At 47.7% G+C, this 65,912-nt stretch overlaps 2 protein-coding genes across 2 annotated transcripts; one reads left to right on the plus strand and one right to left on the minus strand.

Annotated features, from left to right (window-relative positions):
- Positions 1-2,786: 2,786 nt before the first annotated feature.
- LOC137799924 (membrane-associated guanylate kinase, WW and PDZ domain-containing protein 1-like) lies at positions 2,787-52,219 on the plus strand. Its single transcript, XM_068596810.1, has 23 exons — positions 2,787-2,943; positions 12,821-12,940; positions 15,177-15,374; positions 16,938-17,223; positions 17,494-17,541; positions 17,818-17,900; positions 19,107-19,145; positions 19,831-19,888; positions 21,259-21,368; positions 22,534-22,656; positions 23,647-23,832; positions 25,298-25,912; positions 30,625-30,659; positions 34,084-34,339; positions 39,061-39,152; positions 40,629-40,824; positions 40,921-41,226; positions 43,174-43,377; positions 45,374-45,461; positions 45,570-45,630; positions 46,195-46,338; positions 46,744-46,882; positions 48,232-52,219. The coding sequence occupies exons 1-23, from the start codon at positions 2,910-2,912 to the stop codon at positions 49,401-49,403; spliced, it is 4,593 nt and encodes a 1,530-aa protein (XP_068452911.1). The 5' UTR covers positions 2,787-2,909; the 3' UTR covers positions 49,404-52,219.
- A 3,977-nt stretch (positions 52,220-56,196) lies between these two features.
- On the minus strand, positions 56,197-57,255 carry LOC137799984 (rhodopsin). The gene has a single exon (XM_068596918.1). It carries the CDS (start codon positions 57,253-57,255, stop codon positions 56,197-56,199), a length of 1,059 nt encoding a protein of 352 aa, XP_068453019.1.
- Between the last annotated feature and the right edge of the window lie 8,657 nt (positions 57,256-65,912).

Consider the following 65,912-nt stretch of genomic DNA (forward strand, 5'->3'; position numbering starts at 1 on the left):
TCGTTGACGACGCAACGCAAACTCCTGTCCGGTGCTCGAGGGTCAGGGGAAGAAACCTCTGGTCTCTGTGCAAGTTATGGAGCAGGTGGACGTGAAGGAAGACCCTCTACACCTAATATGGAGCTCTATCTGGGGACGACCTGCAGGTCTGAAAAGTGTCTGTAAGCTGCATTCTCTCTCCTGACCACCAGGGGGCGACTTCTCTGGTTGTATAGAAGTCTATGCTTCATGTGTTAAAGCTGCATTCTCTCTCCTGACCACCAGGGAGCGACTCCTCTGGTTGTATAGAAGTCTATGCTTCATGCGTTAAAGCTGCATTCTCTCTCCTGACCACCAGGGGGCGACTCCTCTGGTTGTATAGAAGTCTATGCTTCTTGTGTTAAAGCTGCATTCTCTCTCCTGACCACCAGGGGGCGACTCCTCTGGTTGTATAGAAGTCTATGCTTCTTGTGTTAAAGCTGCATTCTCTCTCCTGACCACCAGGGGGCGACTCCTCTGGTTGTATAGAAGTCTATGCTTCATGTGTTAAAGCTGCATTCTCTCTCCTGACCACCAGGGGGCGACTCCTCTGGTTGTATAGAAGTCTATGCTTCATGTGTTAAAGCTGCATTCTCTCTCCTGACCACCAGGGGGCGACTCCTCTGGTTGTATAGAAGTCTATGCTTCATGTGTTAAAGCTGCATTCTCTCTCCTGACCACCAGGGGGCGACTCCTCTGGTTGTATAGAAGTCTATGCGTCAAGCGTTAAAGCTGCATTCTCTCTCCTGACCACCAGGGGGAGACTCCTCTGGTTGTATAGAAGTCTATGCTTCTTGTGTTAAAGCTGCATTCTCTCTCCTGACCACCAGGGGGCGACTCCTCTGGTTGTATAGAAGTCTATGCTTCTTGTGTTAAAGCTGCATTCTCTCTCCTGACCACCAGGGGGCGACTCCTCTGGTTGTATAGAAGTCTATGCTTCATGTGTTAAAGCTGCATTCTCTCTCCTGACCACCAGGGGGCGACTCCTCTGGTTGTATAGAAGTCTATGCTTCATGTGTTAAAGCTGCATTCTCTCTCCTGACCACCAGGGGGCGACTCCTCTGGTTGTATAGAAGTCTATGCTTCGTCGTCCGATGCAGTGAAACTCAAACTGAGAGCTTTTGAAATGAAATCGTGACGTGTGACACATCTCCGTTTGAGTAAATATGACCCTGAACGCATCGAATCAGGATTCATCAGGACGGGCGAGGTGACGGCGAGCGAGGGCAGAATATGTATTTTGGGTCGTTAGCGCTGACAAAGGCATAACAAGTGTTAAGAGCCTGCGATGTCTTTCCAACTTTCATTTTTTCCTCATTTAATTGGGAATGTGGTGCTGCAGGAGCACAAACAGGAGAATAATTGATGTTTTTTTTGTCGCGTGAAAGATAAAAAAAAAAGCTGTGATTCAGACACACATCTCCTGTGAGGCGACACCTTTTCCTCCACAGTCTGTAGTTAATGACTTGGGACGGCTCGGACGCTCCCGCAGTTTATGGTGCGTGTTGGGCGGCGCCAGTGGCCCGGCACCAGCAGGATGTGGGTCAGAGCCGGCGCTCCAGCGGGCCACATGTCCCCTGCTCCGCGGCGCTTCATGAACTGCCAGCGAGGACAGGAGCTGGCTTCCACCAGCTGCTATTTATAGGCCGCGCTCTGAAGGCACTGAATGTATGCTGGCACACTTCTTCTCTCCTCGGAGCGTCGGTGTGGACGTTCAGACCTGCTGCCGTGTGCAGGAGGCCGCGAGCGAGGGGTCAAAGGTCAGGAGACTCTCTGTACAAGGAGGACGATGAGCACTTCTGATACAACGCACCAGGTCGTTGGACAAACCTTCACAAAAGCAGCGTTGTGTTGCTAAAGGGTCACTTCCTGGTTGTTGTGCTGCAGCTGATCGTCAGCCTGGTGGATCTGATCATTGATGATCGATTGTTTGATTGTCTTCGTTCACGCCTTCTTGTTGTGGACATTGTGGAGGTTTACATTATGTTTCGTGGTCAGATCTTGGTTTGACATCGTGGGCTCTGTGAAAATCTTTGACAGACATTTCTTCAGATGAACTAAATCAATAATTGATTAATTGAAAGAACGATTGACAGATTGATGGACGGCTCTAAACAGACAAAAGGTTGATTCACTTTGTGTCCGTCAACTCATCGGTTCATCGACTCCGGTTGTGCACAAAGACTGTGACACGTGCGTCAGAGACGACGACGACGACGATGATGATGATGATGATGGTGTGACGAAGATGCGCTTGCCCGGACTCCTTTTCATCCTTTTTTTTTTAAAGCGGCGCTGGGATCGATACCTCCCTCGTGCGCGCCGCGCCCGGCTTCCAATAACACCAGATGAGATGGAGATGTGAGGAGAGCCGGCACGACGGGCCAGAGGTGCAGGGGGGAGGGAGGGAAGGAGGGAAGGAAGGATGGAGGGAAGGAGGGAGGGAGAGAAGGAGGGAGGGAGGTGTGTTTTGTTGTGCGGAGGGTTTTGCATGTGCCCATTAGGCAAATTGTTTTTCCTCAGTGTCATGTGGCTGAACGGCCATCTTCCTCGTCCACTCCCTCTTTCTGCCGTTCCTACATTCGGCAGATCCCCTCCTCCTCCTCTTCCTACTCTTCCTCCTCCTCCTCTCACAACAGCCCTGTATTTCCTCCCTTTCTTCTCCCCCGTGGGGACGGACTGGAGCTGCTGCGTGACGTCGTTGCGAGCAGAGAGATTGATGCTGATTGGTTGCAGTGTGTTTGCTTTCCAAACCGGTGAACGTGTAGCAGGGATCCGTCTAACCTAGAAAACCACCGCTGCGCCCCGGCCTCAGAAACCGACGGATACAAAATATAATATGAAGCGGGGAAGATGGATGCAGAGGCTTTACACTCTCCTCGTGGTGAGGGATGAATGTGGAGGAAAAGGGGAGAGGAACTAATGGTGAGTTAGAGAGCTTGAGCAGGAAATAAAGGAAAAGAAAAGCATGAATCAAGACAGATAATGAGGGGGATGTATTGATGCACAGCACAAAGCAAAGCAAAGGGGAGCCGTGGGTTTGATGCCGGGGAGTGTTTTTGTATGTTGAAAGCCATATTATGGATGCAACATCGCCTGCAACAACAGCCTTAACGCAGCCGGAGGATTAAAAGGTTTGTAACCTCGCTGCAAACGGCATCAGCTCAATCTCTGACGGCACACACATGTATTTGTCGGTGTATTTATACACACTGTACTGCTGCTCTGTGCCAGCCGGCGGCCGCCGACATGTTTCCAGAAAAGCGTCACATGACTCCTCATCTGCTGCTCGAAATATTAATATTATTATAATATATATAATAATACTGTTATATCTTTCATACCTTTTTATTTTCTAAGTTTATTGTAATTCTCTTCGGAGGACCGAGCAGAATGAGCTTTTCATTGTATAGAATAACTGTTATCGGTGCTTATGACAGTAAAACATCTTGAATCTTAAATAAAATGTATAAATCGTCATGAAACTTAGTGCAGAAGTGCATTTTCCCACCAAGATTTATTTAAATGAGTCAAATACTTGACGACCTCAATGACGCCACACTTGCGAAGCTAATGGCGTGAATATTAGCCCCAGGTGTGCTACGCGTTTAGCGCTTATGCTAACATGCCGAACTAAGACGGTTAACGTGGAAAACACAGCCGCTACACGTCAACACGTACGCATTCAGCACACGCGTGTGTCTTTTGGAGGTGTTTCTGAAGGAGGTTCAGCTTCTACAGAAGATGGAAGCCGTTGCATCCGAGTGGAGTTCACACACGATCGTCTGCTGCACCCGAGGCGTATTATTTTGAAACTCCACATCTTGGGAGCGGAGCCGGAGCTATCTTGTTCTGTCAGTTTCTGGTCTTCTGTCAACCAGTTGTTGTGTTGAGATTTGGATGTGCGTGTTTTTAACAACTCGTTTTAAAGCCAAAGCGTCCCTGAAGAAGTCTTTGTGCGATCGTGTTTTACCGTCTGAGACACCTGAAGAGTCTTGATTAAACTCACAGGTGAAACCGACTCGAGCGCTGGAGGCGCCTCAAGTGTGTTAGCATACATGTGAATCTCTATGTGTCAGCATACATGTGAATCTTTATGTGTGTTAGCATACATGTGAATCTTTATGTGTGTTAGCATACATGTGAATCTCTATGTGTCAGCATACATGTGAATCTTTATGTGTGTTAGCATACATGTGAATCTTTATGTGTGTTAGCATACATGTGAATCTTTATGTGTGTTAGCACACATATGAATCTTTATGTGTTAGCATACATGTGAATCTTTATGTGTGTTAGCATACATGTGAATCTTTATGTGTGTTAGCACACATATGAATCTTTATGTGTTAGCACACATGTGAATCTTTATGTGTTAGCATACATGTGAATCTTTATGTGTGTTAGCATACATGTGAATCTTTATGTGTGTTAGCATACATGTGAATCTTTATGTGTGTTAGCACACATATGAATCTTTATGTGTTAGCATACATGTGAATCTTTATGTGTGTTAGCATACATGTGAATCTTTATGTGTGTTAGCATACATGTGAATATTTGTGTGTTAGCACACGTGTGAATCTTTATGTGTTAGCATACATGTGAATATTTGTGTGTTAGCACACATGTGAATCTCTATGTGTGTTAGCGCACATGTGAATATCTATGTGTGTTAGCGCACATGTGAATCTTTATGTGTGTTAGCACACATGTGAATCTCTATGTGTGTTAGCGCACATGTGAATCTTTATGTGTGTTAGCGCACATGTGAATCTTTATGTGTGTTAGCGCACATGTGAATCTCTATGTGTGTTAGCACATGTGTGAATCTTTATGTGTGTTAGCACACATGTGAATCTCTATGTGTGTTAGCACACATGTGAATCTCTATGCGTGTTAGTACATGTGAATCTCTATGTGTGTTAGCACGCATGTGAATCTTTATGTGTGTTAGCACATGTGTGAATCTTTATGTGTGTTAGTGCACATGTGAATCTTTATGTGTGTTAGCACACATGTGAATCTCTGTGTGTGTTAGTGCACATGTGAATCTTTATGTGTGTTAGCACACATGTGAATCTATGTGTGTTAGCACATGTGTGAATCTTTATGTGTGTTAGCACACATGTGAATCTCTATGTGTGTTAACATACATGTGAATCTGTATGTTTGTTAGCATACATGTGAATCTGTATGTGTGTTAGCATATATGTGAATCTTTGTGAACGTATCAGTCGCCCCTGCACGCTGCTGGTCGACCGCTGACCCAGAAGGAGAGCGGCTCCAGAGAGGACGGCCGGCTAGTCACCAAGCTAATCTCCGTCGCTCATTTTCCGGTGTAGAATTAAAGCACGGCGGAATTAGCGAGCTAGCTAAGTAACGAGCTAGAAAGAATACTAATTCCAGCGTGCTTTAATGCTACGCTGCTCACTGAACGTAAGACTGACAGCGGGGCCGATAATTCTCTATAGTTTTACCTGCTGCAGTGACAGCTGAGGAGGTTAGCGCTGCGCTCCAGATATACACATCTATATACATCTAAATACATTTATACTACTGTTCAAAGGTTTGGGGTCACCCAGACACATGTTCAGGTTCTCCTCAAGTTCTCTCAAGAACATCCTTCACTTCTAGGAACAAGAACAGACCTGAGAGTTTCACATGAAAGTTCTCTCTTTCTGGACATTTTGAGAGTTTAATGAACTTTAATGTGAAGCTCCAGATCCTCAACCAGCTCAAAGGAAGAAGTTTTAGAGCTTCTCTCTCCAGCAGAGCTGTTTTCAGCTGTGTGACATCACTGCACAAGGGCTTTCAAGGGTTTTTAAGGGTTTTCTATCCTCCATTAGTCTTCTAAGGCGATGATAAACACAATGTACCATCAGAAAACTGATAGCTGCTGGACATGAGCCTCTATACACGATGTAGATATTTCATTAAGAACCAGGCGTTTCACCTCGAATAGTCTTTCACCACATTAACAATGTAGAAAGTGTATTCATGATTCATTTAATGTTATCTTTATTGAAAAAAACACTGCTTTTCTTTGAAAAATAAGGACATTTCTAAGTGACCTTTTGAACGGTAGTGTACATATATCAATATGAATTTAGCTAAATGACATATTTGACGCGTCGATTACCTTCACACAGTGACGCCATCATGACATCGGCTGTAAAATGGTCGAAAGCGTGCTAACATGCTAACATAGAGTCATACCGTCATTGACTTGGAGTTCAGTGAATATTCTCTGAAACTGTAAAAGGTTTGACCAAATGCAACGCTTGGTGAGTTTAAGACGAGGACTCGGTGAGGTGAGAGTCTCCGCTCTGTCTGTTACAAGCTGTCATGAAACCAGCCGGAGCGGAATCTGTCACTGTTATATAATTCTAGCCCTCTGTGTGTTATTTTTTTGTGTTATTAATGCATGATGTACTCCACATTGGTCCATGTGAGTTATTTAAATGCACCGCTTTTCTGCCTCTTTCCACAAATTGACATTACAGCGCAAATACATTGAAAAATGGTTTGGAAACATTCAGAATTAATACTCGTAATATGAGAAAACACACACACACACACACACACACGCACACGGGCAAAGCGTGCAGTGTTTCTTACAGCCGTTGAGTATTGCTCAGGGTGCTGAAGATCTAAAGTGAGCGTGCACTCTTGAGCCCTGCAGCGTTGCTCAGGAAGTGTGCGGCATCTTTTCGGACGGGTACATTGAAGCCGGTGTAAGTGCTGATTTAAAATTCCATCAGTGAAACGGATGAAGAGACGTGGCTCCTTTCCCTGTAGTGAATAATCACACCCACTGACACCATTAAACTTGAGATGCAGTGTGCAAAAAGTGACGTTTTTTTCTTTTTTCAACAGCATATTTGATGCCTGCAGAAGCCGGGCCGTCACGTTGCATTTCATGAAAGCAAAACAAAGCCGACAGCAGAACACGGAGACTTTAATTCCTCCGCAGTTCAAAGGAATATCAGTCAAACGATCTTTCGGTTGCGATTAATTATTGTAATTATTTTTAGAGACGCGTGACGTCGGCTCTGTGACGCTGAGATGTGTCCGTGCGGGGAAAACCACAGAAGAAGAGATGCAGGGAGCGCTGACAAATTATTCAATCCAATGCAATAAGTGACGCTTAAAATGTCTCGTTTTTAGGAAGTGAAAGAAGCCACTTCGGCTCTTTGGTGGTCTTGAGCGGTGGTTTGTGTTGCGTTACATTTCAAGCGGTTCCTCGGTTCCCGTGGCCACGCCGTCAGCCTTTTATAAAAGCTTTATTCTGGGTTTCCGTCCCAGAACAACATACATTTTGTATGCTCTCTGAATAAATAAGCGTCCAGCCTCTCCCTGAACAAAGACGGCTCTCTGCTTCAGTTTGGTGGTATTTAAAAAGAAAATGGAGATGTTGCCAAATACTGTATGCTTGTGTTTCTTGTTCTCTTCCACTCGTGCATGTGCGCTCACAGTGAAAGAATGGAGCCCATTGATGACGGCCACTGGAAGTTAGTTGATGGGAGACGAGGGTCACGGCGCTCATTGTGTCTCTGGTGGGACTAAATACAGACGATGCACCCTGATGGAGTCTCTGTGGTACACTGAGAGCATTCAGGAGACGAGCTGCTGCGGGTTCAGCAGGAATCATCTCCGAATGCCTCATCACAGTAGTTCATCTTTCTGGCAACGCAACCTTCTCCAAGACCTCGTCACTGCAGCGCCTTACAGCTGCAGGTGCTTTACTGTCATAAGCACAGATATGATTCCATACAAGGAAAAGATTATTTTGTGCAGTATTACAATACATTTAAGGTACAAAATAAATAAAAAAAATGTAAAGGCATAAAATAAAAAAGATGTAACAGGATTGCACAAAAATATCATAATAGCATTGCGATGATAAATATGATAAAATATGATAATAGTATTGCTCATTGTATCTTTATACACTATGCATTGCTACAGCATTGCTACAGCATTGCTACAGCATTGTTACAATATTGCTACAATATTGCTACAGCTTTGCTACAACATTGCTACAATATTGCTACAGCTACAGCTTTTGCTACAGTATTGCCACCACATTGCTCCCACATTGCTACAACATTGCTACAGCATTGCTACAACATTGCTACAATATTGCTACAGCTGCAGCTTTTGCTACAGCATTGCCACCACATTGCCACAACATTGCTACCACATTGCTACCACATTGCTACCACATTGCTCCCACATTGCTACAACATTGCTACAACATTGCTACAACATTGCTACAACATTGCTACCACATTGCTACCACATTGCTACAACATTTCCACAATATTGCTATAATATTGCTACAGCTACATGCTTTTGCGACAACATTGCTGCCATATTGCTACCACATTGCTACATCATTGCAGTTTGTCAGAAAGTCTCCGTGTTGATGGTATTTTGTGAGGACTCCTGAGGTTGCGATGGTTAAAGTCTCCGGCTGCAGCGAACGCAGCGTCTCATTTCATGTTTAACTCAGAACCTGAAGAAAGGATCAGCATGACATCACCTATTGGTCTGCTGGCAGACGTGTGTTGTTATTCATAGCGTGTTAGCTGTCCCTTTAATACCTGTGTGTGTATCAGGGTGTGTGTGTGTGTGTGTGTGTGTGTGTGTGTGTGTGTGTGTGTGTGTGTATACTGTTGCAACCAATGACTGAACAATAAAATACACATGTTGGGCGGCCGCAACCAACAAGTATTGTTGATCTTTTAGAAACTGGAGGTCTACAAGTAGACTACCTGTAGACTACCTGTAGTAGAGTCTTGTAGTAGACTCTTGCATTCTCTCTCCTGACCACCAGGGGGCGACTCCTCTGGTTGTATAGAAGTCTATGCTTCATGTGTTAAAGCTGCATTCTCTCTCCTGACCACCAGGGGGCGACTCCTCTGGTTGTATAGAAGTCTATGCTTCATGTGTTAAAGCTGCATTCTCTCTCCTGACCACCAGGGGGCGACTCCTCTGGTTGTATAGAAGTCTATGCTTCATGTGTTAAAGCTGCATTCTCTCTCCTGACCACCAGGGGGCGACTCCTCTGGTTGTATAGAAGTCTATGCTTCATGTGTTAAAGCTGCATTCTCTCTCCTGATCACCAGGGGGCGACTCCTCTGGTTGTATAGAAGTCTATGCTTCATGTGTTAAAGCTGCATTCTCTCTCCTGACCACCAGGGGGCGACTCCTCTGGTTGTATAGAAGTCTATGCTTCATTTCCATGAACGTCTTTACAGTGTGTTTTCAGTCCATGAAAGCTAGTATTTTTGGTCGTGTTCAGTTTTACTTTGCTCCGTTCTCTTGTGTCAAAAAAAACAAGATGGCTACTGCCAAAAATCAAGATGGTTGACAGCCCAAAAGTAAAACTTGACACTTCAAAATTATAGTCCACAAAACCAATGGGGGACGTCAGTGCTATATCCTTGGGCATAAGCAACAAGAGTGATCCAACTGCACTAAAAATATTGCATTTAAATTATGCAATATTTCACAGAGAAGCAGAGCACAAACAGGACATCAAGTTACATAACACATGAGGAAGCTGATCTGTCAAATGGTTGCGGAGTCGTTCTCTGATGAATAAATTGTGCAAATGTGACGCAATACCGCTCAAATCATCCTGTGGGATAAACATTTATTTTTTTTTAAAAAGAGGATTTCAAGCCAATCGTTTAATGACGTAACGCATAGGAGAAGTTGAAAGAGGCCTTCAAGTATTCTGTAATATAGACTCACCAGATTCAGACATCCTATCAGAGCCCTCGCTGTGGGGAATGGCCTGAACAACAGCTCCACTCCTCACTCAGCAGACGGCGCCATTAGAACACACTGAGCCTCAGAAACATCTCCACCATGGGACCGGCTCGCCCCGTGACTCAAGCTCCCGGACAACTTCCCTTTCATCGCCTCCTGGTCCTCCGAGGCGAATACTAAGCAGCAATGTTGCTCGTGTGCCGCTGCTGTAAACGATCAGTTAAATGATTATGTAACCGCTTTGTTGTTGTTGTTGTTGTTTTGTTCCTCACATTGAGTGAGCGCTACACGTCCAGGCATCATAATTGCCTCCTCATTCATCAGCTCATCTTAATGGATCATTTTCAAAATGGCAGAAAAAGGAAACGAGAGAGCGAGAGGAGTGCAGACTGAACGTTAAAGACTTGATTATCTCAAGTCTATGCTTCATGTGTTGAAGCTGCATTCTCTCTCCTGACCACCAGGGGGCGACTCCTCTGGTTGTATAGAAGTCTATGCTTCATGTGTTAAAGCTGCATTCTCTCTCCTGACCACCAGGGGGCGACTCCTCTGGTTGTATAGAAGTCTATGCTTCATGTGTTCAAGCTGCATTCTCTCTCCTGACCACCAGGGGGCGACTCCTCTGGTTGTATAGAAGTCTATGCTTCATGTGTTAAAGCTGCATTCTCTCTCCTGACCACCAGGGGACGACTCCTCTGGTTGTATAGAAGTCTATGCTTCATGTGTTAAAGCTGCATTCTCTCTCCTGACCACCAGGGGGCGACTCCTCTGGTTGTATAGAAGTCTACGCTTCATGTGTTAAAGCTGCATTCTCTCTCCTGACCACCAGGGGGCGACTCCTCTGGTTGTATAGAAGTCTATGCTTCATGTGTTAAAGCTGCATTCTCTCTCCTGACCACCAGGGGGCGACTCCTCTGGTTGTATAGAAGTCTATGCTTCATGTGTTAAAGCTGCATTCTCTCTCCTGACCACCAGGGGGCGACTCTTCTGGTTGTATAGAAGTCTATGCTTCATGTGTTAAAGCTGCATTCTCTCTCCTGACCACCAGGGGGCGATTCCTCTGGTTGTATAGAAGTCTATGCTTCATGTGTTCAAGCTGCATTCTCTCTCCTGACCACCAGGGGGCGACTCCTCTGGTTGTATAGAAGTCTATGCTTCATGTGTTAAAGCTGCATTCTCTCTCCTGACCACCAGGGGGGCGACTCCTCTGGTTGTATAGAAGTCTATGCTTCATGTGTTAAAGTTTTTCTTTTCACCAGTTTTTAGCTGTGTTTGTTGCGCTTGTGACACTAGCTAACGTAAGTTCACCACCTTTAGGTTTCGGACTGAAATGTGTGTTTTTGGGCAAGCGTTCATGTTCCCCAGAGGATGAATCATCGTGTCTTTGTTATCCTCTGGGTTACCACTAGCAAGTTGACATATTTTGCTTTTAGTGAAATATCTCTGCAACTATTATGAGGATTGCCATGGAATCTGGCACAGACGTTCACGGTGGCCTGAGGATGAACCTGAGGGTCTTTGGTGATCCCCTGACTTTTCCTCCAGCGCCGTCAGAAGGTTGAACTTCTCACTTCTGCTGTGAATTATCTCAACATGTACTTGTTTTGGCGTACGTCCATGCTTTGGTACCTTTGGTCATGCTTTTCCTCCAACAACCAGCCGCAGGTTTGTGGTTTCAGACTGAAACGTCTCGACCGCTATCCGATGCATTGCCGTGATATTTATGTCTCCTCTGGAGGAATCTGTAATCCCTTTGATGGTCTGCAGACATTTCACCTCGTGACCTCATCACCAGGTCAGAGACTAAAGTCAATGCCCATCACCTTCAGTCGTGGTTCGTGTCCTCCGATGTGTCCGTCAACCGTCTGTCATCTCGTTTGTCAAGACGGAGACGCGATATCCTCCGTCTCCATCGTCTGGTGTCAGCTTCCTTCTACAAAGTGTTCCCGCCACAAAGCGGAAACACACCGCAGACCATTGGCTCTGCACCGGGCTCGGGGCAGTGAGGCCGGCAAGGACGGCTTTAAACGCCGCTTCACCTTTTCAACTGAACTTGAAACCAAAGCGTGGCTTGAGAGTCTATCTGACCTCTCATGTGGGAAGCTTTCAGAAAGATGTCGAATGAGTAGAGTTGTGCAAGAAAAGGAATCTGCACTGGTTTATATTGCCTCGGAGTGAAAAGCTTTTGTTGTCCTGCAATTAAACAGTTAAACGACACCAAGGAATGCAGTTAGTGTAGCTGGTTGAGGACAATTCAGCTTTAACGATCAGTGTGAAGGATTTAGAAATGGATTAAAGTACTCACACCGATGGGTTTTTATCACCAGCAACTAAAAATAGCGCTTTTGTGAACTTAAAATGAGTGTTTTGTATCTTTATAGGAAGCGGGGTCGCACTCACAGAGGCAACTGTGTTTCTACCGGAGCCCCGAACGGACAAACTAAACACAAAACCACATCCCTCTGTTACCCAAAGTCCACCCGAATCCTCAAGTAAACTGCGATTTACGTGAGAAGCAGATTGCAAAAGGAGTGAGCGGTGGAGTATTCGACTGGTTTCAACCGGCAACCTCACCGCCTAAATACCTCCCAATACACACTCAGTGTGCCTGTAAAGCGTCTGTAACACTCTGATGTGAGCTGGTTTTACAGTCCTAACATCACCGTGAAGAAACCGATGGAGGGATGACGGATTCAGGACTGTTACTCACGCGACCTTTGTTGTGTCATCTGACAGAAATAGAGAACGTCAATATCGTTTCCTGAATTGCGATCACACCTCTCTCGCTCCCTCCTGCCTCCCGCGTGGACGGCCATCGCCTCAAGAACAAGCTGAATGAGCGTCGTGCTGTTGATTGTGTTTTCACACCAACGAAAGGCTGGTTGAAGTGTATTGAGTGTGTCGTCGCTGTATTGAGTGTGTCGTCGCTGTATTGAGTGTGTCGTCGCTGTATTGAGTGTGTCGTCGATTCCTGTGTCTCGAATTTAACTCGTTTGTGTTTGTTGCTTCCTGTCCGCAGGTACGACCCGCCCCCCTCGCGACGGAGAGGTCCCAGGGGTGGATTACAACTTCCTGTCTGTGGAGGACTTCCTGGAACTCGAGGATAGCGGCACACTACTGGAAATAGGAACATATGACGGTGAGGATGACGATCAGGAACCTGACGCCGTGGCGCAGGTGACGCCGATTCTCCACGGACACGACGAGCGTAGCGGCGCCCGTGTTCTGCTACATGCTGGCGGGCTGCGACACTGTGCGCTCAGTTGGTTCGGATTAGACTGTGCATGATGGGTGTGGGGGGGGGGGGGGGGGTGATGCATTCAGGAGACAGCCGGTCACTCCACATCTGCCCCTCTCACTCTGATTAGGACAGAGTTGTGCGGCGCTAAGTCTCGTAGCGACACAAACCTCGGTGTGTAAACATCCGCGTGTGGGTGGATGTGTGCTTGTGCATTGTGTGTTATGCAGGTCCAAGTCTGATATGTGTGTGTGTGTGTGTGTGATTGTGATTGTGCGACATTAATCTGCTTGGCACCGGTTCGGCTCTGTGTTGGCACGTTCCCCCCTCTCATGCAGACAATGTCAAATACCTGTCCACGGGAGCCAGAGGCCGTCCAGACGACCACAGGAAGACAGGATTATTGATTCATGACCAACGTTCTGGACGCGTGACGGTGGACGGACACGTCTGTGATTTATAGACACGGTTCCTTTAGCGTCTCGTGTTCCCCGTTCGTCTGAGGTTCTTTATCTGGTGGTGAAGACTTGACAGGAAATGAGGAGAGGTGACATGCGACCACATCCATGTCTGAGTCCCTCGGTCAAGAATTAGCTTAGCATTTTGGAAAATGTAATTATTTGCTTTCTTGCTGAGCGTTAGAAGAAAAGATCAAAACCACTTTCATGTCTGTAGCGTCTTCTGAGAAGAGAAGCCAGAAATGCATTAAAGCTGCTTTCTCTCTCCTGACCACTAGGGGGCGACTCCTCTGGTTGTATAGAAGTCTATGCTTCATGCGTTAAAGCTGCATTCTCTCTCCTGACCACCAGGGGGCGACTCCTCTGGTTGTATAGAAGTCTCTGCTTCATGTGTTAAAGCTGCATTCTCTCTCCTGACCACCAGGGGGCGACTCCTCTGGTTGTATAGAAGTCTATGCTTTGTGTGTTAAAGCTGCATTCTCTCTCCTGACCACCAGGGGGCGACTCCTCTGGTTGTATAGAAGTCTATGCTTCATGCGTTAAAGCTGCATTCTCTCTCCTGACCACCTGGGGGCGACTCCTCTGGTTGTATAGAAGTCTATGCTTCATGTGTTAAAGCTGCATTCTCTCTCCTGACCACCTGGGGGCGACTCCTCTGGTTGTATAGAAGTCTATGCTTCATGTGTTAAAGCTGCATTCTCTCTCCTGACCACCTGGGGGCGACTCCTCTGGTTGTATAGAAGTCTATGCTTCATGTGTTAAAGCTGCATTCTCTCTCCTGACCATCAGGGGGCGACTCCTCTGGTTGTATAGAAGTCTATGCTTCATGTGTTAAAGCTGCATTCTCTCTCCTGACCACCAGGGGGCGACTCCTCTGGTTGTATAGAAGTCTATGCTTCATGCGTTAAAGCTGCATTCTCTCTCCTGACCACCAGGGGGCGACTCCTCTGGTTGTATAGAAGTCCAAATAGGTCACTTCTGGTTAAAAGCCGGGTTGGCATAAAGTTCACTGCTGTTTGGATTTTGCTGCTTGTCGCGAGAGCTGTTTTAGCTGTTTCCAGTCTTTATGCTAAGCTATGCTAACTGCTTATTGGTTCAAGCTTCATATCTCATCTAAACGGCCTTGAATTATAACTTTGGTTCATATAATTTGCACGTCGATGTTATTATTTCTTCACTTTCGTGAGTTGGCGTGGAACCCAAACTTCCCAAACTGTTCCTTTCGGGTTCCCTCTGCGTTTTCTGTGTGAAACGCATTCGACCCCCGAGGGTCACCTCAGGGTGCCTCTTTCTCTCTCGCATGTACAAAGAGTGAATGGCTGCGTGCTTCTCACAGCAGCAGAAAACAACACATGCACCGACAAAAACAGTTTCAGGCCGGAAAAAAAGAAAAAGAAAGAAGGAGCGGAGCTGCTGAAACGAGCTGTGTGGCGGCTCCATTGTTTCTGCTCTGCTTTCATAGTGCAGACAAAGCAGCCCCGCCGCAAACTACACAAACTACACAAACTACACTCTCCACCAGCTGCTCATTTCCACCACGTTGTGATCCAGCGTCACGTCTTTTCCCTCTCAGCGTTTTTTTGTTGTTGTTGCTTGCTACCTTTCCTTCCCCCCTCCCTCCTCGTTTCTCCTTCTGCGGTTTCTCTCTCGAGCATGCTAATGGCCTCCTTGTTGCCTAGGTAACTACTATGGGACCCCCAAGCCGCCGAGGCAGCCGCCCGTCGGCGGGCCAGTGATTCTCGGCAGCGATGCCGGCTCCCAGCAGTCCACCCCGAAGCGCACCAAGTCCTACAATGACATGCAAAACGCCCGCGCAGTAGCGCCCGCTGACGACGACGATGACGACCAGGCCACGGAAATGAACAACAGTTTTACAGGTGAGGGCCGCCGCCGCCGCCGCCTGCGGCATGCGGCATGCGTGTGCTGCGTATGCATGCGTGTGCCGCGAGATAATGTGTGTGTGTGTGTGTGTTTGTGGTCCTGCGTTTCTGCGCCGGTGTGTCTGGCGGTTACATCATGTCTTTGTGATGCTGATTCCTTTTTTCTTCTTCTCTGCGAGCCTCTAAACACCGCCATCTGCCTGCGAGGAGGGGCGCAGCGCTTCCTCGCCTCCCTCCCTCCCCCGATGCGCTTTAGCGTTGCTATTTCTGGCTCAGGTGATTTTCACCCGAGCAGCACATCTTTGCAGAATCTTGAGCTCCGCTCGATAATTTATGTGTAAGGAAGAAACGGTAAGCAGGTGACGACGCTCGCTCGCTCGCTCTGAGGCAGGCGCTGCTTTGTCTTCTCTCTCGACGCTGCAGAATCTGAATCTATGCCCTCTCTGTGTCCGCCGCGCCGCCAGAGGGTCGAATTAGCATTTGATCAAATCCTGAAAGGACAGGAAGTGGTGGAGGATGTCGGGGGGGCGGGGCTTAGGAGGAAGAGGCTTATCGGTGGAGAGGTGAAGAAAAAGAAAAACAGGGTGGGGGTCAGAAAAGAGTTTTCACACGGAAAGCAACTTTTTTTTTACACGATTTATTTACTAATTGATTGATGAGGTTGAGGAACAACAACACAAACAGAGGTGTGAGGTGTGGCTCACAGGTCACAGGTCGTCCTCACATCCGATTGGCTCTGAGCCGCCTGAGAGGAGGAGAATCCTGTTCTCACCTGTTCTCACTGCTCCTCTAACGTCAACATACTGATGAACAGGTGTGTGTGTTGGAGTGTGACGAGCTTCCCTTGAGCACCGGACATTATCTCATATATATAATTTATATCATCAATACTCCTGGAGTCCGTTCAGTACATTAGCAATGGGCGGAAGTCCAACTCAAACTTTTAGAAACCGTGCGAGAAAAGTCCCAGCATGCCCCATTCAGACCGTCTTTTGGCATTTTTGAACCGAATGACTCAGTTTCTTGACTGAAGCTCCTTCCTAACAGGACAAGACTTTGTTTTATTGTGATTTTTGTAGCAGATTCTGATTCTTTAGGTCCTAATCTTTCCATAAAGGTCTTATTGACGCTCCAGGAGACATTTTTAAAGGAATCTGGCTCATATCATGCTGGATGTTCATAGTTACCATCAAAATATCTTCTAAAAGTGATTTTTTTGCAGATATACATTTTTTCCCCAAGACTTTGCTGAACAAATACAAACAATAAACACAAGTAATTGAACTAATTTGGGGTTCCTACGACGACTCAAACAGGGAAAAGAGGTCTGGAGACAAAACTACTTCCACAGTTTTCAACGGTTAAGATGAGGGGGCGGGGCTTAAGGTTGAATGAAAGCTGTGCAGAGTGAGTTTATTTCCTCTGTTCTCTTCTTGCATGCACGAGACATAAACTGTGTTTTTGTTCCCTTTTTGTTTCTTTTTCGTCGTGGTGTCCTTTCTCGTCGTTCTTCTCCCGTGTGTGGTGTTGTGTGGTGTGTTGTGGTGTTGTGTGGTCCAGGATCTTTAGTGCGTAGCCTCTTCCCCTCTCCTCTGTTGTGCACAGGTAACCCTAACGAGCAGGACGAGGGCCGCGGCGGCGGCGGCGGCGGCGGCGGCACCCTGCGGCCGTACCCCGCGCGCGACAATGCCCCCTCCTGCGGTCTGAACAATGCGGCCACCTCCACCGCCGAGAGCGGCCAGCAGACGCTGGCGGAGCCGCAGGTGTCTCCGGAGGAGCCGCAGGGCCCGATGCCTGAGAACTGGGAGATGGCCTACACCGAGAGCGGCGAGCTGTACTACATAGAGTATGTATCCCACGCACTCACCGGAGCTCATTTGCTGTTTTTTTTCTGTATTTTACCTGCACAATTATCCCTTCTGTTCGTCCAGTGGCTTGTCTCCCCCCCTCCTCCCCCCCTCCCCCTCCCATGATTTGGTTTTTAGGCCTCCCCAGCCCGCCTGCCCAGCCACGCTGGGCGCCACTGCTTTCCTGTTAATCCCCTGCATGTCCCGATCTCTAAAGGAGATCACGTCCTGATCACCTGACTACCTCCACCTCTCTGTCCTCTCCGCAGCACGGCAAAGGCACGCCACCCGGACACGGCTGTGTGTTTTCAGAGCTTGTATGTTCATTTCTGCTATCACTGATTTACAGTATGTTCTTGTGTAACGGTAGAGGGAGAAGCTCCGGGTTGTTAGTGGTTGATATCCTGCCTGGGCTCGCTCCTCTCTCTCTGCAGCGGGCCGCCGTCTGTCCTCAGTAAACTTGCTGACGCGGGGCGTCGCTCTTTTCTAGTTCTTAGGGATGCGTTGGCGCGCCCCCCCGCTGTGCTGTCATCCTGTGGGTGTGTCTGGCCGGTGTTGAATGACTCTGCTTGGTCTGGTTTGTTTCCTCTCAGCCACAACACAAAGACCACGTCGTGGATGGACCCTCGCTGCCGGGACAAAGGCCCCCGGCCGCTGGAGGAGTGCGACGACGATGGTAAGCTGCTACTGGGTCGTAGTACACACATGTACATATAATGAGTAGTACACACATGTACACATAATGAGTAGTACACACATGTACATATAATGAGTAGTACACACATGTACATATAATGAGTAGTATACACATGTACATATAATGAGTAGTATACACATGTACATATAATGAGTAGTATACACATGTACATATAATGAGTAGTATACACATGTACATATAATGAGTAGTACACACATGTACATATAATGAGTAGTATACACATGTACATATAATGAGTAGTATACACATGTACATATAATGAGTAGTATACACATGTACATATAATGAGTAGTATACACATGTACATATAATGAGTAGTACACACATGTACATATAATGAGTAGTATACACATGTACATATAATGAGTAGTACACACATGTACATATAATGAGTAGTACACACATGTACATATAATGAGTAGTACACACATGTACATATAATGAGTAGTACACACATGTACATATAATGAGTAGTACACACATGATACATATAATGAGTAGTACACACATGATACATATAATGAGTAGTACACACATGTACATATAATGATTAGCATACATATGATACATATGAGTAGTACACACATGTACATATAATGTGTAGTGTACGCATGTGCATATAATGAGTAGTATACATATTGTACATACACTTAGTAGTATACACACGGTACACATAATGAGTAGTATACCCATGGTACACATAATGAGTAGTATACATATGGTACACATGGTATTGTTGGTCTTTCACGGCTGTTGTCGTATTAAAAACTTGACCCACATCAAGACGTCTGCTGGATCCTAAACAGCAGTTTGCTGAGCTTCCAGGTCTCAGCTTGTAGAACAGCACCACCTGGTGGTGAAGTTCAGCACCACCTGGTGGTGAAGTTCAGCACCACCTGGTGGTGAAGTTCAGCACCACCTGGTGGTGAAGTTCAGCACCACCTGGTGGTGAAGTTCAGCACCACCTGGTGGTGAATTTCAGCGCTGCTCCGGTGTGTTTCCATGTTGTTTTACATCCTGTTGGTTTACGTTTCTGACACTAAGAGGTTTCTGTTTCTTTTCTCACCTCATCCTCTATCTGCTCTCCTCCTCTCCTCTGCTGTCCATCCCCCTTTTCTATCCTTCATTGTGTTTCCTCTGTTCCATCCTGCTTCCATTCTGGAGAAGAAGGGATTCACACGGAGGAGCTGGAGACGGATCTAGGTGAGATTTGATTTTAAGTCACACAAACACCTTTTGTCTCTGGTTCCATGCGGCCGTCGGGCCGTCGGCCGGTCGCTGATGATTTATTGGGCGACAACTTCACTTCTTCTGCACACTGTCGGAAAAACAGACGTGATGACAATATGTGGTTACATTGTGTGTGTGTGAGTTGTGGTTACATTGTGTGTGTGAGTTGTGGTTACATTGTGTGTGTGAGTTGTGGTGGTAATAATAAAGGCGCTTGTGTGCAGCATCAGTCATGATTCAGGACTGCGTGTCTAGATATTCATAAAACATAAGAGCTACTGGCAGAAACCTCCGGAGGAGCCGACGCTACGTTTACTGACGCAGTAAAACTGAGACGTTTTAAAGGCAGAATTTATTGGAAGGTAGGTTTTCAAAATAAAATAGATATGGTTCAGAAAGGTCTGCAATTATCTTTGCAGTTGTAAAGTTCTTGGCATGTGGTCCTCTGTGGGCTTCGATGGAGACGTAAAGACGCTCCGTGTTCATGAATGAAAAGCTGCACAACACTTTCTTTCTCTTTGGAGCCGCAGCCACAGACGTTAAAGACGTGAAGGGAAGCGAGAGCCGCTCTGAACCTTCTGCACTGCGTTTCATAACTTCAGGAGTCTCAGACCGGCCGAGCTGAAAGCACTGATCTGTTTCAATGTGTGTGTTCCAGAGCTGCCTCCAGGATGGGAGCGGATAGAGGACCCGGTGTACGGGGTGTACTACGTGGAGTAAGTTCACCACCTCGCTCTCACACATTGTCCACATGAGAGACGCTTCAGAGCTTCACTGATGAGCGATTGTCTCCTGTAACCGAGCTCTTTCAGCCGGACCCTCAAACTGACCCTCAAACTGACCCTCAAACTGATCCTCAAACTGATCCTCAAACTGATCCTCAAACTGACCCTCAAACTGATCCTCAAACTGACCCTCAAACTGACCCTCAAACTGATCCTCAAACTGACCCTCAAACTGATCCTCAAACTGACCCTCAAACTGATCCTCAAACTGATCCTCAAACTGACCCTCAAACTGACCCTCAAACTGACCCTCAAACTGATCCTCAAACTGATCCTCAAACTGACCCTCAAACTGATCCTCAAACTGATCCTCAAACTGACCCTCAAACTGACCCTCAAACTGATCCTCAAACTGACCCTCAAACTGATCCTCAAACTGACCCTCAAACTGACCCTCAAACTGATCCTCAAACTGATCCTCAAACTGACCCTCAAACTGATCCTCAAACTGACCCTCAACTGATCCTCAAACTGATCCTCAAACTGATCCTCAAACTGATCCTCAAACTGACCCTCAAACTGATCCTCAAACTGATCCTGAGTGGAAAATGTGGATGTTTTAATTAATAAACACCATTTTGCAAGATTCCAGATGTTTTTACTGTCATAAGCACAATGAAAAGATTATTTTACTCCAAACACAGAATTACAATAAACACAAGGTACAAAATACATATTTAAAAATAAGGCACAAAATATAAAATATAGAACAGTATTACACACAAATATGATAATAGTATCGCTTATTGTATCTTTATACATATATATCTATATCCATTGCAACAACGTTGCTACAACATTGCTACAATATTGCTACAATGTTGTAGCAACGTTGCTACAACGTCCATGTTTGTTCATGACATGAAGTCACAGCAGCCGCTCACAGTTCAGTGTGTGTGTGCGTGTGTGTGTGTGTGTGTGTGTGTGTGTGTGTGTGTGTGTGTGTGTGTTTGTCTAATCAAGACAATTGGACAAAAAAATAAATGTTGGCCTCATTAGTAGTTTTGACGTGTGGATTAAAAACTGGATTATAATCTCTTCAGAGCCGGTGTCAGGAGGTCAAGCAGCTCGTAAAGTTCCCTCTCATACTCTAATATTCTTTAATATTGCTTCAAAAGCATCTGCTTCAAACAAACAGATTCATTCTGCGGGCTCCTCGCCAGAGTACTCCATTTTACAGGACTGCATTTGAACGCACCGTGATAACGTTGTATTTCACTCGGCCGTGTGTCTCTGTAGTTTCTTCCTTCTTGGAGGAGGTGGATTAACTTCCCTCCTCGCCCCTCCCCCCTCTGTTCCAGTCACATCAACAGGAAGACGCAGTACGAGAACCCCGTGGTGGAGGCGCGGCGCCGCAAGGTCCTGGAGCAGCAGCAGCCGCAGCCTCCAGAAGGTGAGCGGTATATTCGAGGTTCGTTTCCTGCCCTGGCACGGCACCATTTCTTTCTTTCTTCATGTCTGTGAGTGTCGTGTCCTTCTAGTCCGTCCAGTGCTCTCCGGGGTTTGGGCCAGACAAGAAAACAAACACAACAACAACAACAGAAAACATAGTTTGGGACCAAATGCAGCGCTGGCCCGAGCCCCGGTGTCGTCTTTTGGTGTTTTTAGGTTTTCATTTGAAAGTCATAAATGCTATATCTCATTCTGTATTTGATCATTTTATCTGCTTGACCATGAAACCGGATAGGGAGAGATTCCTTTGCCGTCAGCCCAGAGGTTTCAAACAGCAGGAGGAAGGATGCATGCTGGGAACTACAAACACAGTTCGTGATTGTAGTTTTTCTGGCTGATTTGGGCCAGTGGCTCACACAGGAGAGGTCTGACCTGCAGACGCTGTGACACGCAGCTCATGAAGGCAACGAGAGGTGTTTTAACCCCTGTGCTCCTCCTCTGAGTCATTACTAATAAATATCAACACACGGGCGAGACGCTCACGCTCTGAGAGGCAGTGCAACTTGCAGCTTGTCGAGGATATCGTGTCCAGAGAAAGGTCCTTAAATCTGTTATGAATGCGTTCTGAACAAACGTCTTGAAAGAGAAGTTTAGTTCTGTTACACACTGATGAAGACTCTGCAGGTGAAGAGGGTCAACACTTGACCTTTCTGCTATAGATCAGTGCATAAATAGACAGAAACACATCACAGAAACTACTCTTATAATGAGTAGTATATGCACGGTACACGAGACAGAAACCCACGACCTCGTCTCTTTAATCATGAAGCACAGGATTTGTTTGTTGTTCTTTCACAGCTGTTGTCGCATTAAAAACATGACAAACGATGTCGGGTGTTTGCCCAGTGTTGAAACCTCTGGGTGGGCGACAACACATGATTTATAATACATCATAGATTGACATCACAACACTCACAGAAGCACCTCCCATCCAACACACAACACGAGGTGAACACGAAGTGTAGACATGAGTCAGATGGCAAGTACGTGTGCTTAAAGCTCCGTGTGTGTGTCCGTGTCGTGTGTTGCGTGTGCATGCGTGTGGCATGTCTATACACTGCTTGTGTTGCACGTGCGTGTGTGTGTGTCGATGACGCCGGCGTGTTCTCGTTGTGTCCTCGCAGAGTGGATCGAGGAGCACTCGTCGGCGGCGACGCCGTTAGCCAACTACGCCCCGAACCACCTGGAGACCTACAGGGACCCCCAGGGGCCGCCGGCGCTGCCGCCCATGCCCACCGGCGCCAAACGTAATGATGTTCAGCGTGTGCAGCGTCACTACGACTTCATTCCTCCATGACTCCCTGCACAGGCTCACAGAGGATGTTTCTGTTGCTTGGGAACAAAACATATCGATGGCCGACGAGCAAAAGCTCCTGAAGAATTCACTGTTCTGAGAAGACAAACATGTTGTTTTCTTCCGCTATTTGTTAAGGATATCCAATATAAAATATTAAAACATTAAAAAATGAAAGTGCAAAGTGCACTATTATTCATTTCATGTTTTTTATTTATTTTATTTTGTATTATTCATTATATCTATATATATATATATATATGTATATATATATATATACATATATATATATATATATACATAGTACTGTATATATTTTTTCTCTTTAATTTTGCAAAGTGCACTTTGAATTATTATATTTATTTTTTATTTTATTTATTTTTGTAATTTGTTTTTCACAAATGCTATTTTTATTGATACCCTAAAGATACAAAGAAGATTAAAAAAATAGATACAAAAATAAAAGCGCAAAGTCCACTATTATATATTGATTTTATTTATTATTTTATTTTGTAATATTGATTATAAATATTTTCAAAAAAATTTGCAAAGTGAAATTTTAATTACTTTTATTTGTATTATTAATTTTTTTTTTTTTTTTAATTTTATTTTGCAAAGTGCACTTTTATTTATTTTATTTCATTTATTTATTTTTGTAATATTTTTTTGGTCAACGATACCCAAAGCATGATAAAAGAAAAAAATCATTTTGCATTTCAAGAGGTTTTGCTCTTTTGGCCATCGATAACTCTTTTGACGTGACGTTTGAGAAAAAGAACTTTAATGTGCGGAAGCAGACAAACGAATACACAACTCACCGTGACGTGTGCGTGTTGTCGGTCCTCGTGCGTGAGAACGCCGCCATGCAACGAAACGTTAGCCGTGAATGTTGAGCGCGGGCTAGGCCGACGGGTGCTAACGCGTGTGCGTTGTCGCCGTGCAGGAGGGAAGCCCTTCTTCACCAGGAACCCGGCGGAGCTGAAAGGCATCTTCATCAACACCAAGCTGAAGAAGAGCCGCCGCGGCTTCGGCTTCACCGTGGTGGGAGGCGACGAGCCCGACGAGTTCCTGCAGATCAAGAGCCTGGTGCTGGACGGGCCGGCGGCCGTGGACGGCAAGATGGAGACAGGTGCGGTACGCGGCCACCGTCCCCAGGGGGCGCTGCTTCATTCATGCTCAGCGCCGAGCAACACGCCCTCATGTGCACTCACACACTTTCACAGCTCCGTCCGTCCCAATTCAGCGAGTACTCGAGGTTTTTTTTGGTTCCTGGTAGAACCTTCTGTAAATGTTCCTCATGGGAAACACTCACAGGGTTCTACTTAAAGTCCAACATGTGGGGTTGTACCTCGAAACCACCTGTGGAAGGTTCTGCCTAGGACCCGGCATGCAAGGTTCAATAAAGAGAACCCTTCTGTTGGTGTATTGGTTCCACCCAGAACCCTCTCTGAAGGTTCTATCCAGACATTGACATCTTCTCAGAGTCAAGAACTCAACCCGGAGGTTCTAACGAAATCACAATTATATTCCATTGGTTTCATCTAGAACCCTTTCAGAGTCTTCTACCTAGAACCATTACAGTCCAAGAGTTTGCCCTTTTATATTCAATTGGCTTCATCTAGAACCCTCTCAGAGACTTCTACCTAGAACCCTTTTATAGTCCATTGGTTTTATCTAGAACCCTCTCAGGGACTTTGATAAGAACCCTTTTATATTCCAAGAGTTTTATCTTGAACCCTTTCAGAGTCTTCTACCGAGAACCGTTTTACATTCCAAGGGTTTTATCTAGAACCCTTTTATCTTCCAAGGGTTTTATCTAGAACCCTTTTATCTTCCATTGGTTTGATCTAGAACCCTCAATGTCTTCTACCTAGAACCCTTTTATATTCCATTGGTTTTATCTAGAACCCTTTTATCTTCCAGGGGTTTTATCTAGAACCCTTTTATATTCCATTGGTTTTATCTAGAACCCTCTCAGGGACTTTGATAAGAACCCTTTTATATTCCATTGGTTTTATCTAGAACCTTCTAAGGGACTTCGATAAGAACCCTTTCATATTCCAAGGGTTTTATCTAGAACCCTCTCAGAGACTTCTACCTAGAACCCTTTTATCTTCCAAGGGTTTTATCTAGACCCCTTAAGGTCTTCTACCTAGAACCCTTTTATATTCCAAGGGTTTTATCTAGAACCCTTTTATCTTCCAAGGGTTTTATCTAGAACCCTTTTATCTTCCAAGGGTTTTATCTAGAACCCTCAAGGTCTTCTACCTAGAACCATTTTATATTCCAAGGGTTTTATCTAGAACCCTTTTATCTTCCAAGGGTTTTATCTAGAACCCTTTTATCTTCCATTGGTTTGATCTAGAACCCTCAAGGTCTTCTACCTAGAACCCTTATCTTCCATTGGTTTTATCGAGAACATTCTCAGGGTCTTTGACGAGAACCCTTTCACGAAGTGGTTCCCAGTAATTTTTTGGATAAGATGGGCTTTTAATCCTCGTGGAGCTCTTTCTTCCAGAAAGGGTTCTTTAGAAAGAGAGCAGGTATTCGTGGGGGCGACCAGCGGTTCCTCTGACCGAGTTCTCTGCTTTCAGGCGACGTGATCGTCAGCGTGAACGACACCATCGTGCTGGGCTACACCCACGCGCAGGTGGTGAAGATCTTCCAGTCCATCCCCATCGGCTCCATGGTGGACCTGGCCCTGTGCCGCGGCTACCCGCTGCCCTTCGACCCCGACGACCCCAACACCAGCCTGGTGACCTCGGTGGCCATCGTGGACAAGGAGCCCATCATCGTGAACGGCCAGGAGGCGTACCACTCGCCCTCCAGCAAGGCAGGGCCCGTCAACGGCCTGCGGGAGCTGCGCTCGCGCAGCCCCTCGGCCGAGGCGGCGTCCAACGGCTCGCACGGCTACTCCAGCAGCGACGTGGTCAACATGGCGTCGTCCATCGCCACGCAGCCGGAGCTCATCACCATCCACATGGAGAAGGGCGACAAGGGGTTCGGCTTCACCATCGCCGACAGCCTGACGGGCGGAGGGCAGCGCGTCAAGCAGATCGTGGACTACCCGCGCTGCCGCGGCCTGAAGGAGGGCGACATCCTGATGGAGGTCAACAAGAGGAACGTGCAGAACATGAGCCACAACCAGGTGGTGGACCTGCTGAGCAAGTGTCCCAGAGGCAGCGAGGTCACCATGCTGGTGCAGAGAGGTACGTCCTGCCGCCGGGCGTCACGGCATCACACACACCAACAACACACCTGTGTGGAAAGGTCAGGACCTGAGGAACCTGGATCCACGCAGGAAGCACTGCAAACCAAAGCGTTGACATATTGAGAAGGTGTTTTAGTCAATAAAACGTGTTGTTGGGTTCAAGAATGGAAAGGTTACTTGTTCTATGGGGAAACATTGTTGGATCTTTGCTGCGGCTTTAAACCTTCAGGAGCTTCTGCTGGTGCTCTACGACCCGGGTGCAGAAACATCCTTCAGGGAAGTTTCTGCCTTCAGAATAGTCCAAAGAAGAAGAAGCTGCGGCCGTTTTGTGACTTTACAGGTAGAAATAGGAGTTCATGAGCACATGGATTGCTTTGTTAGACTCCCACAAGCCTCACGGTTACGTGGATGTGTTTGTTATATCATATATTCTCACAAGGGTCACAGTAATGTAGCACTTTAAATGACGCTCATAAACCTTGTGGCTGCGAAGATAATTAAGTTCAGGTTTTAAAAAAAAGTGACAGAATGAGAAAAGGCAGGAGAGAGAAGAGAAGGAGGAAGAGAGTGGGTGGCGGGTTGAAAATGTTCGGCCTGGATGCGATGAACAGCGAGGACGCTGGGCTGCGTGAGCGTGGCAGCGGGTGAGGGGGCTGCTGGGTAAAGAGCGCGAGGGGGCGTCGCTGTACGCCGCTTCACGCCGCTTCACGCCGCTTCACGCCGCTTCACGCCGCTTCACGCCGCTTCACGCCGCTTCACGCCGCTTCACGCCGCTTCACGCCGCTTCACGCTGCTTTGTTTATTTTCTGCTCCCGATGTGTTTTATTTGGCGGCGGCTCCTGAAACGAGACGAGGAGAGAGAAGAGCTGCGTTCATGATGAGATGTTTCACTGCTTTGGAGAGGAGGAGGAAGAGGAGGAGGAGGAGGAAGAGCAGGAGGAGGAGGGGTCCGATAAGAAGAAGAGCGCAGAGGATGAGGAACACGAGGGTCAGGGTTCATGTTTTGAGGAAAGTGGAGGAGGATTAGAGGAGAGATTTGCTGAACAGCACTGGAAGTTCAGCGAGTACGAGGGGATCGCTTTAGAGGAAGAGGAGGAGGAGGAAGAGGAGGAAGAGGAGGAGGAAAGGACCAAGGTGCACTTCAGACGTCTGCAGACGTGAAGACATCTTCTGTGCGTCACGCCATCCTAACACTCCTTCTGCAGCAGAGGGAGTTGTGTTGCAGAAGTTGCATGATGCAAAGTGATTTGTGACACTCCTGGTACGGCGTTGACTCAACGTGCCCAGAGGATGAACCCCAGCGGCTCGCTGGCGGCTCGCCGCTGCAGCTTCACGCCCAGTTTCCCCTCAACACGCGTGTTGCAGCAGCGAGGACGCGTGTAACGTGTGCGGTGGAAGACAAGGAGAGCTGTGAGGAGGTATGAGTTATGATAATCCATACACGGGGTGTGAGCCACACGGACGACTGTTTCAAGTACAGAAATATCAACGTGAACCAGAGGAGGCGGGGCTCGAACCGCCGACCCTCTGAGTCAAAGACGGGCACACTGACAAGAGCCCAAACCGACGAGAGGTCTGACGTCAGCGCCACAGAGCTGCAGAGGAGACAAGATCTCACATCTGTTCACACGCTGCACCTCCTCCCCGCGCAGGAGGCCGGGCTATGCTCCTCCATCTTGTCTTCCCCGTCGTTGTTGCCATGACAATCGTGCACTGAGCCCCCCCCCCCCTCTCCCCCCCCCGCCCCCCCTCTCCCCCTCCTCCTCCCCCCTCGAGAGACGGCGGAGAGAAAAGAGGAGAGAAAATGAAAAGACGGCTCAGGAAGTGAAGAGCAAAGAAATGTGATCGAGAAGCAGAGTTACAGAGCATCACTGACCCTGTGTGTGTGTGTGTGTGTGTGTGTGTGTGTGTGTGTGTGTGTGTGTCTGTGTGTGTGTGTGTGTGGGCTCCTCAAGGCCACACATTGAAACACACGGCGCTGCAGATTCAGTTTGAAAAGCTTCAAGTGCTGTTTGAGGAGAGAATGACACACACACACACACACACACACACACACACACACTCGTACCCACACACACACACACACTCGTACCCACACACACACTCACTCACACACACACACACACACAGCTCTGCAGGAAGATGACATGTTCCTCCTACATGTCATTGGACTTCATCGCGGCTTTGTGTGTATGTGTGTGTGTGAGTACGAGTGTGTGTGTGTGAGTACGAGTGTGTGTGTGTGTGTGTGTGTGTGTGTGTGTGTGTGTGTGTGTGTGTGTGTGTGTGCTCTCCGCGTCTCAAAGAAAAGCTCAGCCACTTCCTTCTCGAGTCGTTTTCATCAACATTGACTCCTCCGTCGCTCTCAGAGGTTTTTCATTGTCCTGTTCCTTCCCATCATGCAACAGACCGACGCTGCACCTCTCTAGTGAGAGCAGCACCTGCAGCATCCAGGTGTGCAACAACAATCACCATCAATTAAATAATAATAACATCATCACCAGTCATCACCATCGAGTCAAACACTGACGTGTCAGGAAACATTTTCAGTCCATGAGACTGGACCCCATGACACCCTGCTGCATGGTTCTCCCTGATGGACAGAAGAGACGCGAACTGTCAACCTCCTGCACATGTGACCAATAGAAGAGTGTGAGGACCAATGAGATGGCAGAGCGCAGGAGCAGTGTGCGTCTTCAGGTCAGGCTGCTAGCTGTTAGCACAGCGTGCTCGTTCAGTTGGTCGCGTCCTCGCTCGCTTCACGCGTGGCTTCACGCTCGCTCCTGTGTTTTTCTTTCGCTCCGCTCATGAATAAAAAAGCAGCTTTTCCCATCGTACCTGCACGTGCCGACACTACAGACGGCGAGCTCCTGCGCGTCGCGTGAGCAGGAACACGCGACGCGGAGGAGCTAGCTCGTTTAGCGCTCAGCGAGGTTCGGTCCGCTCGCCGCCGCACGGTGGAGCAGAGAGGATGGAGAGCAGATGCTGCAGCCGCCATCTTTATTCTCCTCCAGCCTCCAGGGGCCACGTTGACCATACAGCTGGAGTTAAGTTAAGATAAGTTAAGTCAAGTCAAGTTAAGTTAAGATAAGTTAAGTTAAGATAAGTTAAGTTAAACTGCTCGTTGGTAACTTTGGATTTTCTGGAGGTCGTTTCAGAGCGAACGATGTTCATCGTGTGTGTGTTTCAGGTCAACACTCTTCTCTCCATCACCTCATGTGTGTCCTTCCTGGGTCTCACACACACACACACACACACACACACACACACACACACACACACACATGCAGCCGGGATGTTCCTCTTGCAGTAGCTGGCACTCCATAATCTGAGAGGGATGAATTATGAATCATGTAGCGAGAGAGAGTTTTAACATTTAATGATTTCTCTTCCTCCCGTGCAGCAGCAGCAGCTTAAGATGGTTGCTTGTGCGTGTGTGTGTGTGTGTGTGTGTGTGTGTGTGTGTTCTCGTGGTTCTGAAGGGTTTTCTTTAATAAAGACGTGGCGACCTCGTTCTCTTCGGCCTCGGTGAGGCAGGGCGAGCGGATCAGACCTGTTGGCGTGTGTGTGTGTGTGTGTGTGTGTGTGTGTGTGTGTGTGTGAACACACCTCACCTGTTCGTTAACAAAGCCGACGCAGAACGAGTCGATCTCCTTGGCAACGGCAACTCTTCATCCCGACGCCGTCCGGGAATTCATTTTGTCTATTTTGGTCTCGGCACACTTTGCCGTGGAGTTAGTTAGCAGCTGCACCGGGGAGGGTTTCCTTAGTGTGTGTGTGTGTGTGTGTGTGTGTGTGTGTGTGTGTGTGTGTGTGTGTGTGTGAACAAAGAGGAGAACTCTGTGAGTCCTCTCCTCTGACGGCTGCAAGTATTAATATTTCATCAGCACAAATGAGATTGATGTTTTTGGTGACTCTCTACAGTGTGTTCACTAGTGTTTATACATGAGGGAGGGAGGGAGGGAGGAGGAGGAGGAGGAGGAGGAGGAGGAGGAGGAGGAGGAGGAGGGAGGAAGCAGAGTGAGAGGAGAGCAGCTTCAGTGAGGCAGAAGCTCCAGCTTCCTCCTTTTGATACGACGCTGGCTGCCGGGCTCCTGATTTTGAGCTATAAAAATAAACTGAATTGCTCCTCCTGCTCCTCCTCCTCCTCCTGCTCCTCCTCCTCCTCCTGCTCCTCCTCCTGCTCAGCGGGTAACCGTGGCTCCTCAGCTGATGGAGACAGCTGGTGGGGAGCAGCCTGGAGGCAGCAGCCCTGCAGCTCTGCCCGGCGGTCCGGGGGTTTGATGCCGCAGCACGAGTCCTCCGCCCGCCCGATGCAGAGAGATCAGTCGCTCCGCTGCTGAGCGCCCGGGTGAGAGCGGCACAGGGAGGAGGAGGAGGAGGAGGAGGAGGAGGGAGGAAGAGGAGAGGAGGGAGGAGATCACTTCAGATTAGCGAGCAGCCTAGCGCAGTGTGTTGCTCGTGAGAGGGAGAGCAACAGAGAGGAGGAGGAAGAGGAGGAAGAGGAGAGCTCCGCTCTGCTCCTGCAGCGACTCCATCGCTCCTGCTGGAGGCTTTTGATTTATTTTGATTTATTTTGATTTATTTTGATTTATTTTGATTTATTTTGTTTCATTTTGTTTCATTTCGTTGTTTTGTTTTGAGAGCAGAGCGCTGGAGGAGGAGCAGCGTCATTAATGCTCCCTCTGTCCCTCTGCCGATGTTTTGCAGGAGTGGTGCAAACCAAGAGGAGTCCGAAGCTGGTGGTGAGTACGAGTCCTGTGTGTGTGTGTGTGTGTGTGTGTGTGTGTGTGTGTGTGTGTGTGTGTGTGTGTGTGTGTGTCAGCTCCACTGAGTGTTGAAGGAGCGCTATTTAAAGAACAAAAGAGAGGTTTCAGGTCTCACTCCCGCATCCAGAGATCCCTCCTTTCCTCTTCACTTCTTTCTCTTTCTCTCACTTCTTTCTCCGCGTCTTTTCTTCACCGTCGCGTTCGTTCTCACGCTTTTGTTTTCAAGTCGTCTCTCGACGTCCCGCCACGCGCCGTGCTGCTCACCGCCAGAGAGAGGAGGAGAGAGGATGTAGGGAGGAGAGGGAGGGAGAGGATGTGGGGAGGAGAGGAAGAGAGAGGATGTGGGGAGGAGAGGAAGAGAGAGGATGTAGGGAGGAGAGGAAGAGAGAGAGAAGGGAAGACCGGTGGGGAGATGGTTTGTCCCACAACAGTGAAGACGGAGAGAACGAGGGCGATGACGACATGAGCGAGCCGGAGGCAAAGAGAGGGAGCGAGGGAGGGAGGGAGAGAGAGAGAGAGAGAGAGAGAGAGAGAGAGAGAGAGAGAGAGAGAGAGAGAGAGAGAGAGAGAGGTTGCAACAGATTGCAATGGAGATGGAGGAGGTGCCGGCTCTGTGAGCAGCGTGAGGCTCCCTTCAGGGACGAAGCCGTTATTCAGGAGTTTAAAGAGCAAACGCCTCCTCTCTCTCTCTCTCTCTCTCTCTCTCTCTCTCTCTCTCTCTCTCTCTCTCTTTACGGCTCGTCTCAACCGCCCGAAATAATAAAAATCGATGCGCGCTCAGGAGAAACGCCGGCGCAGCGTTAAATTCCACCTTCACCTGGATTCACCTGGAAGAAAAAGAAAATCGAGATTTAAAAAAATATTCAGGTCACATGTCGCGGGGATTAGAGGAGGGCGGGTCGACAGGAGGAGGGGGGGGGGGCTGTCACTTTGGATTAGCTTAGCATGAAAAAAAGCAACTCCTGCACACCCTTCCTCCTCCTCTTCCTCCTCCTCCTCTCTGGGTTATGTCGGTCAGATGTGGGGCTGCAGGAGGCTCCTGTCAGCTGAGCGCTCTCCCTCTACATGCTGCACTGCATGCTACACGGTCCCCTCTACATGCTGCACGCATGCTACACGGTCCCCTATACATGCTGATTCGTCCCTTCTACATGCAGGAGGCTCCGCCCCCACAGAGCCTCCAAGAGGCTTCGCCCCTTATAGAGCCTCCAGGAGGCTCCGCCCCCCACAGAGCCTCCTGGAGGCTCCGCCCCCCCCACAGAGCCTCCAGGAGGCTCCGCCCCCCACAGAGCCTCCAGGAAGCTCCGCCCCCACAAAGCCTCAAAGAGGCTCCGCCCCCTATAGAGCCTCCAGGAGGCTCCGCCCCCACAGAGCCTCCAGGAGGCTCCGCCCCCCACAGAGCCTCCAGGAAGCTCCGCCCCCACAGAGCTTCAAAGAGGCTCCGCCCCCTATAGAGCCTCCAGGAGGCTCCGCCCCCACAGAGCCTCCAGGAGGCTCCGCCCCCCCATAGAGCCTCCAGGAGGCTCCGCCCTCGCGGAGTCTGAGGTTATTCCTCACAGATCAACAGGTTGTTGGGTCGTCGTCTCGTCCGTCGAGCGTCAGGCTCGTTCTTCACGAAGCCGTGAACGTCTTTTTGTGATGATGCGTCTGCGAGCGATAACGAGGTTATAATATTTATAATATTTATAATATTTATACGTTCTCACAATGCGAGGATGGCGACTCAAATGTGGCGGTGGACCAGCTCCCATTAGTTATGAATGAATGAATAACAACTCATTCATATGCGCATGCTGGCACTCAAACGTTTGGAGGTATATAATGAGTAGTACACACATGTACATATAATGAGTAGTACACACATGTACATATAATGAGTAGTACACACATGTACATATAATGAGTAGTACACACATGTACATATAATGAGTAGTACACACATGTACACATAACGAGTAGTACACACATGTACATATAACGAGTAGTACACACATGTACACATAACGAGTAGTACACACATGTACACATAACGAGTAGTACACACATGTACACATAATGAGTAGTACACACATGTACATATAATGAGTAGTACACACATGTACATATTATGAGTAGTATACACATGGTACACGGTCCATGGAGCAGCAGTGACCCTTTCTTTTCCAGATAAAACAAAGTATATTTGTATGAAGTTCGTTTAAAAGGAGTGAAAACACAGAGTAGATGTGCCCCCCCCCCCCTCCCCCCCCCCCCCCCCCGCCCTCCACCGCGTCCACATTTTTACCCGTTGGCTTTAATGCCACATCCTGACGTGTTTCCTGACCTTGCTGGTGAAGCAGCGCGTCGGCAGCTCGAGACCTTCAGCGTGAACAAAGAGGAAACATCTCCTTCACTGAGGCTCCGCCTCCTCACCTCACTGCCATGGAAACCAAGTCACTCTCTTTGTGCTCATCCACTGTCCTCTCTCTGCTCCATCCTGTCAGTCTTCTGCTTACAGCCGCCTACACCCTCTTACGCCCTTATTCACACCTCCACCCTTATTCACACCTCCACCTTCATTCACACCTCCACCTCCACCCTTATTCACACCTCCACCCTTATTCACACCTACACCTTCATTCACACCTCCACCCTTATTCACACCTCCACCCTTATTCACACCTCCACCCCCATTCACACCTCCACCTACACCCTCATTCACACCTCCACCCTTATTCACACCTCCACCTTCATTCACACCTCCACCCTTATTCACACCTCCACCCTTATTCATACCTACACCTTCATTCACACCTACACCCTCTTACGCCCTTATTCACACCTACACCCTCATTCACACCTCCACCCTCATTCACACCTACACCCACCTACACCCTTATTCACACCTACACCCACCTACACCTACACCCTCATTCACACCTACACCCTCTTACGCCCTCATTCACACCAACACCTTCATTCACACCTCCACCCTCATTCACACCTACACCCTCATTCACACCTACACCCTCATTCACACCTACGCCCTTATTCACACCTCCACCCTCATTCACACCTACACCCACCTACACCCTTATTCACATCTACACCCTCATCCTCACCTACACCCTTATTCACATCTACACCCTCATCCTCACCTACACCCTTATTCACACCTACACCTTTATTTATACCTACACCCTCATTCACACCTACACCTACATTCTCATTCACACCTACACCCTTATTTATACCTACATTCTCACCTACACCTACACCCTCACCATCATCCAGACCTCACACTCAGCCTCTTTCTCCTCCTCCCCCTCCCAGCTTCCCCTCCACCCTCTCCACCCTCTCTCTCCCCCCCCCCCCCCCCCCCCCCCCCTCTCAGCCTCTCACCTGTGGTCTTTCTCCGCAGCACCAGCTGGAGAGGAAGGACAGCCAGAGCAGCTCCCAGCACAGCGTGTGCAGCCACCGCAGCGCGCACACCGACTCCCCCGGCCACCCGCCCTCTGCCATGCCCGGCGAGGCCGTGGCGCCGACCCCCGCCGCGCCCACCCAGCCTCTGCCGGGCCTGCCCCCTCAGGACCCCGCGGACGGCACCCTCACCCTCCAGAAGAAGCCGGACCCCTTCAAGATCTGGGCGCAGTCCCGGAGCATGTACGAGAGCCGACGTGAGTACGAGCACGACGACGACTCGCTTCAGGAAAGATTTGTGAAGGATGTTTGTTTTTTTTTGCTGACTTTAGGAGTTTGTCTGGCAGCAGACATTTAACGGCTCTGATTCAAGAGAAGCGCTGGAATTGAAAAGAAGGCGAGAAATCTCAGGCTTTTCATGTCGTGACTTAAAGGAAGAGAAGATGGATACCTCTCTCATGTTTGCACTTTAATATACAAAAAGCTACAGCTAGCAGCAAGTTTCAGTATTCATTATGTATTTTATTGACTTATTTATTTAACAGGGACAGTGCAGAGCTGCTCAGCTGTACCAAGTTAGCGATGAGCTAATTTACATCTGTAGTCCCTCTGGGCGGGAAAACCGAGAATAATGTGTCGTTTGGGAAAGTTGGTGGAGTAAAAACACGATTACAGGCAGTAGGATGCTGCATGACATGATAACAACAACAACAACAACATTAAGGCAGCACCACAAAAACAAGATGTCACAGCATCAAGACACGGAAGTTAGCTTAGCACAAAGACAGAAAACCTGCTTTTACACTTAACACGTTGCATCATCGTTGTTTTTTGTTGTTTTTAAGAGGGATGTGCAGAATGTTTCTTGCTTGAGGGACGCTGGTTGGAGGGGCGGAGCCAAGCTAGCAGTTTCCTCCTGATTCCAGTCTTTATGCTAAGCTAACCAGCTAGAATTGGCATCGGTCCATGTAAATATCAGCAACAACAAAAATAAGCCAATTTTCCAAAAGGCTGATTTATTCCTCAGAGGCTGCATTGTTCCTGTCTTGGCCGTGTGTAGAACATGTGGTCTTCATGTTCTGGAGGTCAGGAACGGTCCGAGTCCACAGACCTGCTGCGCGGATTTTATTTAAGTCGCTCGACCCGCTTTTCTGTAAAGACATCTCCAACTGTCTTCCTCTGGGAGTCGTGGAGAAGATGCTGAGAGTAAAAGAATCTCAGCTGTGTGTCTGGTCACCGCCGGACACACACTCTGTCTGTGTGCGTTTGTGTCAGTTAAAACCCAGTTTGTGTGTGTGTGTGTGTGTTTGCTTTACTGAGTCACAACCAATCTTTGTGACAAAAGGTGCCTTCGAGAGGAAAGTGTCCTTGAACACACACACACACATACACACACACACACACAAGTGCTCGCTGGTGTGTGTGTGTGTGTGTGTTTGTGTGTGTGTGTGTGTGTGTGTGTGTGTGTGTGTTCTTGCCTTCCTCCTGTCCTCTGTAAAACAAAAGAAACAACGACATGTGTGCACTTTCCTGCACATCGCACATGTCGATGGACGGCGTTTCACCTCGTGAACGGCTCGTCAGCGGCCAAACGGCTCCTCTCACTCCCCGCTTATAGTCACTGGGAAGCCACTGGGAGGCTACTGGGAAGCCACTGGGAGGCTACTGGGAGGCCACTGGGAAGTCACTGGGATCCAAAAGTGGAGCAGCAGAAAGTAGGCAGCCTCTCTGTTAGACTCCTCCATACCATTTGCAGCCGTGGCTCATTCCTGCATTATTCATAGCAGGAACACTGTAAGGGTGTCAAACCACTTATTCTCTCTTCTGCTAGAAGAGCCTGTGAGGAGAAAGGAGGGGGGGAGGAGGTGAGGGGAGGAGGTGAGGGGGTGAGGAGGGGGGGGATCTGACAGAAACAACGGGGTTCCCTCTCCTGTCCTGGCCGGATTACATCTTTTAGACCTCCTGTATTTGATCCTTAAAGGGACAGGAGCTGGGCTTCACTCTGTCAGGTGTTTGGAAGGTTTTGCTGCGTTAGCTTGTCGCACACGTGCGCTCCTCACGCTCCTCTTCCTCCTCTTCCTCCTCACGATCCACATACTCCTCACACTCTTCTTCCTCCTCACGCTCCTCACGCTCCTCTTCTTCCTCACGCTCCTCTTCCTCCTCACGCTCCTCACGCCCCTCTTTTGCTGCGTTAGCTTGTCGCACACGTGCGCTCCTCACGCTCCTCTTCCTCCTCTTCCTCCTCACGATCCACATACTCCTCACGCTCTTCTTCCTCCTCACGCTCCTCACGCTCCTCTTCTTCCTCACGCTCCTCTTCCTCCTCACGCTCCTCACGCCCCTCTTTTGCTGCGTTAGCTTGTCGCACACGTGCGCTCCTCACGCTCCTCTTCCTCCTCTTCCTCCTCACGATCCACATACTCCTCACGCTCTTCTTCCTCCTCACGCTCCTCACGCTCCTCTTCTTCCTCACGCTCCTCTTCCTCCTCACGCCCCTCTTCCTCCTCAGGCTCCTCTTCCTCCTCACGCTCCTCTTGCTCAACAATCATGGCCGCCTGTGGAATCTAGGACTCCCGCTGATTAAATATTAACTGGGCTGCTTTAAGCTGCCGCTGATTGGAGAATCTGTTCGTAACCCCCTGAAGGATCTGCAGCCTTTTTTTATTTTTTATTTTTTTTGGAGTTGGCAAAGGCGGAGGAGGGGAAAACAGGATGAAACGAAAAGAGAAATGACAATGAATGACGAAGAGGCCCCCGGTTCTCTCCGGGTGCTTCTCAAAGTCAGCGATGCATCCGAGGGGACGCCTGTTTTTAACATGGCTTCGTTCTGAATAATGCAGTGCATTTTCATGGAGGAATATTGATTTTGTGATCCTCTGAGCGATAAACATTGATGAAAAAAAAATAAAAATGCAGATCTAATTATTTAATATATAGAAAAATATATAAAACACACTTAATTAAAGAAGAAAAACAAAACAGGTTGGTCTAAATAAACTCTTTAATCACATAATTAGGTATGAAAGGAGTTGAGCTCATCTCTAATGGTGCGTTCACAACAAAAGCGTTGCAAATGTTGCCTCGTTTCCCTGACTTTACTCGCTGGACTTCTTGGGGTTATTTCTCATCTGGCATTTTTCAAAAATTCGCAACGCTTTTGGTGTGAACGCACCATTAGAGAGGAAGAAGAGAATTTTTGCAACGCTTTTTCGCCTCACTCGTGTCTGTGCATTGACTTTTCATGTAACTTACTTGCGCGAATATTTGCCAACTCTGTTGCTGTGAACGCAGCATCAGCCTTCAGACTCCATTGAGGTAAAAACAGACATTTTTTTCTTGCTGACTGGTCGTAAAACTCACAGAAACCAAACATCAGAAGTGTCTTGGTCAGCTCTTTCCAGCGTTCCAGCGATCAACATCTCATGTTCGGTGGGAACAAGCTCTTGCTTCAGAGTGTCAAACAGCCGCCATGCTCTCCTTTAAAAACTTACACAACCCTGCAGGACAGAGTGACTGAAAAAGTGAATGTAGCTTTTGCATTTTTCACTGTCGCATTTGCAAGTTTAACCGCATAGCGGCTACGTTCAGGCGCGTTAACCTGGCGAGCAGAGCTAATGGGTTCACTACTGCGTGGCAGCCTGGCAGACGGCAGCCTGGGCACACCGGCCCCTCTGGGTGCAACCGACTGACTCCACCTCGTCCTGGGTCCTCCTCCACAGTCTGCTCCGTCCATCGGAGAGATGCAAGTGTGTGTGTGTGTGTGTGTGTGTGTGAGTGTGTGTGTGTGTGTGTGTGTGTGTGTGTGTGTGTGTGTGTGTGTGTGTGTGTGTGTGTGTGTGTGTGTGTGCATATGAGACGCTTCCCTCTTGAGTCGACATCTTTTTGCAACCGTTGAACAGAAGAAACCATATTGGGACGAGGAAAGACGTAGAGACGCTGTGTACAGCTCTGGTGTCGACCTGTCAATCACTGTGTAGCCCCGCCCCTAAAGCGTCCCCTTTATTAAGGTCTGTTTGACTCTAACAGACCAAAATGTACTAAATGAACATCATGCTGTATAGAAGAAGACTAGAAACTAGAGATTGAGACATAAACTCATGTTTACAATGTTTACTGAGGGAATACATCAAGAGAGAAGTAGAGTCACTTATATAGACTTCTATACAACCAGAGGAGTCGCCCCCTGGTGGTCAGGAGAGAGAATGCAGCTTTAACACATGAAGCATAGACTTCTATACAACCAGAGGAGTCGCCCCCTGGTGGTCAGGAGAGAGAATGCAGCTTTAACACATGAAGCATAGACTTCTATACAACCAGAGGAGTCGCCCCCTGGTGGTCAGGAGAGAGAATGCAGCTTTAACACATGAAGCATAGACTTCTATACAACCAGAGGAGTCTCCCCCTGGTGGTCAGGAGAGAGAATGCAGCTTTAAGACATGAAGCATAGACTTCTATACAACCAGAGGAGTCGCCCCCTGGTGGTCAGGAGAGAGAATGCAGCTTTAACACATGAAGCATAGACTTCTATACAACCAGAGGAGTCGCCCCCTGGTGGTCAGGAGAGAGAATGCAGCTTTAACACACGAAGCATAGACTTCTATACAACCAGAGGAGTCGCCCCCTGGTGGTCAGGAGAGAGAATGCAGCAACAGTCAGAAACCAACAATGACTGCGTCCCCTCAGAGTCCAACAGACCATAAAGCAGGGAATGCTTTAGGGCGGGGCTACAAGGTGATTGACAGGTCTCTACGACAGCGTCACTCCTCCGCAGTCCAAATATGGTCACGTCCCTGTCGCTGGTTGCAGAACCAGGAAGGAGCAGACATATTGATCGGCGATCATCACACAGCCGGGACTTGAACCAGCGTTCAGCGATGAGCCTACATGGATGCTAAACGGTCGTTTGGCAGATCTGCTGGTTGAGCTCCATGGAGCCGCTCCCCTCCCCACTCACTGCTTCTCTTGTGTGTTTCAGTGCCAGATTGCCAGGAGCAGGACATTTTCCTTTGGCGGAAGGATACCGGCTTCGGCTTCCGTATCCTGGGAGGAAATGAGCCCGGGGAGCCTGTGAGTATCCCTCCACCTCCACCTGTGCATCAGTAGTTCATCACTTCATTTGGTGATGTCAGCGTACGTGCACACTCGGTGAATCTCTGAGTGCGTTGTCCTTGCTCTTCGTGTGCTTCTCAGCTCTATAAGAGGCTCTTTGGCTCCTTCGCTCTCCCTCTCACGTCGTGGATCTGTCTAACTGGAGCTGTTGCTCTCTGGAGGATCGCACAGACAGCTTGTTAAGAGAAGCCAAGGTCTTACCCACAATCCCTCTGGTTGTGCGCCATATATTTGTCTTGAAAGGAGTGGAGCAAGGAGGGAGAGTGGAAGGCAGTCATTGAGGAAGAGAGGGAAAGTAAAATGGCAGCAGGCTTCAGGTCCACCCCGCAGGAGTCGGCGCTTGTTGTTTGTGCCAAAAGGTATCGGCGCGGCGGTTGTGCGCACACGCCTACACAACGCCTGCAGCGCACGAGCGCCTCAGAGGCCTCGGCAGGCCGCATCAGACTGCTCGCTTTCTCTGAACGTCAGTCGCGAACACCTTGAAGCGACGCGAGCGAGGCGTCGTCGGGCTGGCTCTTAAATCGGAGCGAGAGCAGTGGAAGTGAGTCGTCTCTCTCTCTCTCGCTCTCTCTCGGCTGGCGGTTTGATATGCTGCAGTTTAATGAGCCGGAGCGCTGAATCACAATCATAAAAGGTTTCATAATCATGAAAGCTACTGTGTTCATCACGTCGCCGTTGATGGATGACGCGATGAATCACAGCGTCGCTTACAGGGTGAATGGGGTGAAAGATTGAACTGTTGGATATCTGCCATGTAACTTCCCCAGTTGATTACCGACATTAAGGCAAATATCTTTGGTGTTACAATTGCGGAAATATTTTTACTTTTAATGTGCAAATGAGGCATTTGCTTATTACATTTCCATAACAGAAATCTGAACGTTGGACAAAGCCACGTTTCACATGTCTTGATTTTCATGTTTTAATCATAGCTGTTGGAAAATCAAGTTTTTCGATACTCTGGAATTAAAAGTTGTGTAAATCCGGCTGTGACGGATACATAAACAAATCCCCCAGCAGAAGCTTGAGAATATATTTAGGAACGAAACTGTGAAGGTTGGTGGATGTGGGAGCTGCTGAAATGAAGATTTCTGTGTGAGAGTCTGAGAAAAAAATCATTTGTGGAGAGAAAACGGCCTTTAAAGAGATGTTTTGTACATTTAGAAACATTATAAAGACACTACAGGAGAGGAAGATTATACAAAAGCTGGATATACTGTTAAACTATGTTAGTTATGTTCAAATGAGGCTTTATCTAATGGAACCTTTTGGTAAATTCAGGAGAAATCTACAGACAAAGAGCTGAAGCAAACACCTGAATGTGTGTTTGGATGTTTTTTCTCCTCCAGTCTGAAAGAAGTTGCGTTATAGAAGCAACAGTGACGAGGAAGTTGCGTTATGGAAGCAACATTGACGCGTGCGTTCCCTCTCCAGATCTACATCGGCCACATCGTGAAGTACGGGGCGGCGGACGAGGACGGGCGCCTGCGGTCGGGCGACGAGCTCATCTGCGTGGACGGCACGGCGGTGGTGGGCAAGTCCCACCAGCTGGTGGTGCAGCTGATGCAGCAGGCCGCCAAGCAGGGCCACGTCAACCTCACCGTCAGGCGCAAGGCCACCGGCTACCCAGGTGAGCGGCGCCGCGCGGCACACAGGTAAGCGCCACGCGCCGATTTTTGAAGCGCCATGCCAAATGAGCGGTTCTGTTCTTCTGCGTCCCTTCAAGCGTCCAAAGGCGAAGGCGACGTCCCCCCGTCGCCGGCCTCCTCCCACCACAGCAGCACCCAGGCGCCCAGCCTGACGGAGGGCAAGCGGACACCGCAGGGGAGCCAGAACTCCCTCAACACCGTCAGCTCCGGCAGCGGCTCCACCAGCGGCATCGGCAGCGGCGGAGGCGGCGGCGGCAGCGGCAGCGCGGTGGTGCCCGCCTCCCTGCAGCCGTACGACGTGGAGATCCAGCGCGGGGAGAACGAGGGCTTCGGCTTCGTCATCGTGTCGTCCGTCTCCAGACCCGACGCCGGCACCACCTTCAGTGAGTGAGCCGCAGCCGCAGCCGGAGCCGGAGCCGCAGCCGCAGCCGGAGCCGGAGCCGGTCGAGATTGATGAAGGCTTCTATTCAGTTTGACATCGCTGTTTATTTTGTTTACCAGCAACAGGCAATTTTGGGACTTTAATCCGAGCCGACGGTTTGATTGTTTGGCCGTCGACGCGCGTTACGCGACGAGAGTTTAATTCTGGAGATCCTCACTTCTCACTCTGATTAATTTGCGTCACGCACAAAGCAGTGTTCTTCAAAGGTTTCTGACGCTTTGATCCAAACTGTTTTCAAACTAAAAGCCTGTGTGGTTGTGTTTCTGCAGGGTTCACCGAGTTAGGAAGACTTTTTAAAAACATACCATGCAACTTAAAAACGGTTTCACAATCATAGTGTCCAGAGTATGAACGTAGTGGTTTATTATCGCTACCCTGCAGTTTACAACAGCACAGCACTTAATACCAAAACAACTAAGTTTTTCTCAAATCCATACTTTCCCTTATTGTTGTTTAATCAATATATAAATACATCGTGTCCAATTGTTGACGCTATCGTCCAGCCCAAACGAACAGAAACCTGAGAGTTGGCGCATGAAACCGCTCCGGCGTTCCTCCAGCTTAGCGATCCACAAAGAGTACAAACGAGTAAGATTCAACGTATGAGGCCACAGAACGAGGTCACGAGCCACCGAGAGCTTCAGGATAAAGAAATCCCCTCGTGTCCGGAGCGGAGCGCTCGCCCTCCTTCAGGACCGGCGGCGCCGCAGTCACAACACCATCATCTGGCGTCTGGCTGACGTTAGCTACACGTTAGCTAGCTAGACGTCTAGATAACTAACGTCTACCTGACATTAGCTAGACATTAGCCAGCGGACGTCTAGATAACTAACGTCTAACCTGACGTCTAATTAGCTGACGTCTAGCTAGCTGACTTCTAGCGAGCTAACATCTATCTGATGTTAGCTAGCTGACGTTAGTTAGACGTTAGCTCGCTAGACGTCTAGATAACTAACGTCTGCCTGATGTCAGCTAGACGTTAGCTAGCTGACGTCTAGTTAGCTGAAGTCTAGCTAGATGACATCTAGCTAGCTAACATCAAGTTGACGTTAGCTAGCTAGACGTCAAGATAACTAACGTCTACCTCACGTTAGCTAGACGTTAGCGAGCTGACGTCTAGTTAGCTGATGTCTAGCTAGATGACGTCTAGCTAGCTAACATCTAGCTGATGTTAGCTAGCTGATTTTATGGATCCCATCGGGCTAACAGGGTTGAATATAATATATCTAGAGGGACGCCAGCGAGAGGGCTCATCAACAACCGGCTAAACATCCCGTCACTTTGGACTCAGCGCTTTACCTCATGGACACAAGCTCAAATCTGACAAAGAATATGTTTGACAAAAGGTGATACACAAAATATGAATAGCGGATTCAATTTCCCGTACGTCACGGACACACCAGCCGTGTTCAACCTCTCGTCTCCACTACTGTGACCGTTGAGGTGGAGGTTGAGCAGATTGGATAGTGAGTCTTACCCACATCTCATAATTTAGATGAGCAGACACATTTACCGATGTAATGAACACGGTTGTTGCAGGAGATGGAGGGATGGAGGGATGGAGGGATGAAGGGATGGAGGGATGGGTGAAGCTCTCCTGGGTCTGTCTAGCGCTCCTGTTTAAATAAGATGTGCGGTATTGAACTGTCACTCGGTCGTGTTTCTCGCGGCGGCGCTCGTTCTGCTTGCGTGCGATCGCTAGCTTCCTGGTGATTTGGGCTAATTCATTATTAATTGATTAAATCTTTTTTTGTTTGTCTCTTCCTCCCTTGTTCTCTTTCTGTCTTTTCCTCTTTTCTTTCCAATCAACACAATCAATGAATACAAAATAATCCCCGCGCGCCGCTCCTCACGCATCTCACACACACACACACACACTGCAACACAGCTGGAAACACCTGTGTGGCCATGCCCCACAAAATAGGTCGCATCATCGAGGGCAGCCCGGCCGACCGCTGCGGGAAGCTGAAGGTCGGGGACCGGATCCTGTCCGTCAACTGCTGCTCCATCACCAACAAGTCCCACTCCGACATCGTCAACCTGATCAAGGAGGCCGGCAACACGGTGTCGCTCAGGATCATCCCAGGTGATGGTAAGGCTGCACTGTTGTAATGCAGCGGGGTGGTGGGGGGGGGGGGTTCTCCCTCTCTATATCTCTCTTTCTCTTTCTCTTTATATCTCTCTCTATCTCTCTCTTTATCTCTCTCAGTCTCTCTATATATAACTGTCTCCCTTACTATCTCTCTCTCTATCTCTCTCAATCTCTCTCTTTATCTCTCTCAATCTCTCTCTCTCTTTATGTCTCTCAATCCTTATCTCTCTTTATATCTCTCTTTATCTCTCTCTAGCTCTCTCTCTCTCTCTTTATCTCTCTCTCTCTTTATCTCTCTTTATTTTTCTCAATCTCTTTCTCTCTCTATCTCGCTCTCTCTTTATCTCTCTCTCTCTCTCTCTTTCTTTCTCAATATCTCTCTCTCCCTCTCTCTGTCTCCTTATCTCTCTTCATCTCTCTCTATCTCTCTCTCTCTCTTGATCTTTCTCTATCTATTTCTATCTTCACCTGACATATTGGTGCAAAGGGGATGGACATCAGGAGTGAAGGGGGAGGGGCATCAGGAGTGAAGGGGGAGGGGCATCAGAAGAGAAGGGGGAGGGACATCAGGAGTGAAGGGGAGGGGCATCAGGAAAGAAGGGGGAGGAGCATCAGGATGTGAACAGTGTCTGGTAGAGAGTCATGAGCCCAGAAGCTGCACTAGCGGTGCTTCTCTTTCTCTCATTATTCTTCTCTTTCTCTCATTATTCCTCTCTTTCTCTCATTATTCAACTCTTTCTCTCATTATTCTTCTCTTTCTCTCATTATTCTTCTCTTTCTCTCATTGTTCTTCTCTTCCTCTCATTGTTCTTCTCTTTCTGTCATTATTCTTCTCTTTCTCTCATTATTCTTTTCTTTCTCTCATTATTCTTCTCTTTCTCTCATTCTTCTCTTTCTCTCATTATTCTTCTCTTTCTCTCATTATTCTTCTCTTTCTCTCATTCTTCTTCTCTTTCTCTCATTGTTCTTCTCTTTCTCTCATTCTTCTTCTCTTTCTCTCATTGTTCTTCTCTTTCTCTCATTCTTCTTCTCTTTCTCTCATTGTTCTTCTCTTTCTCTCATTCTTCTTCTCTTTCTCTCATTGTTCTTCTCTTTCTCTCATTCTTCTTCTCTTTCTCTCATTGTTCTTCTCTTTCTCTCATTGTTCTTCTCTTTCTCTCATTATTCTTCTCTTTCTCTCATTCTTCTTCTCTTTCTCTCATTCTTCTTCTCTTTCTCTCATTCTTCTTCTCTTTCTGTCATTCTTCTTCTCGTTCTCTCATTATTCTTCTCTTTCTCTCATTATTCTTCTCTTTCTCTCATTCTTCTTCTCTTTCTGGACATCTCTTGCAGTATTTGGTCAGTTTGTAGAAGAGAGACCTGCTCACGTTTAGAGGAGGTCTTCCTGCTGGTGTTAATCTCTTCAGATTAGTGGAGGGAGCTGGAGATTAAACCACATGTTGTCGCTCGCACAAGCAATATGTCATGTGATGTAACGAGGGGGCAGCCAATGAAAACGTGACCATGTGTACAGACACACACACACACACACACACACACACACATACACACACACACACACGGTCACTAATGTAGTGGTCTTGTAGTGTGTGAATGGCGTTAATTGGTCCACCTTCACTCTGAAAACCTCCAATATCACGAAGGATGTGATGCCAGATAAAGAGTACTACAGTACCACAGTACCACAGTATCACAGTACTATACAGTACCACAGTACCACAGAATCACAGTTTGTGTTTCTTCTCCGTTTTAGCGTTTCTCTGTTAGCGTCTTCGTGTTAGCGTCTCTGTGTTGACGTCTCCGTGTTGACGTGTCTGTGTTAGCGTCTCTGTGTTAGCGTCTTCGTGTTAGTGTCTCTGTGTTAGCGTCTCCGTGTTAGCGTCTCCGTGTTAGCGTCTCCGTGTTAGCGTCTCTGTGTTGACGTCTCTGTGTTGACGTCACCATGTTAGCGTCTCCGTGTTAGCATCTTCATGTTGACGTCTTCGTGTCTTTGCAGAATCTTCCAACGCTTCTCTGCTGACTAACGCGGAGAAGATCGCCACCATCACCACCACGCACACGCCAACGCAGACGGCAGAGAGCCGGTGAGAGAGCCACGCCCATTTATAACAATGAAACGCTGATGTCTTCCAGAATATGTTCTTTGTGTGTATTCATGTGAGTGTCTCTCTTGTTCCCTTCTCTCTTCAAAGGAATAACTCAAAGTCAAAAGGAGCCCCTCCCCCTCCGCCCATGCACAGTCAGACAACACAGGTAACAGGATGCCCTGGGATGCACGTTGGCACGTTTACTACAGAGTTTTCCACCACAGAAGAAGAAGTGTTGCACCAACAAATAACCCACACTGTTTGCACACTGCACTCACTTCTTACCCGCCGTTTACAGAAAGTTAGAAGAGAGAGACGAGAGCTGAAGTTAAGGATTCACGAGCTGCTGATCACTTTAATTGAGCTCTTTTGTTTTTCGGAAAATAAAAGTTCTCCTCGGTCAGTTTAAAACCTTAAAAACAAAGACCCCCGAGGTCTAGACCGCTTTCCTCTGTGTTGGAGTCGTCGTAGGAACCCGAATGAATGAGTGAGTGAGTAGTTTGATGTTATGAACTAGACCGGTGTATAAACTTTATACTTTTGATAGAGACCAAACTTCTGTCGGGACGGAGCTGCCCTCACTTAGCGCTCGAGCTAGCGTAGCATCAGTTATTCATGCGTTTACAAAAGGTGCTGCAGACACAACTTGAAGAGTCCAGATGTTCCTGACTCACCTTTTGACTCCCTTCTCCTCCCCCCTGTGACTCCCTCTCTCCCTTCCCTCTCTCAGGACGCAGAGTTTTACTCCGTGGACCTCGAGCGCGACAGCAAAGGCTTCGGCTTCAGCCTGCGCGGCGGCCGCGAGTACAGCATGGACCTGTACGTGCTGCGACTGGCGGAGGACGGCGCCGCCGTCAGGAACGGCAAGATGAGGGTGAGAGACATTTTATACTTTATTTTAAAACGCTGAAGTTGTGATGCGTCTTTAGAAACCATCCTACTACCAGGCCTTTTAACTCTAACCCAAATCCCAACATTCAAAAACGGTAATAATGTGAACGTTCTCTCTGCAAAGGTTGACTTTCATGAAGTATGATTGGGTCCATTGGGGCTATTTGAATTTGTACCAAACTGTATTTTTCACTTGTATATTACTTATGGTGTTCGATATGTCCAAATACAGCAGTTTTTGGCCTTTTTATTTCATAAAACAAGCTATGATTTACAGTTTTCTATAACAATCGCTCAGTCTCGGATTTTAAAAGATGTTGAAAGGTCTGAAAAGACCTCAAAAGGTTTTAAAAAGGTTCTAAAAGATGGCCGCCTCTTGTGTGGTCAGGTGGGAGATGAGATCCTGGAGATCAACGGTGAGAGCACAAAGAACATGAAGCACTCGCGCGCCATCGAGCTGATCAAGAACGGCGGTCGCCGGGCGCGGCTCGTCCTCAAGCGGGGAGACGGATCCGTCCCCGAGTACGGTACGTTCACGCGCCGCCGCCGCGCTGTCGGCTCCATCCCCTCTTCTGCTCGCTGCACCCGAGGGACACGCATCACTCTTTAGAACGGAAAAATATATAACAATAGATTTTCAGGATTTTTTAAAATGATTTTCTGATCCGTGAGTTCAAAGCGATGCTCGTAGGTTCTGCACGAGGTTGAGCCGTGAGATGATGTTCCTTCACAGGATCTATAGCACAGATGTTTTACAGCTGGACTTATGTTCTCATCCCAACGTGGTGCCGATGGATTATCCTCTCACAGGAGTCATGTTACGTACTTCTCTGCGTTATTTTCCCGTCAGTTCATTCATCCCATGTGAAACTGTGTGCAGTGTAATAACCAGGACGGCCTCTTCTTCTCTCCACTGAGATGTAAAACAGCCGCTTGTCTGTTTCATCTGTTTTCTCCTCCCTCTTTCTCTCTCGACTGTCCCTCTTCCTCCTCTTCCTCCTCCTCCTCTCCAGCGATGATGGCGCCTCATCTCGCTGTTGGTACAATGAGGAATGACAAGATGGGAGAGCCCTGTTTCTACCTAATGGGACAAAATCAGACCACGGTTTGTAGCCAAAAGTCTGCCCCCCCCCCACCATCGTTAATTTTTCTCTCAGTTTTTTACCCTCCCCCTCCGGCTCATCCCGGCCTGACCCCACTCTGTGTGTGTTGACACAGTGTGCATGCTTTGTGTCTCGTCATGCCTGAGTTCAAACTTTATTTAAACTTGAATCCGCGCACGCCCCCCTACCCCCCCCTCCCCCCCCTCACACTCTGCTACGCCGGCCTCAAACCCAATTTTATATTTTTTTTACCGGGGACTTATTAAATGCCGCCTCACATGCTGCTACCATAACAACCTGTCTCAAATTCGGCAGTCAGACACTCCTGTTTGTTGTTGTTGTTGTTGTTGTTGTTGTTGTTGCTTTGAGTCCGATCCTTTCCCAACGACGCACACTGAGCTGTTCACCATTTTGTTTTGAATGATCTCCTATAGGTGCCTGCTGTGCCATTGATAATCCCCGCCCTCCACTTGCCGACGTGTTGCTCCTGTTGTTGTTGTTGTTGTTGTTGTTGTTGCTGACATCACCTTGTGTCTCAACCTCTAGAGAAATGCACGTTGAAGAGATCCATCCCTTCAATGCATTTCACGTTTCATAGATCATTTAGGATCGGCACGATGTACACGATGCATGGTGTCCATGAATCTGTGACTTCCTGTCGGAGCGAGAGTCACATGACCCGACGAGGACGGCTTCACGCTCGTATGTCGGCGTTCCCTCGGCCTCGCGGAGGTGTTTTCTTGAGCTTCTCTTGTGTCTCTCCTCTCCGGCAGACGGCAGCAGCAGTGACGGGCACCCTCCCACACCCGGGGCACAAAACACTCCGGAAGTGAGAACGCTGCCGCCGAACAGCCGATATCACACCTCATTGGAGTCCAGTTACCCACCAGACCTTCACAAACCATCACGCCAGGAGGAGGAGGCTGCCGCCGCCGCCGCCGGGCGCGGCCGCGGCCGGGACAGGGCCGGCTCCGATCAGATGGACTACCAAGGCCGGCAGTTCAACCCCCACCATCATCACACCTGGAATAACAATCACAGTCAAAGCACCCAAAGACAGCAGTCTCCAGACAACGGCGGCAGCAAGAAGAGCCGAGGCCGCAAAGTCAAGAAGTCCGAGTCGGAGAGCGGCATCTCCAAACTCCTGAAGACTCTGAGGAAAGACAGCTCGGGGAAGAAGGCCGCCGCCGCCGAGAAGCTGAGGGGGCGAGGGAACTCGGGCAGCAGCTCCACGCTGGACGGGCGGCTCCGCCAGCAGCGCCGCGGCTCCCTCGACCGCTCGCCGGCGCCAAAGCGCGCCCCGTCCCCCGACCGCCGGCGGGCCAAGTCGATGGACCGCCGGGCGCACCGGGACCGCACGCCGGAGAGGGAGCGCGACGACGGCGGGTTCCTCGAGGCCACGCCCGAGCGCAAGAAGTTCCACGAGCGCAGGCTCTTCAAGGGCTCGCCGGGGGGCGGGCGGGGCGGGGAGGCCGCGACCCCCGAGCGCGCCAACACCAACGCCGCCGCCGCCGCCGCCGCCAACTACAACAACAACGTGGATTCCTCGTCTCTCTGCAGGGGCCGCGCGTACGAGCGCGCCTCCAAGAAGAACGGCAACCTCCTGAGAGACTCTTCCCCGGAGAGGCGGGAGGAGGAGTGGCGCCCGGCTAACGGGACCCCGGAGTGGCGCCCGGCTAACGGGACCCCGGAGCGGCGGTACCGGCCGGAGCGGGACTCTTCTCCCGACAGCAACTACAGCCGGGACGAGCCGCCCAGGCTGCTGGATTACTACGGCGCGATGAAGAACAACGCCGCGGCGCACAACAACGCCGCGGCGCACAACAACGCCGCCTACAACAACGCGGGCCACAACAACAACGCGGCGGGAGGCCGCGGCCCGGACCAGCTGCCCGAGCCCAAGAGACGGCTGTACAAAGAAAGCCCCAAAGACCTCAGCATCTAGAGCGGAGACCCGCTCTCTCCGTGCAAAACTCTGTACAATACACTGGAATCGGACTTCGGAAGGACACGAACTCTCGCCGCTTTATCCGGTCGACCGGTTTTATTGATTTGATTTGATTTATTTTTTTTGGATTGACTCGACTACTTGTGATCCCATCCAGAGATTCATAAAACAGCAGGATCCTCCTCTCAGTTCATACTGGCTGTGTCGTCATTGTTACCGTTATTTTTTTGACATAACGAGAGGTTGTCGTACTGTCGTGAAGGTATTGTATGTGCCTGCATATGAAATCAGTGATATTGCTTTTTTTTTTTGTCGGCATTTTGCTGAATCTAAAAATATCTGTTCCCTCAGAGGTATGAAACGATGCTTCCAGCTGTGGTATCTTCTAAGCTTTGTTTTTTTTCACTATTATTTGTTTTTTTAGATGTCTGTTTCATTCCTGAATTCACTGAACAAACTATAGCACAAGACACACCGACGGGTCCCGAGAGCTGTGAGAGTCACGTTCGGGGCAACAACAAAAAAAAAAAGAAAATCTAAATTTAACATCTGACGGAGAAAGTAGAGTGATTATTATTTAAATAATATATGCCTTTTTTGTTGCATTTGCTCACTATTTATTGAGTTTTTCTTCCCAATTTGGCACATATGTTGAGCTCGCCTCCTCCCTTGAAGAGGAGCGGCCTGAAGACGCTCACATGACACCCGGAAAATTCAGAAAAAGAGATTTAGGCGACTGGTGAGAAAAAAAAATTTGGCACGCCGTTATTATTTTTCTCCTCTCTGTAATGTGTTTGTTATTTAAAACGTAACTTGACTTGGCAGGAAAAGAAACCGACAAAATAGTTCTGCAGCGGGAAAATAAGAGTTATCTAAATTTAACGAGTCTGCATTAAGCCACAATACCAGCATGATGCTGCGTTCACACCCAAAGAGTTATGAAATATTCACCAAGTAGATGACATGTGAAGCCAATGCACAGACAAAATGATTGCAAAATAGCAAATTTGTCACCGGGTCAGTTTAGGTTAGCTAGTGAGGCTATGTGCTGCTAACTACAGGAACGTGACCGGGTCAGTTTAGGTTAGCTAGTGAGGCTATGTGCTGCTAACCACAGGAACGTGACCGGGTCAGTTTAGGTTAGCTAGTGAGGCTATGTGCTGCTAGCTACATGAATGTGACCGGGTCAGTTTAGGTTAGCTAGTGAGGCTATGTGCTGCTAACTACAGGAACGTGACCGGGTCAGTTTAGGTTAGCTAGTGAGGCTATGTGCTGCTAGCTACATGAATGTGACCGGGTCAGTTTAGGTTAGCTAGTGAGGCTATGTGCTGATAACTACAGGAACGTGACCGGGTCAGTTTAGGTTAGCTAGTAAGGCTATGTGCTGATAACTACAGGAACGTGACCGGGTCAGTTTAGGTTAGCTAGTGAGGCTACGTGCTGCAAACTACAGGAACATGACCGGGTCAGTTTAGGTTAGCTAGTGAGGCTATGTGCTGCTAACTACAGGAACATGACCGGGTCAGTTTAGGTTAGCTAGTGAGGCTATGTGCTGATAAATTGGGCTAACGTAGCCACGCCCCCTTTCTGCTGCGAATGGTTGCGAAAAAAGCAAGTTAACCACATGGAGACGAGCCAGTAAAATCAGGCGCAAAAGCGCTGCAAATATTTGCAACTTTTGGTGTGAACGCAGTATTAGGCTGCCAAAATAAATATGATTTTTATTCTTCCAGATATTCCCCCCTCCCCTCGCCCCCGACCCCCAAAATAAAGTTGTAAATTATCCCTGTGCAAGATGCATGTGTACATTTAAGTGTAGTTTGAACCACGTTCTCTGATATGAGTGAGAATGATCCATAAGGAACATGCACAGTGATTGTTGGCCCTGTCCTCATGCTGACGACGATGATGATGATGATGATGATGAGAGGCCCCGGTTCACGAGACGCCCAATCTGCCACACTGAGCCACGCCGTCATGCCACTGGAGTCTGACTGCTGCTTTCTGATGTGTTTTTTTTTGTGTGTGTGTGTTCTCTGTTTTATGTTTCATTAAAGAACTAAAATATATTGGATAAAACACAACAAAAATGCATTGTTTGATCACTGTTGTCGCCATGGTACTGTATTAACAAACAAAAAAAGAAGAAGAAGAAGAAAAAGAAAACACATTTAAGACGTTAACCTGTTGGCCATCACCTGTAAAGAACCTTTCTTTGTTTTTGTTTTTTTCCAGTGTAACTATTAGGAACCTGTGGAGGAATAAAATGTTGCCTTTTTCTTGTACAAAAGAGAAATTTATGAGAAACCTCAGCAGTGAGGAATGTGATATTGTGTTTATATCTCTGAAAATGGACCTGATGATTTATGGGAAATGTGTTGATTTACTCTGGATCAGGTATGTAAAGACGTTTTAACAATGAGAAGACCGTATTCGGTCAGTCAGAAAACTGTTTGATGGTTTGAATCTCTCTCGATGGTTAGCCTGCCTTTGTATTATAAAGCACTTGTATGCAGTCTGTGTTCTTCAAAGCATCATTTCTTGCAATGTGCTCCGGACATAATGCTGTCTCTGTGTTGATGAAAGCAGTACATGTATATGGGCCAATCTTTTTTATAAAACTATGCATATATAAATACCACATTGTTCATAGCTTTATTTGACCCATGAAGCTATACATTACATTAGTCTCAGTACAAGTAGATGTGGACTTATCCGGCTTCTTTCCTTGAGATGGATTACGATGTATATGTAGCTATCAAAAGAAGTCTGTGAATGCTATTTTTATTATCAAATAAAGTTTTCCATACAAATTCAAATACATAAAAGGACTCGGTGTTTCTGCCTGTCGCCGGGCGGCGGCGCTTCGTTTCATCAAACCAGCGCTTCGTTTCATTTACGCGCCGCTTCAAGGTTTCTGTGTTTTACTGGAGAGGATTCACGCTGTGGCCTCAGGAAGAGAAGCGTGTGTGAAGAAGAAGAAGAAGAAGAAGAAGAAGAAGAAGAAGAAGAAGAAGAAGACGAAGAAGAAGAAGAAGAAGAAGAAGAAGAAGAAGAAGAAGAGGAAGAAGAAGAAGAAGAGCGCTGAGCTGCATGCAGAACTTCATACAGAACACATTATTTATTAGTATTATTGCTCATTATCTACTGACGCGCCTCATCACCACAAACGCTGCAACAAGAGGGTCAAGGACTCGGCTAAAGGCTAACTATTTACAAATAGCTAAATGTGTGTATTTGTGTCTGTGCGTGTGTGTTTGTGTGTGTGTCTGGGTGTATTGTGTGTCTGTCTGTCTGTACGTGTGTTTCTGTGTGTGTATTTGTGTCTGTGTGTGTGTGTGTTTGTGTGTGTAAGTGTTTGTGTGTATTGTGTGTGTGTTTCTGTGTGTGTATTTGTGTCTGTGTGTGTGTGTCTTTATGTGTGTCTGTGTGTAAGTGTTTGTATGTGTATTTGTCTCTGTGTGTATGTTGTGTGTGTGTGTGTATTTGTGTGCATGTGTCTGTGTGTGTGAGTGTGTGTGTATGTGTGTGTGTGTGTCTGTGTGTGTGTGTGTGTGTGTGTGTGTGTGTGTGTGTGTCTGTGTGTGTGTGTGTGTGTGTGTGTGTCTGTGTCTGTGTCTGTCTGTGTCTGTCTGTGTGTGTGTATTTGTGTGCATGTGTCTGTGAGTGTGTGTATGTGTGTGTGTCTGTGTGTGTATGTGTGTGTGTGTGTGTGTGTGTGTGTGAGTCTATGTGTGTGTGTGTGTGTGTGTGTGAGTCTAGGTGTGTGTGTGTGTCTATGTGTGTGAGTCTATGTGTCTGTGTGTGTGAGTCTATGTGTCTGTGTGTGTGTGTGTGTGTGTGTGTGTGAGTCTAGGTGTGTGTGTGTGTGTGTGTGTGTGTGTGAGTCTAGGTGTGTGTGTGTGTGTGTGTGAGTCTAGGTGTGTGTGTGTGTGTGTGTGTGTGTGTGTGTGTGTGTGTGTGTGTCTATGTGTGTGTGTGTGTGTGTGTGTGTGTGTGTGTGTGTGTGTGTGTGTGTGTGTGTGTGTGTGTGTCTATGTGTGTGTGTGTGTGTGTGTGTGTGTGTGTGTGTGTGTGTGTGTGTGTGTGTGTGTGTGTGTTTCCTTGTGTCTCATCCTGACTTCAGAGGTTTTCTGGACTCTGTGAAACCTCCCGGTAAGGTGGTTGCTATGGCTACGCATGAAGGTCATTATGGGATCTCTCGTCTTCCTGGAAGGAGCTGCAGAGAGTTTCTGTCACTCTGCAGGCGACGCATCATGTGTGTGTCCACGGTCACGGGTCAACACCTGCACGCTGCCGCGCGGTGCAGGTAAACCCCCATAATGCTTCACTTTAACCCTGTTTAGTTCATATCAAGCAACATATGAAAACATCAAACACGTGTTGGTAGCACATCACAGGTCACGACCTGCTGTGAGAGACTCAGGAGGCAACGCCACTCTGGACTAACCAGAGGCACAACGACAGAGCTACGGAACACAGGAGGAACTACAGCTACTGCTAACGCTAACGCTACTGCTAACGCTACTGCTAACACTACTGCTACTACTACAGCTACTGCTACTGCTACAGCTACAGCTACAGCTAGAGCTACTGCTACTGCTACTGCTACAGCTACTGCTACAGGTAGAGCTACTGCTACTGCTACAGCTACAGCTACTGCTAACGCTACAGCTACAGCTACAGCCACAGCTACTGCTACTGCTACAGCTACAGCTACAGCTACTGCTAACGCTACAGCTACAGCTACTGCTACAGCTAGAGCTACTGCTACTGCTACAGCTACAGCTAGAGCAACTGCTACTGCTACAGCTACAGCTACTGCTACTGCTACAGCTACTGCTACAGCTACTGCTACTGCTACAGCTACAGCTACAGCCACAGCTACTGCTACAGCTACAGCTACAGCTACAGCCACAGCTACTGCTACAGCTAGAGCTACAGCTACTGCTACTGCTACAGCTACAGCTACAGCCACAGCTACTGCTACAGCTACTGCTACAGCTAGAGCTACTGCTACTGCTACAGCTACAGCTACAGCCACAGCTACTGCTACTGCTACAGCTAGAGCTACTGCTACTGCTACAGCTAGAGCTACTGCTAACGCTACTGCTACAGCTACAGCCACAGCTACTGCTACTGCTAATGCTAGAGCTACAGCTACAGCCACAGCTACTGCTACAGCTAGAGCTACTGCTAATGCTACTGCTACAGCCACAGCCACAGCTACTGCTACTGCTACAGCTAGAGCTAGAGCTAGAGCTACTGCTACAGCTACTGCTACAGCTAGAGCAACTGCTACAGCTACTGCTACTGCTACAGCTACTGCTACTGCTACAGCTAGAGCTACAGCTACAGCTACAGCTACTGCTACAGCTACAGCTAGAGCTACAGCTACTGCTACTGCTACAGCTACAGCTCTAACACAACGAACATGGGAGACAAAGAAGACAACCCTGCTGCTGACGAGGTGAAGACACTAAAGTGAGGAGGAAGGAGAACAGGTGAAGAGTAAACACACACAGAAACACACACAGTGTGTTTACTCAGGAAGATGACCAGTGGAACATTATACTGTAGTTGTGAAGCCGCTTTAAGGACATTTTAAGTGTTACTTAATGTGAAGTTGTGACAATCAATGACACCGTTCCACAATAAGACATATTTTTCATTATTAACACTTTTACTTATATTGTAATACAAGCCTCACTTATTCACACGTTTAAGGAGATGTATTCTTCCTTCGTGGACACGAGCGAGCCCGCGGGTTCGATGCCCTGCTCTCAAACGGCCGGTCACAGCTGATGACGCCGTCCCGTCCTTGCAGAAGCGCAGCGTCAGGTAAACGCCGTTTGCTCGGTCAGCACTTTGGCTGTAGTTTGCGCCGTTAGCGCCGTTAGCGCTGTTAGCACGGCTAGCTCAGAGCCTGCGGCCCACCGTCGCCATGTTGAGAGGTGAAGTAAAGTGTGTTATGGACCATTAATTAAGTATTCAATTACTGCTTATAAATGCTGAAAATGTAAGTAAAGTATTCCTTTGACCACGGCGTCATTTATATGTATTTATGTTCACCTTTCCGTCATGGCGTCTCTTGATAATACCGTTAAGCCTTTTGTCTGCGTTTAACCTTTAATTAATGTGATTAATATTGGTCACCAGATAGTCAGTGTTATGTCATTCATCCCTGATTAATGTCTCATAATCCCTCAGGTAGGACAAGTTTTAAATCCAAGGTGACCTGTGATTGAAATGAGATTACAGTAGCAGGTATTCTTTGTTGTGAGGGTTTGAACCATCGAGTTCTGCGGTCGCTAGAATAATCGCTCAAAAGTAGAAATTGACTGGAGACATGAATGCGTTATGAATAAGTCATTCACATTTATTCATTTGATTAAATATACTACGGTCATATGATCTTTGCCACCCAAATTGTAAGTAAGACATAAACAGGATGAGTCATTTGCAAAGTGCGTTTTATTTTACGTTGCCTTGATTACATGCCTCTACATTCGAAAATAAGCCGGTATCATATAGGAATCCAACTGTAAAAGATTAACTTTTTAGATTTTTTGTTTTATCCCTTTCCTCTCAGAAAAAAAAATAAAGTTGGATATTCTGTACATACAGGAACAACTCTGTAATGGGCTGACATTTCCTGCAACTGTCTTTAGGTTTGTAAAAATACAAAAAGTTATTTCTGTAGACGTTAGCCTTCAGTCGTTTCCCGGGGGGAGCAGAAGTCTTCTTCTCTGGATCGGTGGATCGGCGAGCCGGCGTCTGACGGACCCTTTTACGCAGGAGACACGGAGCTGGTGGAGACGGAGGAGGCCTCGGTCTTCGTGGAGGACGCGCCCTCCTCCTCCTCAAAGGGGTTCTTCCCGCAGCACAAGGTGGTGATCATGCAGTGGCGGAACTGCTTGTTCATGCAGATGTAGATCAAGGGGTTGTAGATGGAGGAACTCTTGGCAAAGAAGGCCGGGATGGTCATGAACACCGGTCCGAACTCGGACCCCTGGTTGCAGAAGATGAACCAGGCCACGCCGGCGTAGGGCAGCCAGCACACCAGGAAGCTGATGACCATGATCACCACCATGCGGCTGACCTCCCTCTCGGCCCTCTGGGTGGTCTCGGACTCCTGCTGGGCGGCGGCGGCCTCCTTGACGGCGCAGAGCAGGCGTCCGTAGCAGAAGAAAATGATGCACAGCGGGATGAGGAAGTGGCAGGTGAACATGTAGATGACGAAGGACTCGTTGTTGAAGCCCTCGGCGCGCGTGTAGTAGTCGATTCCGCACGAGCACTGCATGCCCTCGGGGATGTAGCGGGACCAGCCGACGAGCGGCGGCACGGCGCAAGCCGAGGCCATGATCCAGCTGAAGGCCAGGCCCATGATGGCGTGGTCCTCGGTGAAGCGGAAGTTGCTGATGGGCTTGCAGACCACGATCCACCTCTCGATGGCCAGGACGACCAGCGACCAGAGGCCGATCTCACCGCCCAGGGTGGCGAAGAACCCTTCCACGTTGCACCCGAGGCGGCCCAGCACGAAGTAGCCGTGGGCGGAGGTGTACATCGTCGTGGTGAACCCGCCCAGCACCATGAAGAGGTCGGCCACCGCCAGGTTCAGCAGGATGTAGTTTAGAGGGGTCCGCAGCTTCTTGTGTTCGAGGGTGACGTACAGGGTGAGGAAGTTGACCGGGAAGCCCACCAGGATGAGCAGGAACATGTAGGCGCACAGGCCGGCGTACGCCGCCGGGTTGACAAGGTAGTACTGAGGGTATTCATACGGACTCCGGACAATGCCGCTGGTGTTTTGCATGGGGACATAGAAATAAGGTCCCTCTGTTCCGTTCATGATTGCTGCTTTGTGGTCGCGATCAGCCCCGTCGGTTTCCTTTTGTCTTTCCTTCTTTCTGGCTGCGTTCCCGGAGAGTGATGGAGGCGGACCCTGCTACAGATTGGACCCAGGTGGCCGCGGGTCCGGCTTTTAAAGGCGCACCTTGGATTATCACTTTCCAAATCCGTCAGCACAAAGTGATTTAGGCCACGGTTAATATGTAATCCAGCCACCACTGCAAACATAACTGATCGCTCATCAAGATATTAAGGTTACGGCCGCTGCGTGTTCTCCGTGTTGGACGTACCTGCTCGCTGTAAAGCGCGGCACGCCAAATAATTCACCTTTTTTTTTAGACTTTACTCCCAACTTGCGTAGCTGCTTTTCTGTTGGTCATAAAGAGACGTGAGTCACGGCGTTGGTGTCAATCTGCCCCCAAATATAAAGCCAGCAACGTGATGAACTCATGGCACGGCTTTGAACCTTAAATTAATCTATTGCTAAATGTAGAGAACATCGATACCATCAAGTTACAACAGGCAATGTTCATTCTGACAGGTTCATCCAAACCTCATCAGGTTTCGTGGAATATTGTTATGATGAATTTCCTGATTGATCGATTCTTTCCTGAGGGATTTTGTGTCAATCTTGATTTGCTTGTTGTCTCTCTGAGGTGTAACAATAGTTATTATAGTTATTCTTTTCAGATATGCCCTGTCTTCAGGGTGTCGTCATCTCCGTCATCTTCTGCAAAACCAACACGGCTCTGTTCAACAAAACCTCTCGCTCATCGCTTCTCTGGTTTCCAACAACCAAAAAAAGACTCTACATTTAATGAAGAGTACATTTCTAATGAGCTGTTTATAAATATTTACTTTTTTATATTCTGTTGTGTGCAGACGGTGTTGATGACAAACATCAAGAGCGAGTGGAAAATTTAACAAGGGAGAAAGAAAGCTTTGTGTTCAGGACGTCTGTGATGGAGATCTTCATCATGGAGCGTAAAAATAGAAATACATGAAGGAAAAACATATTTACAACTCCTCCGAGCCCACAGCGACGTCTGAATAACGTCACATTATTACATTCACGGTCATGTGTGACAAAGCTAAATTGTTTTGGGTGTTTTTTGCTTAAAACAGTTTTAAAAATGGGTTAATCTTTTGGGAATTGTGCGCAAAAATCCTCCCGCTTCTATTTTAAGTCCGAGCATGCCCCGTTCAGACAATCTTTTGGCATAAAACACGTATTTTTTTTCCATTTTTGAACCGAACAACACAGTTTTTTGACTGAAACTCCTTCCTAACAGGACAAGACTTTGTTTTAATTCGATTGTTGTTGCAGGTTCTGATTCTTTAGGTCCTAATCTTTACAAAAAGGTGTCTTATTGATGCTACAGGAGGTTTTTTTAGGGGAATCTGGCTCATATCATGCTGGATGTTCATAGTTACCATCAAAATATCTTTTAAAAGTGATTTTTTTTGCAGATATACATTTTTTCCCAAGACTTTGCTGAACAAATACATACAATAAACACAAGTATTGGAATAGATTTGGGGTTCTTACGACGACTCAAACACAGGGAAAAACACTCAAACAGGCAAAAGGAGGTCTGGAGACAAAAATTGGTTCCACAGTTTTAAAATCGGGTTAAAAATAACATCCCGAGGTATTAACACGAGAGGTCATCTTCCTGCTGGAGGAGCAGCGGTGTTGCTGAGTGCCGGGCAATCTTAGCCGCTGCTAAAGAGCTCAGCACTTTCCTAATGGCTGCTGTATTAAAGAGATTTGGGGCTTATGTTTCTCTCTCCGGCCTGTAATGGATCCCATGTTGCAGAGGGTCAGCTCGCTCGGCAGGAAGCCGTCTGCTCCCGTTTCCAAGCGCTGCTCATGAACGCACCTCGTTCGGACGGGACTGCATGAACCTTGAGTTATGTCGTATTTCTACAAGCAACTGTGTTCTTAAAGCATTTTTACAATCGTAGAGTCTTCATTTCGTCCCCGTGTGTTGAACAGGACAGTACGACAGATATTTGTGCCGGAGAAGCGTGCAACGTGTGTTTGGTGTTTTATTACTTCAGTAAAACGTGTTTGCTGTTGTACTTTCTCCGTGGCGGCGTGGCGGAGGTCGGTCTCTCCTCCAGAGAGTCTGTTTAACCAAGCTGATGGTTAAACACACCTGTGGTATTTCTTTGTATTTTTACAATTTACTTTTAGTTCTTGACACTAAAGTGTAAAACTGTGTTTTATCTTTTTGTCGTCCAAATGATGTCATCGTGAAGCCTTTCTGTGTCCAACTAACAGTCTAAAAGCACATTAGTGGAACAAACTTCATCCCCAAAAACTCTTCTTTTTTGGGATTAAATCCATGCGTCACGAAGGAGGAGTGTTGCTTTCTGGGTAAACTGTGCTCTCTGGTGGAGAATAACTCTGTTATGGATCTTTTCCCACCTTTTTAATTACATTCATAGTGCCGTTATATCACTAAAAGCTCATGTAAATATAACAGAATATGTATTTATTATATAACTATCGCTTTTTTTAGGTTAATATTCATTATTATTAATTCTAAATTAACAGTTTCAATCACACTACAGGAACGATGTCATCATACTAATGAAAACTTATCATATATATATATATATATATATATATATATATATATATATATATATATATATATATATATATATATATATATATAACTATAGAGCTCAATATTTCAGAATGTATCTCCTCATTATATGTTTATTAAACTTGAAGACGATGTAGGAATGTAGAGTAAAACTCCAGCACAGCAGGTGGCAGTAGAGCGCCATTAAAGAAGAAGAAGAAGAAGAAGAAGAAGAAGAAGAAGAAGAAGTTTCTTAGTTTTTTGGACCTCGCTAACCAAAACGATGTCTTTCTGTATGAAATGTCCAACATGTTATTACGCTAGCATAGTTAGCATAGTTAGCTCATAGCGTTCTGCGTGCTCGTGTCCGTCAGTCTTCGCGCGCTGCACCACGAGCGCTCGTCAATAAGTTACGTCATCTCAAGTCTCCTCTGATCAGCTGACCGACCTGTTGCTAAGCGCTCGGGCAGATCTCGCGGTGCTCTGCTGCCCCCTTCAGGCCGCCGTGAGGACTGCAGCTGTCCTCAGCCCACAGGCTCTGCACCGGTACACACGCTGAAGTACTAAAGTACTAGCACAATGTTCAGGGACATGTTCTGATGCTTTCTGCTTCCCTTCAGGGGGAATACTTTTTATTCTACCCGACTACCAGCCTGACAGCTGTCATTGGTCAGTTATTTTGATTAAAATGCAAAATTCAGATCTGCTCAACATTGACCAACTGCAGTAAAAAGCATCAGTATGATCTAATATATCATAATATCAGTCCCAGAGTGAGTATTTTCACCTTTGATAGTATACGTATATTTAGCTACGACACTGTGTACTTTTACTCCAGTAAACTTTGAAGGTCTTGTACATCTGAGGATGTGTATCCATCACTGTTATACATTATTCTACAATATTTATCCTCAATGTGTTGATGCTCGTCTGCGTTGAGAAAAACTGGACTGAACGGCTACAAGAACCATCACCATTCATAAAAGACATTATTATTATTATTAATAATAATAATAATAATAATAATAATGTTCTCCATGAAGATCATGAAGATCATGAAGATCATGAAGACCATGAAGATCATGAAACTCAGCAGAAGCTCCAGCACAGCCTTCAAGGGAGCTCACGCCGTTCCACGACAAGTCACACAGATGTTGTGTTAGCAGAAGAAGAAGAAGAAGAAGAAGAGGAATAATAAGGAGGAGAGGAAGAAGAAGAAGAAGAACTTAAACGTCTCTTCCTGACAACACTCTGTAGTTGTGTTACTTTCTTCCTTGTTGTTGTGCGTTCGTCCTCGTGCTTTGATGCACTTCCTGTCTCTCTGATGACCTCAGAGACGCGCTGACGGCCCGACAGGACGAACCGGTCCACAGCTTTGATGATGAGGAGGTCAGACTGTTCGGTTCCTCCAGTGTGTGTGTGTGTGTGTGTGTGTGTGTGTGTGTGTGTGTGTGTGTGTGTGTGTGTGTGTGTTCTTCCTTCATTCTCAGCAGTCCGGAGCGTCCAGACGTCACATGACCTTTTACATCACACACACCAACTTCTTCCACAGCTTTTGGGCTCCTGACTTCCTGTCCTGTGTGTGTGTGTGTGTGTGTGTGTGTGTGTGTGTGATGACTGTGGCTTTCAGAGGACAAACGCGTGGGCAGCGTGATGCTCTCTCTCTCACGCTGCCCACAGGAACTCTCTCTCTCTCTTCAGAGTGACCGATGCAGCAGAGAACACTGTGACCACGACGCCGCACATTCCTCACCAGCAGCGCCCACGCTCCTCACAGAGCTCCTCACAGAGCTCCTCACAGAGCTCCTCACAGAGCTCCTCGCTGAGCTCCTCACAGAGCTCCTCACAGAGCTCCTCACAGAGCTCCTCACTGAGCTCCTCGCAGAGCTCCTCACAGAGCTCCTCGCAGAGCTCCTCCCAGAGCTCCTCGCAGAGCTCCTCCCAGAGCTCCTCACTGAGCTCCTCACAGAGCTCCTCGCAGAGCTCCTCCCAGAGCTCCTCACTGAGCTCCTCACAGAGCTCCTCGCAGAGCTCCTCACAGAGCTCCTCACTGAGCTCCTCACAGAGCTCCTCACCGAGCGACGCACCGAGTGACGCACCGCCACGCCGCTGGGAACACATCAAGAACGTATCAAGAACGTTACTAACAACGCATCAAGAACACATCAAGAACACATCAAGAACGTTACTAAGAACACATCAAGAACAACAACACAGCAACAACACAACAACAACAGCCTGTGTGGAGTCTCATGAACTTCAGCTGGTTGCTCTGAGACGTTCCACGAGGTCAAAGGTCACGTGAACGAGATGATGACATCACGTAGCGCCAGACGAACAGCGACATCACCTCTGTGTGGACGGAAGGTTATGACATCACACGTGTTGCTCATGATGATGACATCACGCGTGTTGCTCATGATGATGACATCACACGTGTTGCTCATGATGATGACATCACACGTGTTGCTCATGATGATGACATCACACGTGTTGCTCATGATGATGACATCACACGTGTTGCTCATGATGATGACATCACACGTGTTGCTCATGATGATGACATCACACGTGTTGCTCATGATGATGACATCACACGTGTTGCTCATGATGATGACATCACACGTGTTGCTCATGATGATGACATCACACGTGTTGCTCATGATGATGACATCACACATGTTGCTCATGATGATGACATCACACATGTTGCTCATGATGATGACATCACACATGTTGCTCATGATGATGACATCACACGTGTTGCTCATGATGATGACATCACACATGTTGCTCATGATCTCAGGATGAAAACACAAACACAGAATCACTCGCTGGCGACCGGATGCTGCTGCAGTCTGCAGGCTGAGCAGCAGAGGGCGCTGTGCAGCTGCTATTCACTGTGTGTGTGTGTGTGTGTGTGTGTGTGTGTGTGTGTGTGTGTGTGTGTGTGTGTGTGCACATGGAGACCCTCCCCTCCTATTAAAAGACTGTACGACAGGAATAGCTTCCGAGTCCAGAGGAGACGAGGTCAGCTGGGTTTGTTTAGCGACAGAAGCTAACGGCATCCGCCCCCTCACCTGGAACCGTGTGTGTGTGTGTGTGTGTGTGTGTGTGTGTGTGTGAGTGTGTGGTTAATCCCTTGTGTGCAATCAAGTCTGCAGCAGCGCGGGAAGCTTCCTGTAATAGACCTCTTCACCAGAGAGAGGGAGCAGGTTTGATTTCTTCATTTTGTGTGGAGAGAAAGAGAAAACGCTCCACGGCTCCTTTTAGCCTTGATGCTGCCTCTTCCCTTCTGTCTCTTTATGGTCGTCTTTCAAGCTCTCACACACACACACACGCACACACACACACACACACACACACACACGCGCGCGCGCGCTGCTCTGTCTGCGGTGACGTTGCTGTGACTCCTTCTCACCACCTCATTGTTCATGTTTGACAACTGCAAAGAAATTAGCGTCTTCAGAGTGATTCATCATCTTTCAGTCCACCGGTTGCTAAGGCGATGGATCCACCGTGTATGGAGTGTGTTGAGAGCGGTTTCCTCCCTTTGACACACACACACACACACACGCACACACACACACACACGCACACACACACACAGTGGCTACAGGTCCGGACCAGACCGGGTTTCTCTCCTGGTTGATGTTTGAGGGTTTACAGAAAGAAAGAAAAGCCCCATGATGCAGCTGGTTTACCCTCAAACTGTGAGCACAAATGTCACCCTCATCAGCACACACACACACACACACACACACACCTCCTACGCTCTCATCTGCACACGATCGCACAACACAAGCGCTTCAAAGCCACACATATTCAGCAGCTCTCTCTAAACTCCTTTTTATCATATCTCAATATTCATATGCTGAGCAGCCACATAGATTTGGGGATGGTGTGTGTGTGTGTGTGTGTGTGTGTGTGTGTGTGTGTGTGTGTGTGTGTGTGTGTGTAAACACAGGTCAGATTGGCTCTGCAGCCTTTAACCTGAACTCTCTGTATTGTAAGTTGTGTTTAGAAGTTGTACATTAAATATTAATGTAGCCCTGATTCATATGTTTAATTTGATGACATATTATCTATACTTTGTGTTTTTCTTGATTTGTACCATGTGACCTGGTCATGTCCAACCTGCCTGTTGTAATAAGTTGTGTTTCCACGTGAAAGCAGAATATATAATTGATATTGTTGCGTTAACTTCACTCAGCTCATGAAACATGAAAACTCTTCATCGTTTAAATCCATACAAATACTGTCTTTGATGAACGACTTCCACAGAGATAACATTTATAATTCCTGATGGTTCCACAGACTTCAGAGCCGTGGAAATGATTTTTGGGGATGAGTGCAGCATCAAATATTTATAATCCGCCGCCTTGCGGGCCAGCTGCTGTAATAAAACAACTAGAAAATTTCGCAAGAAATTTTGAAAGTGTGGCTACTACTGCCGTAAGACGTCGCAATATATAGCTTTTGTTTCTGACGCCCGTCTCTCCTCCAAAGCACTTGAGTTGGTTTGTGTGTTAAACTGATTGGCTGATATGAAGCACCTGTGTGCTGCCGTCGTCATGGTGACCAAGTGAGCGCCAGCAGACTGATTAGAGGCAGACTGGACTGTGGACTTAAGGAAATAAACTACTGAACGTCCTGAACACACACAAACGTATATGAAATATCATATGACCTTATTAATGATCACAGTGTTGACAACTACACAATATAAAACACACGTAAACGTCTTTGTGTGTGTCTGTGTGTGTGTGTATGTGTCTGTTTGTGTGTGTGTGTTTGTGTGTCTGTTTGTGTGTGTGTGTGTTTGTTTGTTTGTGTATGTGTTTGTTTGTTTGTGTGTGTGTCTGTGTGTCTGTGTGTGTGAGACAAACAGACAGAGAGACAGAAGTCATCTGTGTTGTGTGTGCGTGTGTAAGTGTCTGTGTGTCTGTTAAACTGCCCTAACGAGAACACCTGTGGGTCGTTAGATCAAAGGTTGCCATGGTGATGACTTCAAAGGGACTTCCTTACGCTGAGCTTAATAGACCTAAATACTGTGGAACTCCTTTCAAACTATTTAAAAAAAATGGTACTTTAAAAGCCACTATTGCTTCGATATCGCATATTGAGCGTTAGGAAGACCTGATGAACAGATACTGTGACTGGCGAGTCTGTATGATAAAACATGTGTCTGTACGGGCGATTTACAAATCAGGTACGAGCTTCAGGGGAGACGTGGCTTTGGAGGGAGATTTAACATGGCGGCGGATGGCAGAGCGAGGTGGACTTTCTCTCACATTCAGTCCGATTTCAAGACGTCTGAGTCCGTTGGATTCCTATCGACCGCAGTTTATGACAGAAGACAAGATTTCCAACGTTTCTATCCAACAATGGTGTATGAAGAGTGAACATTGTGGGAGTAAAGACAAAATACGTTTTATTTTTTTAACAGTTTCTGTCGCTTCTTCTCACTCTGTTAATTGGCGCGCCACCCTCTACGAACGTTTCGTGAAATTTTTTTTATGTTTTTTGCATTTTTCGGGAAAACGTACGGGCGAATCTCTTAGAAAAGTCATACCTCACGATTCCCGCGCAAACCGCACGTTTCGATGTAATTTTTGCGCATGTGCTGGCAACGCTCTGGGAGGAGTAGTGGTTTGACTATAAGAAGAATAATAATAATAATAAGCCCGCAGGAGAACATGAAGTGTGCTTCCAGCATGGGGTCTCTGACCCCATGCGGCTGAAGCCACACTTAATAAAAGGCATGAGAAGCAGCCAGCATGCAGATCAGAAGCTGTGAAACATGAACTTGCTCCCTCGAGTCCTCCTGCAGGTTCTCCATCCAGAAGGTTCTGGAGGCTCCGGACCTGCAGCGGTCCTGATGGGGCTCCTCTCACGCGACGCTACCGCGGCTACGTCAGAGCTAACGACACAGAACCAATCAGCTGATGGAAAACACCTGATGAATATTGTTTCCTCCATGTTTGAGGAAAAGAGACCGACTGCTCACATACACACACACACATACACACACACACACACACACACACACACATACACA

Source organism: Clinocottus analis, unplaced genomic scaffold (genome assembly GCF_023055335.1).
Source record: "Clinocottus analis isolate CAN_PGR_092001 unplaced genomic scaffold, fCliAna1.0.p SCAF_4, whole genome shotgun sequence".
NCBI lineage: Eukaryota > Metazoa > Chordata > Actinopteri > Perciformes > Cottidae > Clinocottus > Clinocottus analis.

What these genes read in the sequence shown, in the direction of transcription:
- LOC137799924 (XM_068596810.1), top strand. Translation starts at nt 2,910, where the DNA reads ATGAATGTGGAGGAAAAGGGGAGAGGAACTAATG. An exon ending in GCTGTGTGTTTTCAGAGCTT is followed by an intron (nt 17,542 to 17,817) that starts GTATGTTCATTT and finishes GTTTCCTCTCAG; the next exon opens with CCACAACACAAAGACCACGT. An exon ending in GAAATGAGCCCGGGGAGCCT is followed by an intron (nt 39,153 to 40,628) that starts GTGAGTATCCCT and finishes TTCCCTCTCCAG; the next exon opens with ATCTACATCGGCCACATCGT.
- LOC137799984 (XM_068596918.1), bottom strand. Translation starts at nt 57,255, where the DNA reads ATGAACGGAACAGAGGGACCTTATTTCTATGTCCCCATGCAAAACACC.